Genomic DNA, 72089 nt, shown 5'->3' on the forward strand with positions numbered 1-72089 from the left:
GGGAAATGATTGCTCAGCTGTTCATAGATGGGAAGGAACGTCGCAGAGACACCTTTGGCAGTTTTAAGTAGCTTTATATATTGAAATAAATGTTAGCTTTAACACTGTGTAAAAAGCTACTATTTTTAAACAAACTAGCCAGGAAGCTTAAAAGAAGTGACACTAAATGTTTATTTCATCTAATTGTATAATTGATATCAGGTCTTGACATGTTTGTCAGTTGAGTTCAATATAAATTTTCTTTCAATAGTTTGTTTTGAATGACTTGTCGTCGTCCCCCGCCCCCCCTTAAATGATGGCTACGCCCCTGCTCGGAAGCGTCCGAAAGAAACAGTTCTCAGTTCAGTGTACTCAGAGCCGATCGGCCCTATACGCTCACTACGCAAGTTGCGTAGGGCCCCACAAATTACGCAAGGCCCGCCTCCCCCTGCCTCATTTTACAGCGGGTGTTAATGTTTACTGTGTAGATGACGATATGAAGCGGAGCTATCCATCTGGCCATGAAAACAGAAAAAAGAAACAAAATTAGAGTGAAATGCGAGAACAGCAATCAGGTAAACTTGTGTTCTCTTCAAGTTTGATGTCAACAAGAGCAAATAACAGTAAAGTTAAGTTGATGTGATTCTGTCTGTAAATTAGCTGTGCAGTGCTGCCACTGCATCTCTTGTCCTGTCTGTCACACAACAATTTATTGCGTGAACATTCGTGTGAATAAACGCCCAAGGGCAACGGTGTTTATAAACAGCAGCTCGATAACCGCGCCGCGCGTGAACATGCGTTCATATGCGCGTGCGATCGTGTGGGGACCAATACAAAAAGTAGCGTGATAGCACTCCTAAATGATAATGTTTATAGTCTCTCAATCAAGGTTACAACAACGTTAATGCAATATGGAAACCAATGGATTTACATTGGAATGGGCATAATGCCAGGTCAATTTAATCCCAGAATCCAAAGCTGTGTTCTATTTCTTTATACAGACATACATACTGTATATACATATACAGTAGGTGTGTGTGTATAGTGTATATATATATATATACGTATATATATACGTATATATATATATACGTATATATATATATATATATACGTATATATATACGTATATATATATACGTATATATATACGTGTATATATATATATATATATATATATATATATATATATATACATATATATTATTCTATATATTATTTTGTTATATTTTATTATTTTCTGCTTATTTAAGATAATGTTAATATTCACTTTAAATTCAATTCAATTGCTAATTTTCAACTCAAAATTCTATTTAAAATATTCCATTCAATAAAGATTTGTTTATACCTCATTCAATTCTGTATTGTTTTACTCTTTGACCAAGAGATGGAGGAAACTTTTTTAAAAGGAGGGAGGTTTGTAGTGGGAGCAGTGAAGTGTCAAGTGTGAATGTGTGGCAAATGGTTTACATGGCTCAAGGGTCAGGTAGGAGGGCCCCTATGCAGAATTTTGCTTAGGGCCCCAGGGAGGTCAGGATCAGCTCTGAGTGTACTGATGATTCGCTGTATCGGTTCAGTGATTCACATATGCGCAGTATCAACAGCTCGAGCTCACAGTTCTCTCAGCACAACATGTCTCAGTTCAGTGTACAGGAGTTACATATACTCCGGGATATTAGTTTATTTAGAGTCGGAGGGGCTGTCAGGCATGACCGAAAGTGAGTAACTTTAGTAACTTGTGGATCAGCACTGACTCAAGACGCGAACTGTTTGGAACGAATCAGTCCGATTTGGTGAACTGGTTCATCCAGTTCACTAAAAAGAACCAGTTCAAAAGAACGATTCGTTCACGAACTGCCCATCACTAGAAAGCATGAGAAACAGAGCTTTGCATGTGCTGCTATACATGTGTTTTGTGTTCCGTTTATCAGGTTTTTGCGCTGGATTGCGTGTCTGTTCCTATACGTGCCAGTTTCGGGGAGTGAAGATCATCTTACGGAGAGGTTTCATTAGAATACCGAGTTATTTGGCCGTGTGTATGCGTGTGCGGATGCCAATGTGGACCGGTGTAGCCATTAGCAAGAAGCTAACTCACCACGTGTACCCGGGGCCTGTTCTTCTGGAAAGATCCGCGTGTGCTTGTGTTTCAAAGTGAGTAATGCTTATTTTGTTTAAATTGGATATCTTATTTGAGGTTTAAGGTGGTGTTATTGTGAAACATGTTTTGTTTTCTTTTACAGTCCTGCCACTACCGTATTACTTTTGGGATTACTTTTGATACTAAATTGGATTACTTTTGTTACTAAGTTCTAGTTCTTTTACTAGTAAACGGCATTGCTTTTGTTATTTCTTTTATGACTTTGGTTATTGATTTTATTATTTGTTTATTGGGAAATTAGAACAAGTATAGTTAAGAAACATGTACATTAAGTTGATTTGTAAAGGTGATATGTATATCACGATTTAAACAGAGAAAAAAACTGTTAATTTGGATTGTTAATTTTATTTCTGTTTTTCATTTCGTGACCCTTTGGAGGGCTGATTCTCTGTCTCAAATACACTTAGTTTTCGGGAATAAAAGAACCCCATTTGTATTTGTTGGTCCTGTTCATCATTTCCAGCGGCCACACTACTTACTGCAGTAAAACTCCAGCAGGCTACTTCACCTACTCTCACCTTGATATCTCTGTGATGTAGCTCTCTGGCTAATAGTTTTCAAACAGACAGGAGCAAAGCAAATGATCCCAATTAGATGATCATATTTTGTAAGGCTAGACAGGACCTTAGATAGGTCATCTATGGCAGGTGTTACAAAAAGAAAACCCTACCTTCAGGGCTGGGATTCTGGGGAGCCTTGACTCTGGTGTTTGCCTGGCCTATGCTAACTTCCAAGTTTTTCTCAATGGGGTCTAGATACTATAGCAAAAGCGTACAGAATCCAATTTGTAGGTCCTTTGTACACAGGGACTGGAACAGGTTTGGTCTCTTAGTTCCTGTGCAATGCTACTGTAATGAGTCTGTCTGTGTTTTGCCCTGATTCTGTCTGCTGTCTTGCCCTGCTGTTAATTGTTTGCTCCGCCCACTCGTTTGTTGCCATGGACACTCATTGAACTCATTCATTCCCTCTCGTTTGTTGTCTTAGTTACTCATTGTCTCTGCTTTGTGATTGGTTCCTGTCTAATATTTATACACTGTTTGTTCACTTCCCTGTTGCTAGTCGTTGTATGTGTTTCTGTTTCCTGTTAGCTAGGTGTTCTGCCTAGTCTTGCCTACCTGTCTGTGTTCCTGTTTCTTGTTTTGTTTATTAAATGTTTAACTGCAATTGGATCCTCACTCGCCTTTGCCTCATCGCTACAGTGTATTTAGTGAGTAAATATAAAATGAACTTAAATAAAGGCTCCTCTAGTGAAAAAAGCTACCACAGTCACCATTGAGCATAAAAAAGTAATTCTGTTTATTGTATGTAAAAAATCCACATTCAGTTAGGAAGTGAATTTAAAACTGTAAAGATTGTAAATAAATGATTAAAGAAGTGTCCATAATGTTGTACAGTAAACTCCAGGGAAAGAGATCAGAATCACCAACACCCAGTTGTATCTCCATGAAGAGTCATGAGTCTATGGATCATCATCCGGAGTTTAAAGTTGTAGACTCCTCACTTCTACACAGGTACTTGACTTTTAATGTCAATGCTAAAGGCACACTTATAGGGTAATTTAACGAGATAAACAGGGTGCAAATTAAATACTACTACACTAGACATTTTGACTTTAATAAAGCCACTATTATGTGTTTAAAATTCGCTGTCTTTTTTTGGGGGAAATGTTTTGATTGGAATCTGTGCTTGTGGTATCTTTCTTCAAATGACATGTTGCTTTGTAATGCAGTGAAATTTATATGATAGAGCATTCAAATATGGCATAAGTGTCCAAATAATAGTCTATATACTACAGAGTATATTGGTTAGATTACTGAAAACAGATGATTAAGTCTAATAAATGAATAAATGAACTCTTCCTGCTTCTCCATATCACAGGCACGACCCAGAATCTGCTGCTTTAAATGAATTCCAGAAAAAAGTTGAAATTAAATCTGATGAAGAAGTTTCAGTGTTTGAATGGAGTGATAATAAACCCAAACACCCCTGAATGAGATCTACACAGAGCTCTACATCACAGAGGGAGACAGTGGAGAAATCAATAATGCACATGAGGTGAGACAGATCGATGCAGCATCCAGGAGAACAACAACAGAGGAAACACCAATCAAATGCAATGACATGTATCCCTTTATCTGAACAAGACAAACCTATCAGAACTGTGCTGACAAAGGGAGTCGCTGGCATCGGAAAAACAGTCTCTGTGCAGAAGTTCATTCTGGACTGGGCTGAAGGGAAGGCAAATCAGGATGTCCACCTCATATTTCCACTTCCTTTCAGAGAGCTGAATTTGATGAAGGACCAGAATCTGAGTCTGATGGAGCGCCTTCATGTCTTTTTTAAGGAAACAAAAGAAACAGAAATGTCCAGTGTGGAAAAGGTTTTGTTCATTTTTGACGGATTGGACGAGTGTCATTTTCCTCTAGATTTCCAGAACACAGTGAGAGTGTGTGATGTAACTGAATCAGCATCAGTGCCTGTGCTGCTGATAAACCTGATCAAAGGGAATCTGCTTCCATCTGCTGTCATCTGGATCACCTCCAGACCTGCAGCAGCTGATCAAATCCCCTCTGAGTGTGTGAATCAAGTCACAGAGGTACAAGGGTTCAATGACCCACAGAAGGAGGAGTACTTCAGGAAGAGAATCAGTGATCAGAGCCTGGCCAATAACATCATCACACACCTGAAGTCATTAAGAAGCCTCTACATCATGTGTCACATCCCAGTCTTCTTCTGGATTTCAGCCACTGTTCTAGAGAGAATGTTGGGTGAAGCAGAGAGTGAAGAGATCCCCAAGACTCTGACTCAAATGTACACACACTTCCTCATCATTCAGACAAACATCATAAGAGAAAAATACTCAAAGAAGCAGCAGGGTGAAGAAGAAATGCTTCTTAAACTGGGACAACTGGCTTTTCAGCAGCTGAAGAAAGGGAACCTGATCTTCTATAATGGAGACCTAAGAGAGTGTGGTATTGATGTGAGAGAAGCAGCAGTGTACTCAGGTGTGTGTACTCAGATCTTCAGAGAGGTGTTTGGGCTTCACCATTGTAAAGTGTACCGCTTTGTTCATCTGAGTGTTCAGGAGCATCTCGCAGCTCTGTATGTGCACCTGACCTTCATGATGGAGAAGAGAAATGTTCTGATACAAAAGCCGGACTTTACTTGGTGGACGATGCTGATGATGGTGATAAATATTTTTAAATTCATATGCATCTCACATGTACTGAAAGAGTGCTGTAGATCAGGTTTTAAAAAGTCAGACTGGACATCTGGATCTTTTCCTTCGCTTTCTTGTAGGTCTCTCACTGGAACTCAATCAGAAACTCTTACATGTTTTAGTAACACAGACAGGAAGTAGCTCCCAGAGCATAAAGGAAACCGTTCAGTACATTAAGAAGAAGATCAGTAAAGATCTTCCTACAGAGAAATCTATCAATCTGTTACACCTTCTGAATGGACTGGGTGATAATTCTCTAGTGGAGGAAAAACAACACTACCTGAAATCTGGAAAACAAAGAGAACTTTCTTCTCCACAGTGGTCTGCTCTGGTGTTTGTTACTGACATCAGCACAGGAGCTGGGTGAATTTGACTTGAGAAAATATTTCAGTACAGATAAGATAACAGAAGATGTTGTTCTGAAGATGATGCCTGTGATTACAGCATCCAGAAAAGCAATGTAAGTAAATACATATGTGCTTCAGATATCACTGTGTAACAGTAACTCCATCGAGTCATTCCTTATCTCTAGAGTCTAACATTCACTCCTTCAGAATATTATTTGCAAAGTAACTGATTCAGTAGTATTATGACCTTTTTGTACGTGGTCTAGGGTAAGGCGTAACATTTATGGCTGTGGTGTTCTTTTGTGGGTGTAGTAGGGCAAAGAAATGCAGGGACAAGAAATAACCATGAAATGTGGTTTATTGTCCAGGTGAAAAAAACGGGACAACTCTAACAAAACTATAAAAATGTTAACCAAGAGAAAATGAGACGGTAGTGACGCCAAAGTAAATAAAGAAAAATAACAAAACCAATACTAACTGTTTAACCCCCCAACCTAACTAATGAAAATAAGCGCCGTATACTTCCCTACTCTATCCTACTTAACAAAACATAAAGGGGTGGCGTACACCTCTTACCTAGTGTATCTAACACCGAGTTACCTACGTGTGGTATTATGGAAGTCACGCGACATCTTCTCTGTCCCACTTCCTCTGGTATGAACAAAAGGAGTAAAAGCTCCTTAGACAGAGAGAGGAAATGCGACCCCAAGGTTTTTAAGGTAACAGTGTAATTAATTATCATACAAACTGAGTAACATGCAACAACAGCAAAAAGGAGAAGCAGAAGGGTCTCCCCTTTGTCGAATTAGTATACACCCTGAGTAACGTGGCAACAACAGCAAAAGGCAAAGCGGAAGGGTCTCCCGTCGCTTCTTTTCCTGCCGCTTTTATATCCGCCGGATATATGAAGTTCATTGCCAGCGGATAGGTCAAGCCAAAAGATGATTGACATCTCCCCAAGCCAATCAGGCACTCACACAAAACACCTTTAGGGATGTAACAAGTAGGCATCTAGCTCACACTCACTCACTTTCTTTTATTTTTTACAAATTGTAGCATCCTCCTCCAAGACATAAAATCAGGACAGTTTTTCTGGTATTCAAAAAGGGAAATTAACACCAGGTTACGTATGTAACCCGGTTCCCTGAGATAGGAACGAGATGCTGCGTCAGTGCTGACGCTATGGGAACACTTGTGCCAGAGGCCATGAGAGAGTACGAGCAGACTGGGAACAGACCATCAAAGGCTCTGCAGGACCTGGGACCTATGAGTGGGGTCCAAGTCCAGGTTATAGAACCTGATGAAGGTGTGCGGAGAGGACCAACCTGCCGCAACACAAACATCTCCAAAAGGAACACCCCTGGCCAAGGCACTGGAAGAGGCAATACCCCTTGCGGAGTGAGCCCTGATGCCGAGAGGCAAGACCGCACACCTCATAGGCCTGAGCTAATGGCCTCCACTACCCAGTGCGCCAGGCACTGCTTGGAAACCGGATTACCCTTATTCCGGGCCCCCAAGACAGACAAAAAGGGGCGGAGGAGTTACTCCATTAGCTAGACCAGTGGACATAAGTCCTCAAGGCCCTCAGTGGGAAAATGCAGCCTCTCCTGTTCCGCCGACTCATGGGGCGGGGGACAGAAGGCCCACAGTATGATTGGACAGCCAGCCATCCTGGGCACCTTAGGGACATATCCTGCCCCAGGGTGCAGAAAATCCTTGGACATGCCAGGGGAAAATTCTAGGTAGGCGGGGGGTGATCAACAAGGCCTGCAAATCCCCCACTCTCTTGAGAGAGGCCAAGGCTAGGAGCAGAGCCAACTCCAGGGTCAGAAACTTCTCAGAGGCTGACTCCATGGGCCCAAAGGGGGGCTTCCAGCAGCACCTCCAGGACCACAGAGAGGTCCCAGGAAGAAAGGTGCAGTCTGCAGGAAGGCCTCAGCCGCCTGACACTATGCAGAAAGCGAGAGACCAGAGGGTGCCTACCCAAGGAGGCCCCGAGGACAGGTTCGTGGTTCGCAGTGATGGCGGCCACGTACACCTTTAGAGTAGATGGGGACAGGCCCCGAGAAAAGCAAGACCAAATCCGCTCCACCATGTGGGGGTGGAGATGTCACTCCCCGGGCCTCAGCACCTGCCTCGAGAGGAAGTCTGCCTCCCTATTTACATGCCCTGGGATGAAAATCACTCTCAGTGAAAGGAACCTGGTCTCTGCCCAGAGCAGAATCTGCTGTGCCAACCTGAAATGGGGCGCAAACACAGACCGCCCTGATGATTGATATGGGGAACCACCGCAGTGCTGTCTGTCTGTACTAAGACATGGCAGCCCCTGAGGTGTGGAAGAAAGTGTTAGAAACACAGCCCTCATCTCCAGGCAGTTTATGTGCCACGAGAGATATGGGCCCTCCCATAGACCCTGGGCAGACGGCCATTCTAGGCCCCTCCCCAACCCGAAAGCAAGGCATCCATCGGAAGAGACCTGCGACGGTGACACGCCCCTAGAGTGGGACCCAAAAATCAGACACAGCCCCCCGTCCTTCTTGGGAACAACGAAATATCGGCTTTAAAGGAGATATTTTGTTGTGTATGCCTATGGTTTTTTTTTGTGTGTTTCATTTTAATGTGAATGTTTTGATATTTATTCATTGAATGTGCATGGGGGGGGCACGGTGGCTTAGTGGTTAGCACGTTTGCCTCACACCTCCAGGGTCGGGGTTCGATTCCCGCCTCCGCCTTGTGTGTGTGGAGTTTGCATGTTCTCCCCGTGCTTCGGGGGTTTCCTCCGGGTACTCCGGTTTCCTCCCCCGGTCCAAAGACATGCATGGTAGGTTGATTGGCATCTCTGGAAAATTGTCCCTAGTGTGTGATTGCGTGAGTGAATGAGTGTGTGTGTGTGTGTGCCCTGCGATGGGTTGGCACTCCGTCCAGGGTGTATCCTGCCTTGATGCCCGATGACGCCTGAGATAGGCACAGGCTCCCCGTGACCCGAGGTAGTTCGGATAAGCGGTAGAAGATGAATGAATGAATGTGCATGTACATATTAATATATTTAGTGTTTTATCTTGAAGACTCACAAGTCATTTTTCACACTGTAATCTAATAGTATGGATTCCAAAGAGCACAAAGGCTGTAAATCATTTTTTTGTTGTTTTTGTTTATTTAATTTTAATATTAGTTGGTAAAACAAGTGATAGTTATGGTAGTAACAGGTAACGACTAATCATATAAAAATAAATATTGTTTAACTTCTTTTTCATTTACTTGAAATGTACCTTTTTGTTGAGAGCTGTCAGGGAGTAGGGGCATTTCATTTATCTTGATCCAGGAAGAGAGGAGCATTACATGCAATATTACTTTAGGGTGTCATCGTGTAATACTGTAATACTATACTTGAATCCTACCCCTGTCGATCGGTGGTGTCCAAGAACAATAAGATGAAAAAATAAAAATAAAAAGGGGACTAAAAACTTGGGGAGCAGGGACCAAGATCTTTTCATTGTCCAATCTAACAGGGCATTGAATGCAATTGATTCCCCTACACAACGGGTGAAATAATCCCCGTTACATGCAGAATGAAAAAAAATGAAGATCATTTCAGTAATCAGGAAGTGCATCACTTAAAGAAAATCCTCTCATGAATACAGAATTGATTGATAACTTTTTTTTAATTGGGGAAAAAGAATGGGCAGTAAGGATGCACAATAAGAGTAAAAATAATAAACTAAATTATTGTGCTCCAAATTTTAATCACAATTAATTCACGATTATTCTATAGACTCTAATGAGGAAAACCATATTATTCAATCACGAATGCACAAAACCCATACTATACAGTATGTGAAGGTTTTTGACTAGAAACACAAGCAAGTAATAATATTCCAAACTAAACAGTTAAACTAAATCTTACTCATTATGATAATTTTTAATGACATTGTTAATTAGAATAATAAAATAATTTTACAAATACATTATCTTTAAAGTAAGTCTTAGACCAAGATCAAAATCTGTTATTGAAGTGTGTCATTGTGTCTCTCCACAGGTTATGTTGGTTTGGTGTCTCAGATGAAGGCTGTGCTGCTCTGACTTCAGCTCTGAGATCAAACCCCTCACACCTGAGAGAACTGGATCTGTCCTTTAATAAACTAGAAGACTCAGGAGTGAAGATTCTCTCTGCTGTACTGGAGAATCCTCACTGTAAACTGGAGAAACTGAGGTAAGGTAATCTCTCTGTGTCTTATAGAGGAGCAGGTCATGTGACTCTCATCTCAAATAGTGAGACTAAAGCAGAATCTTTTGGTTCATCAAAATCCTGAGGAGTAAGGTTGTTTACAAATGATCTATGATGTCCTATCTGAAGCCATAGAATTAAATATTTGATTGATTTAATAAACACAGTTTATTCTGGGCACAAATTCTAGTGTCCCTTTATAAAAATATCTTTCTCACAGCTATAATTCTTGTTTTGGTAATGGATCAGGTAACCAAGATGCTTTCTCTCTCTGGTGGAAACAGTTTAAACAGTAGCCCAAATCTAAACTCGGAAAAAAAGCATTTCTTAGCATAGTTCGTAAACAGTACTCGGGTAAACTTGTAAAACAGTTTAGCGACATGGAGCCACATGATTGGTCAGTTTCTAACGTGTTACTAGGCCGTTAGCTAATATTCGGTTGATGGTAATATTGTACACAATAATGTCAGTAAGCATGAAATATTGTGGACAGTAGTGATGGCATGTTCACCTTTCAGATTTTTTTATTGCACTTAAGCCATATGTGGTTTGCAAAAATTGGGTGTGAACAGAGGCACTTTTCTACTCAGCAAGTTAGCATAATATCTAATTCCTCTTAATCCATTCTAACCACATCAGAACTGTCACACTACATAAGGTAAAAATGGTTATGAATGGTCTTTTGTTTATTTAAAAATAAATAAGCTGCATTTATTTATTTTTTTGGACACAGTGATAAGTATGTGATGCTTATATTTGTTTTTTGTTTTTCAGCCACCTTCCGTGAATGGCTAGAGCAAAAAAATATTGCAAAGGAGGAATTGGAAGGCAGGGCCTTAAAGTCTGGCCGTTATATCACAGAAAAGATTATGGACATTAACAAACAAAAAAAGAAAGTCATGTAAATGATAGGAATATCCAGAATGTTTTTCTTTATTAAAAAGTGAATTAGAATTCTGTAGAAAATTGTCTTGGTCTTTATTTAACTATGAATATGCACTAAGAAATGTGATATGTAACAAATGGGTTTTGATGTCTTGCTGGGATTATACTAGCATCCAAAAGACAACATATCTTGACCCACCAGCATCCCAGGCTGGTCGTCCAGCACACCAGCAACCAGCACCTAATGCTGGACCAGCACACCAGCATCCCAGGCTGGTTGGCCAGCATACCAGCAACCAGCACCTAATGCTGGACCTGCACACCAGCAACCCAGGCTGGTTGGCCAGCATACCAGCAACCAGCACCTAATGCTGGACCAGCACACCAGCATCCCAGGCTGGTCGGCCAGTACACCAGCATCCCAGGCTGGTTGGCCAGCACACCAGCAACCAGCAACTAATGCTGGACCAGCATACCACTATCCCAAGCTGGCCCCAGCATGCAAAGGTTTTTCAGGAATGATTGCCAGGCTTCTGCAAAATTAAGTACAACTAAAAAATGGCAACGGCAGAGTTTTCTCTAATTTTTTGTGAGAAACAATTGAACAGTTCTGCACATATCTGATTTGCAATACCGACTATAAGTAGAACCTGGGAAGCCTGGTCACTGTTTGTCAAAGATACTTATAGAAGATTGTGTCTTTTCATTAGTGGTGTACATCAGGACCCTGGCATATACATTGTCTTGAGCTCCAAAATAAAATCATATTTCTACTTTATTTATTTACAAATACCATGAATAGTACACAGAGTACGTCTTTGAAGGGATCTATAAAAAAACAACACTTAATTACTTTTGAAAATGTAACCCTCTTACTAGTTGTTTCTTTTACTACAAATATGCTCCAGTCATAGTTATTTAAAAGCTATTTTTAATATCTGCCATATTCAGATATTTGTGGCTGAAAAGGTTTGTTTGTAATAAGGTTTAAGTACACTATTCATTAAACTGTGTTGTGTTTAAAGAGATTAACATTTTTTTTTTTGTGATCTGAAAATGTGTGTGTATCCCTTTAGTTCGTCAATGGTGGCGAAAGAGTTGAGAAAAAACCCCGTGCATACACTAAAGTTTGGTGTAAATGCACCTGGAAGACATGTGCTGGTTACTATCTAGTTTTTATCTTTTCTGTGATTGGATGTTTATTATTTTATATCCACCTATGCATATGAGAGTGTAATGCGATTGGTGGTTAATGAGTCAATCAAAGGAGAGAGAGATTGGGACGAGTCGCGTTCGAGAGAGTTCGGAAGCAGAAACGCTCGTGCTAGAGAAAAAACAAAGACAAAATTTAAAATAACCGTTAAACGTGAGTTATATGGATTTGTTTCTTTGTGAAAGTGTTTTGTTTGTTTATGTAGTAATGTTAACCCAGGATATGTGTTAATGGACTGTGATTTCATCTTATCAACTGTTGGTGAGACCATTTTTTCCTTGGAGAAGAAACTGCCCGTTTGTGTTGATCCGGTGTGCCTCTACGTAACGTTACAGGACGGATATACAACATTCGGCGTATTACCGTGGTGTTGTGCTATTTAATACTTTGAGTTTGACACTTAGAGAGATCAGTTTGAGTTCAAGTTGTGATCGGGCGAGTGAAAAGCACTCGGTGGCGAAAACTTGCATTCATCAAGACTGTTCGGTTTGCCTTGGGTCACGAGAAACGTACCACTATTCACAGAGGATTGTGAGTGATCACCAGAGCAAAGAGACCTGTTATTGGTTTGGTTTTGGCTCATTTGAGTGAAGAGGCCAATTGTAAACATTTCCAAGGCCACAACGCACTCAAGCAACGACACAGGCCTGCATCGGGGGGTTGGGTGAGTGAGTGTTTGCTTGTGTGAGTGGGCCCACTAAGATTTTATTTTGAAATTTACACTTTGTGTAATTTATGTGTTGGTTTAAAGTTTACAGTTGCACCGTTACTAAAATAGTTAACAGTAAGAGTGGTTAAGTATTTTCCTTTGAGTGCATATTCCTTGCTGGGTGTTTAAGTATATTGCAAAGGGAAGTGTTTGGACTGTTTACATTGGATTGGACACTAATTTTGTTTGTTATAATACCTATTGGTTATTGTTATTCATTCTTATATGTTGTAACACATGTCAACTTACTTACTTAAACATATACATATACAAATTCTATAATTCACCTTGCAACATTTTATATCGGTAAAAATAAATACAAAACTGTTTTTTTTAAGAATGTTTCTTTATTGTGTATTTCAGAGTTTAGTTATCAGAGTATAGTAATTTCTTTAGTCGAGAGACCCCAAGTTATTGAACCTGTCGCCCCACCCTAAAGAGCTTAGACTTGACACAACTAAGTAGGGCAGGGGGCGTTACAAAAATATAAACTAATTGATTGAGGTATTTATGTATAATGAAATGATTCATGTTGATACTGAAAGCATGACTCAGCAAAATAATAGATACTTTATAGCATGTCCAGTACAATATTCTTATCAAAAACTATCTTGTACAAATGATTATATGTTGAAATATGAAAATAATGATGAATTATTCCAGCAACCCAGTGTTTTTCAGTGTTTCCAGGGCATAGTGGCAGGCTTATTTGCATATTTACAAATTCATATAGAGTAGCCCAGTCTATAGAAATGTACAATTGAGTCACATTCACTTCCCAGTGATTGAAACATCTCAGTTTAACTCAGCAATTATAGACTCCAAAAAAAATCATACTATATTGTTTCAAAATATACTTTATTGGATGTAAAATATGACTAATAAATACAATATGGGTAATGGCGTTCATTTTTAATTATTGATAATATTACTAAACTGTGTATGTGTTTAACTTTCTTTAATGTTGTGGTTATTGTTAGCTAACTGCTGTTAGCTTGATTTCTGTCCATATGTCTATTGTACCCCAAACAACAACCCATCATTTTAGGAGAAAAGAACACCAAACCAGAGTTCTAAACATATTTACAAGCATACTGAAACTGTACAATGTGCAAGTAAGCAGTAGTTATTATGAATTCAGTTGACAGGATATAGTCACATTCTCTCAGGACATACATCTCATCATTGTTTACTGGTGGTGTGTTTCTGAGCTTTGAATTCCTGCATCATTGTACACTGTGTATAATAATTTGCAGTCTGATTCATTATGCAGGATGAAACACACTTCTCTTATTTCTGTCTTTAATCTGTTATAACAAAAGAAGTGATGTGCTTATAACAATGTTCACTCTTTCCCATTGTGGTAATAAAGGAATACAGGAGACTTCATCAAGAAAAACATGTGAATTAAAAAGAAAAAAAAACTAAAAGAAAAATGTGAATTAATCAGCACAAAGTGGACTGTGGTACTTCATGTCTCTGCTCCAACAGAAACATTATCATCTCCTGTTTATAATGAATCATTCAACATTTCTTCATTCTTACTAACATCTGTTCTAACATTTAACTAGAACAAATGAGAACTTCCACAAGTTCTAACAGGATAATGAGCAGATCTTTTCCCATCACATCACTGCTCTTATCCTCTTATGCTCTACTGTGTCATTTAGATCTTGTTCTACATTTATATTAAGTGCAGACTTTAAGAACAAACTGAGGTGAAAATTACAGGAATGACAGAAGACACAATGTTTGTTAACAATCACTCGAACTCATTTGTGACATTTTGTAGACTGTCTGAATCCCTGTTTTCTGCCTTCACATGAATTTCACATCAACACAGTTTACTGAACACAAAACACCATTAAAGACAATTGTAAGAAAAGTTCAGATTAAATATAGGGAACTGGCAAACAGTGTTTTTTTTTTTGTTTTTTTTTTACCTAAGCTGTTAATTTGATATGTATTGAAACTTAAGAGAATTGTACAAAGTAATGATTAAGAGGTCATCACTCTGTCCATTAGAGCACCCTTTAGAGTCTCCTAGATTATTCTGGGACAGATTCAGGTGTCTTTGATCTGAGGGGTTTGATCTCAGAGCTAAATTAAGAGCAGCACAGCCTTCATCTGAGACACTACAATTATACAACCTGCACAGAGACACAATGACACAATCCTTACTTTTTATAGACAGGAGAATTACAAGATTTTGATCCCTACTGGACCATAAGTACCCCAAAATGTCACAAAAGTTAAGAAAATTGTTCACATTCACATATTACTCATTAACAGTGATAAGCGTTCTATTTGTATTTTTTATTGTAACCATTTTATTCTACTTTTATGTCACAGACAATTGAAAAGCATTTCTTCACACATCCTATCAAAATAAAGTATTAACATGAACATTAGACCATGATTTATCATTACACTTTAAAATATAATTTTACCTCAGTGTCTCCAGTTTACAGTGAGGATTCTCCAGTATAGCAGAGAGAATCTTCACTCCTGAGTCTCCTAGATTATTACCAGACAGATTCAGGTCTCTCAGGTGTGAGGGGTTTGATCTCAGAGCTGAAATTAGAGCAGCGCAGACTTCATCTGAGGCAACACAATCACGCAACCTGTAGAAAGACACAATAACCCTTTTCACAAACAAATTTTTATCTTAGCTAAAGATTTACTTTAAAGATTATGTGTTTGTGAGGATATAATATCAACAGTTTATTCTAATTAACAATGTCAGTGAAAAAGTGTTGTATTTATTTTCTGCTATCTGATGTGTGATATTAAATTATCAGCATCTGAAGCTGAACATACAGAGAGAGAGAGAGAGATTTAAAATTACATTAAATGAATTAATTAAATAAATTATAACAAATAAATAAATAAATACAACAAATAAATACAACAAAGAATATCAATGACAAAAATAAACACACATCATTTTAAGAGGTATACAAACTCTAAATTGTAATCCATGACTTCAGATAAAGCCCCTACATAGCACTAAATAAAAAAATTATAATAAAATAACAAGATAAATCAAAAATGCCTCGGGTTGAGAGGCATCCAGAAATTGAGAGAAGCAGTGGAGAGGGATTAACATAACCCATAAACAACCTTGATGACATACTGATCTTTTCCCGCTCCCTGGAGGACCACCTCCATTTTAAGCCAGCTAATATTATTCATTCATTCATTCATTCATTCATTCATTCATTTTCTGCCGCTTATCCGAACTTCTAGGGTCACGGGGAGCCTCAGGCATCATCGGCCATCACGGCAGGATACACCCTGGACGGAGTGCCAACCCATCGCAGGGCACACACACACACACTCTCATTCACTCACGCAATCAGATACTACGGACAATTTTCCAGAGATGCCAATCAACCTACCATGTATGTCTTTGGACCGGGGGAGGAAACCGGAGTACCCGGAGGAAACCCCCGAGGCACAGGGAGAACATGAAAACTCCACACACACAAGGCAGAGGTGGTAATCGAACCCCCAACCCTGGAGGTGTGAGGCGAACGTGCTCAGCTAATATTAAAGACTTTTAATTTGAAATCTGAGCTGTGTCTCGCATTTGTTTCCTTGCCTGCCATTCCTGACATAAACACATATCTCAACACTTGAAAATGTCAGTCAGTACTGTTTACACTCTGATAAAGAGGTGGAAAATAAGAGATTCTGTTGATACTAAGCCACAGTCAGGAAGGCCAAGAAAGATTTAACCCACTGCTGCCAGAAGAATTGTTCTGGATGCAAAGAAAAACCGACAAACAACATCTAGAGATATACAGGCTCTTCTAGAAAAAAAGCAGTGTTGGAGCACAAGAAGGGTTGAATTCCCAGGAGCCGCTACTGTGCCCATGCCACAAAAAGGCCCTCCTTCAGGACAGCAGCAGTGTTGACTCCTCATTATGTTTAGTGAGGAGTCAACAAGGCCTATAGTTAAAAGTACACCATCCAAACTGTAAAGCAAGGTGGGGGATCTTTTATGTCATTATCTACCTATGAACGCAATTTGTCCGCTGCAAATGATCCAAAATGCAGCTGCACAACTTGTTTTCAACATGCCTAAGTTCTTGCATACCACCCCGCTGAATTTAAAATACTAATGCTTGCTTACTAAGCCAAAAATGGACCAGCTCCCTCTTACCTCAAAGCCTGCATCGCTCCTCGCACTGCACTTCACACCCTTAGACCTACCAGCAATGCTTGACTGGTCCCAACCATCTCTCCAGGTAAGAGGTAAGAGGTAACTACAAGTCTCTTTTCTGTTCTTGCACCAAGGTTCCCCTAGAGGTCCGAACAGCTGAGTCACTGGCTATTTTCAAACGACGGTTAAAGATCTACTTTTCAAATAGCACTTTCTTCCCTGTTTGTTGTATGTGTGTATTTAAAAAATAAGTAAATAAATAAATCAATCAATAAATAATAAAAAAAAACTTTGAACAGTGATTTGGGCTCATGGTATCTTAAGGCTGTAGCCTAGTGAACCAGAGTTCATGCATTCAATGATAGAAACTGAAGCAATTTTGTACGTCGCTCTGGATAAGGGCATTTGCCAAATTATGTAAATGTAAATGATTTGGGGCTGTGTGAGCTCCAGTGGCACAGGGAAGTTAGGAAAAATTGATGCCAAGATGAATACAGCATGTTATCAGAAAATTAATTAAGGTAATTAATTAAATCAATAAGCCACTTTGGGGAGATTTCAAACATGCTGTTTGTGCAAGACCACCAAACAATTTACAGTAACTGGAGGCATTCAGGTATACCACCTGAATTTTGTTATGCATACCATATTAACTTAAGTCCTATAAGAAATAAAATGAATTTAGTTTGCTTTATCACTCATGCTTTCTTTAAAAAAAAATATACACCTTCTTGCAAAGATATGCACCTCTTGCAAATTCTCCCAAGGTATGAGGTGCACAACTGAGCACAACTGTATCTCACAAGCTTTACACAAACCTGGCCTGTATTGCAGCTTGGCATGAAGGAAGACTTTCCTGAAAAAGGAAGTGCTAGACTATTTTGATTCAAGGATATCTTGAACGACAATGACAAATAAATTAACTATTTCAAAGGAGTATGATGGCTTTCTACAGACACTGTATAATAGACTGTCCAATACATAGCACAGGTTACAAATTTCCAACTGGAGTCAACTGGTCCAAAAAGAACCACCTGTACAGTATAAGTAGTCCTCAAAATGTCCTCATTTTTCTTTGTGTAAATACAGAATAGATTTGGTACCAAGTGCAATTTGACCCAAAAGAAATCAATTAAAATTCAACTATTTTTTGGCTATAGGGGATCAGCACACATGAGCTGATACTGGACATCAGATAACAGTTAGTAAGTTATTAAATATTAACATTTGCCTTTTATATGATATTCTTGGATAAAAATATCAAATTATCAACTTGATAACTCCTTTAAAATATTTTTGTATAAACTTTTCATCTCCTTAAACCATTCCAAAATATTGGCTCCCATGATTAATTAAACATAACCATCTGCAAATTGATGTGTTAGCAGGCAGAAATCATCACCCTGGTGCATTGTTAATTCTTGGGATGTCTATGGATGATAAAAGAAATCACAATTGACAATTAACCCTGTAAAGCCCACTGTTGCAGAATTACAACATCACTTTTAACAATTTTTAAAAAAGGCCTGCAAATGTTTTTTTTTCTCAAGACCACATTTACATAGTTAATGGGTTCTTTTGTTTGTCCTCATAATGCTATTGGATAGAAGAAGTGTTTATAGGTCCAGTCATTTGGCCATGAACTCACTCTACCTGCAAACTTCGCGTTGAGCTCATCTCTATTTTTTTGCATCACTGGATTTGTCATTTATTAGACGTTTATTACAATGTCTAGAACACATATGTTTAGGTATTTTTGAAAACATTAATAAAATTTGATTCAGAGCTTGTTAAGTCCATGTTGTAATTGTACAACATTGGGCCAGAGTGGTAATCAAAATAGCCTGTGCACCTTACACATTACATAAAGACTCTGCACTTCTCACATGGTCACAAATTGAAATTTATACTGTTAGATGATTAATTGTAACTCATTTCTGTTAAATTTGCTTTTCTGTTAAATTTGTACTTAGTTTAGATTAGATCATAATTAAACACAAGAAAAAAATGTATGTGGTATTTGAAACTCCGGGGGCACGGTGGATTAGTGGTTAGCACGTTCACCTCACACCTCCAGGGTTGGGGGTTCGATTCCCGCCTCCGCCTTGTGTGTGTGGAGTTTGCATGTTCTTTCCGTGCCTCGGTTTCCTCCGGGTACTCCGGTTTCCTTCCCCTGGTCCAAAGACATGCATGGTAGGTTGATTGGCATCTCTGGAAAAATTGTCCCTAGTGAGTGAATGAGAGTGTGTGTGTGTGTGTGCCCTGCGATGGGTTGGCACTCCGTCCAGGGTGTATCCTGCCTCGATGCCCAATGACGCCTGAGATAGGCACAGGCTCCCCGTGACCCGAGGTAGTTCGGATAAGCGGTAGAAAATGAATGAATGAATGAATTTGAAACTCCATCATATAGAGCAGTATCCGAAACTCCCTGTAGCTTTGTAGTTTTTTGTTTGTTATTTAACAATCCTGAGATTTTTTTATGAGTGTTGCCCAAGTAGCAGTTTATAGCATTAGGAGATAGAAAAGCAGGCTCTGAATGTTCTGGATTTTTGGGGTGATGCCTGTTGCATTGTTCAGGGACAGGTGTAAATGGTCTTGAATATGAACCTGTGATATGGGGGGATGCATGTGTTCCTTTTAGTATGATAAGTAGAGAGCATAATAGGCCATCCAGACAGTATTGTTTGAATGTAGTAGTGGAATTTTGATTAGCATTTGCATTGAACTGATAATACTTTGATGGATAATACTTAGATCTATCTTTCAGTTAGTCTATTCTTTCAGTTTATCTACTACAATATAAGACCCATATGTATTATTCACTAATTTATTTATTTATTTTTACTTTTTCCATTTCAGAATGCCACCAGTGCTATCAGCTATTCACTGTGCAGGATGTTATCATGGGCGTAAATCCCAGGGGGAACGGAGGGGGGACATGGACTAATGGGTAACTAGCAGGGATTAGCTGCAGTCGTTAACCAAGGACTAAAACAAACCAACGTAACAAGAAATATAATTTCCTAACATTCAATATCATAAAACCAGAGGTGGGTAGAGTAGCCAAAAATTGTACTCAAGTAAAAATACTGTTACTTCAGAATAATATGACTCAAGTAAAAGTAAAAAGTAGACATCCAAATAATTACATGAACAAGAGTAAAAAAAGTACTTGGTGAAAAAACTACTCAAGTACTGAGTAACTGTTGAGTAAAGTCTGATTTATTTTTTAACACAAGACAACAATCAGACAAAAATACAAAACTAGATTTGTAATGTTCATCGAGACAAACTTTGATGTTGGCTTTGACGGTGCAAGTATTCGCAAAGGCCGGTGCTTTTTGGAGGCGAGTGGACATAAGGGTCAGTGTTACTTTTGGAGGCAAGTGGACAGAAAGATTGTGAAAGCTACTGGACCGCTAGGGTGCCAATACTTTTGGAGCGGACATGAGCATGTGACGTGATCCGAATACCCATGAGGCAGTTCCCCTCATTGTGCTGAGTGTTTTGATATGTCACATGTCCATGTTGTGCAAATTTTTTATTTTGCTTGTTTTGGGGGCGGGGCTACACGTGACGTCACGTGACGAGGCCAAAATATACGTGAGGCAGTTCCCCTCATTGTGCTGAGTGTTTTGATATGTCACATGTCCATGTTGTGCAAAATTTATGATTTCGCTTATTTTGGGGGCGGGGCTACACGTGACGTCACGTGACGTGAGCAAAATACACGTGAGGTAGCTCCCCACATTGTGCTGAGTGTTTTGATATGTCACATGTCCATGTTGTGCTAATTTTTTTAGTTTCACGTGACGACACGTGACGTGACATGACCATAACACACGTGAGGCACTTCCCCTCATTGGGCTGTGTTTTGATATATGACATGTCCATGTTGTGCAAATTTTTGATTTCGCTTATTTTGGGGCCGGGGCTATACACGTGATGTCACGCAACGTCACCAGAATACCCGGTGGGGTGCCAATACTTTTGGCAAAAAGTGGCTACTGAGGGTTTGGACATTTCATGTCAATACTGCAGTCATTATGGGATTCTACTTATTATTATACTGCATAGAACACAGGAGAGAAGCCGTGCCTGAGCTCTGCGCATGCTGCGTGTGTGAAAGCTTAGAGGAATTTTAGGAATTCCCCATTCAAGTCTATGGGACGTTCCATCGTCGACTACGGGAAAACCAAAAGTTCCGTCGGAACGCCGAGACAAAAACTTCGTCCGGAGTAACGTCCTAAAGAACCTGTCCGAGTTTGGTGTAAATCGCTCGAACACTTGCCGAGTTATAAACCTCCAAAGTTTATAATGGAAGTGGATACGAAAAAAGGCCACTTTGAGCTTCCGTACCGGGAATGCCGGAATTCTGATCGTTTAGAAAAGTAATAGCAACAAACTTCAGACCAGGGTCTACGACATATCCGAATTTGGTGCATGTGGCTCGAAAGCCCTAGGAGGAGTTACTCTTGATAAATTTTTGTCTAAGAAGAATAATAATAACTAGAACGTACATTTCCTGAAGAAAATGTGAATGTGCTTGCACGTGGCAAGTTCCCCTCATCGTGCTGAGTGTTTTGATATGTCACATGATATGTTGATATGACATGTCTATGTTGTGCTAACTTTCTGATTTCGCTTACGTTGGGGGCGGGGCTACACGTGACGTTACGTGACGTGACCAAAACACGCGTGAGGCAGTTCCCCTCATCGGGCTGAGTGTTTTGATATATGACATGTCCATGTTGTGCAAACTTTTTAATTTCGCTTATTTTGGGGGCGGGGCTACACGTGACGTCACGTTACGTGAACAAAACACGTGTGAGGCAGTTCCCCTCATCGGGCTGAGTGTTTTGATATATGACATGTCCATGTTGTGCAAACTTTTTGATTTCGCTTACGTTGGGGGCGGGGCTACACATGACGTCACGTGACGTCAACAAAACACGCGTGAGGCAGTTCCCCTCATCGGGCTGAGTGTTTTGATATATGACATGTCCATGTTGTGCTAACTTTTTTATTTCGCTTATTTTGGGGGCGGGGCTACACGTGACGTTACGTGACGTCAACAAAACACACGTGAGGCAATTCCCCTCATTGGGCTGAGTGTTTTGATATATGACACATCCATGTTGTGCAAAATTTATGATTTCGCTTATTTTGGGGGAGGGGCTACACATGACGTCACGTGAATACCCGGTGGGGTGCCAATACTTTTGGAAAAAAGTGGCTACTAAGTGTTTTGACATTTTAAAAGTGACTACTAAGTGTTTTTCATGTCAAAACTGCAGTCATTATGGAATTCTACTTAATATTATACTGCATAGAACAGTTTGTTGGGGGCGGAGCTACACGTGACGTCACGTGAATACCCGGTGGGGTGCCTGAAGAAAATGTGAATGGTGCTTGCACGTGGCAAATTCCCCTCATCGTGCTGAGTGTTTTGATATATGACATGTCCATGTTCCCCTCCTCGAACCGCCACCTTATTGTGGTGGAGGGGTTTGTGTGCCTGAATGATCCTAGGAGCTATGTTGTCTGGGGCTTTCTGCCCCTGGTAGGGTCTCCCAAGGCAAACTGGTCCTGGGTGACAGGCCAGACCAAGAGCGGTTCAAATACCCCTTTTGAGTGAGTTAATAACAAGGTCCGTGACGTCGCCCGGTATGGCGCAACCGGGGCCCCACTCTGGAGCCAGGCCCGGGGTTGGGGCTTGCATGCGAGCGCCTGGTGGCCGGGTCTTACCCCACGGGGCCCGGCCGGGCTCAGCCCAAAGGAGCGACGTGGGGCCGATCTCCTGTGGGCCCACCAGCTGCAGGAGGGACCGTAAGGGGCTGGTGCAATGTGGATTGGGTGGCAGTCGAAGGCGGGGGCCTCGGCGACCCAATCCCCAGACACGGAATCTGACTCTAGGGACATGGAATGTCACCTCGCTGGGGGGAAAGGAGCCTGAGCTGGTGCGGGAGGTTGAGAGATACCGACTAGAGATAGTTGGGCTTGCCTCCACGCATAGCTTGGGCTCTGGAACCCAACTCCTTGAGAGAGGCTGGACTCTCTACTACTCTGGAGTTGCCCGCAGTGAGAGGCGGCGGGCTGGTGTGGGCTTGCTCATAGCCCCCCAGCTCAGCAACCATGTGTTGGAGTTCACCCCGGTGAATGAGAGGGTCGTTTCCCTGCGCCTGCGGGTCGGGGATAGGTCTCTCACTGTTATTTGTGCTTACGGGCCAAATGGCAGTGTAGAGTACCCGACCTTTTTGGCGTCTCTGGAAGGGGTGCTGGAAAGTGCTCCAACCGGGGACTCCATCGTTCTACTGGGGGACTTCAACGCTCATGTGGGCAGCGACAGTGACACCTGGAGGGGCGTGATTGGGAGGAACGGCCCCCCAGACCTGAACCCGAGTGGTGTTCTGTTATTGGACTTCTGTGCTAGTCACAGTTTGTCCATAACGAACACCATGTTTGAGCATAAGGGTGTCCATCAGTACACATGGTACCAGGACACCCTAGGTCGGAGGTCAATGATCGACTTTGTGGTTGTTTCATCTGACCTCCGGCCGTATGTCTTGGACACTCGGGTGAAGAGAGGGGCGGAGCTGTCAACTGATCACCACCTGGTGGTGAGTTGGATCCGATGGCGGGGGAGGAAGTTGGACAGACTTGGCAGACCCAAACGTACTGTGAGGGTCTGCTGGGAACGTTTGACAGAGTCTCCAGTCAGAGAGAACTTCAACTCCCACCTCCGGCAGAGCTTCAACCAGATCCCGAGGGAGGTTGGAGACATTGAGTTCGAGTGGACCATGTTCTCCACCTCCATTGTCGACGCAGCCGCTCGGAGCTGTGGTCGTAGGGTCTCCGGTGCCTGTCGTGGCGGCAATCCCCGAACCCGGTGGTGGACCCCGGAAGTAAGGGATGCCGTCAAGCTGAAGAAGGAGTCCTATCAAGCCTGGTTGGCTCGGGGGACTCCGGAGGCAGCTGATAGGTACCGGAGGGCCAAGCGAGCTTCAGCCCGGGTGGTTGCGGAGGCAAAAACTCGGGTCTGGGAGGAGTTCGGTGAGGCCATGGAGAAGGACTATCGGTTGGCCTCGAAGAAATTCTGGCAAACCGTCCGGCGCCTCAGGAGGGGGAAGCAGTGCCCTGCTCACGCTGTTTACAGTGGGAGTGGGAATCTGCTGACTTCGAATGGGGACATCCTCGGACGGTGGAAGGAGTACTTCGAGGTTCTCCTCAACCCCACCGACTTGTCTTCCATTGAGGAAGCAGAGGCCGAGGGCTCAGTTGTGGACTCGTCGATCCCCCAAGCTGAGGTCACTGAGGTAGTTGAGAAGCTCCTCGGTGGCAAGGCACCGGGGGTGGATGAGATCCGCCCTGAGTACCTCAAGTCTCTGGATGTTGTGGGGCTGTCTTGGTTGACACGCCTCTGCAACGTCGCATGGAGGCTGGGGACAGTGCCTCTGGACTGGCAGACTGGGGTGGTGGTCCCTCTGTTTAAGAAGGGGGACCGGAGGGTGTGTTCCAACTACAGGGGGATCACACTCCTCAGCCTCCCCGGAAAAGTCTATGCCAGGGTACTGGAGAGGAGAATTCGGCCGATAGTCGAACCTCGGATTCAGGAGGAACAATGCGGGTTTCGTCCCGGTCGTGGAACACTGGACCATCTCTATACCCTCGCCAGGTTGCTGGAGGGTTCATGGGAGTTTGCCCAAACTGTCCACATGTGCTTTGTGGATCTGGAGAAGGCATTCAACTGTGTCCCTCGTGGTGACCTGTGGGGGGTGCTCTGGGAGTATGGGGTCCGGGGCCCTCTGCTAAGGGCTGTCCGGTCCCTATATGACCGGAGCAGGAGTTTGGTTCGCATTGCCGGCAGTAAGACAGACTTGTTCCCGGTGCATGTTGGACTCCGGCAGGGCTGCCCTTTGTCACCGGTCCTGTTCATTATCTATATGGACAGGATTTCTAGGCGCAGTCGGGGGCCGGAGGGAGTCCGGTTTGGGGACCACAGGATTTTGTCTATGCTTTTTGCAGATGATGTTGTCCTGTTGGCTTCCTCAAATCAGGACCTTCAGCGTGCACTGGGACGGTTTGCAGCCGAGTGTGAAGCGGCGGGGATGAGAATCAGCACCTCCAAGTCCGAGGCCATGGTTCTCAACCGGAAAAGGGTGGCTTGCCCTCTTCAGGTTGGTGGAGAGCTCCTGCCTCAAGTGGAGGAGTTTAAGTATCTTGGGGTCTTGTTCACAAGTGAGGGAAGGATGGAGCGGGAGATCGACAGGCGGATCGGTGCATCTTCTGCAGTGATGCGGTCGATATACCGGTCTGTTGTGGTGAAGAAAGAGCTGAGCCGCAAGGCGAAGCTCTCTATTTACCAGTCGATCTACGTTCCTACCCTCACCTATGGTCATGAGCTTTGGGTCATGACCGAAAGGACAAGATCCCGGATACAGGCGGCCGAAATGAGTTTCCTCCGCAGGGACAGGGACAGGGTGAGGAGCTCGGTCACCCGGGAGGAGCTCAGAGTAGAGCCGCTGCTCCTCCACATCGAGAGGAGTCAGCTAAGGTGGCTCAGGCATCTGTTCCGGATGCCTCCTGGGGAGGTGTTCCGGGCATGCCCAACCGGGAGGAGGCCCCAGGGAAGACCTAGGACACGCTGGAGGGACTATGTCTCTCGGCTGGCCTGGGAACGCCTCGGTATTCCCCCGGAAGAGCTGGAGGAAGTGTCTGGGGAGAGGGAAGTCTGGGCGTCCCTGCTTAGGCTGCTGCCCCCGCGACCCGGCCCCGGATAAGCGGTAGAAAATGGATGGATGGATGGATGGATGTCCATGTTGTGCTAACTTTTTGATTTCGCTTACTTTGGAGGTGGGGCTACACGTGACGTCACGTGGCGTGACCAAAACACGCGTGAGGCAGTTCCCCTCATCGGGCTGAGTGTTTTGATATATGACATGTCCATGTTGTGCAAAATTTTTGATTTCGCTTATTTGGGGGGCGGGGCTACACGTGACGTCACGTTACGTGACTAAAACACGCGTGAGGCAGTTCCCCTCACTGGGCTGAGTGTTTTGATATATGACACATCCATGTTGTGCAAAACTTATGATTTCGCTTATTTTGGGGCTACACGTGACGTCACGTGAATACACGGTGGGGTGCCAATACTTTTGGACAAAAGTGGCTACTAAGTGTTTTGACATTTCAAAAGTGACTACTAAGTGTTTTGAAATTTCATGTCAAAACTGCAGTCATTATGGAATTCTACTTAATATTATACTGCATAGAACAGTTTGTTGGGGGCGGGGCTATACATGACGTCACGTGAATACCCGGTGGGGTGCCAATACTTTTGGACAAAAGTGTATTGACTGGGGGCCAATACTTGTGGAATCATTGGATTGATAGTGTGGAGTTGATAGTTACATGTATTGAGAGTCTCCTTTACATCTACAGAGAGAACAAAAGAATTTTAAGAATTCCCCATTCAAGTCTATGGGAAAAAAAAACCCCTTTGAGCTTCCGTACCGGGAATTCCGGAATTCCGATCGCTTATAAAAGTCATAGCACACCTGTCCTCAATGAGCCGGTCGATTTGACACCTCATTCATGGGTCTAGGACAAAAGCTGCGGGACACGTTACGCGCCGAAAAAGTGTCCGGAAGAATAATAATAATAATAAGTATGCTGAATAACAATAATGATGCTTTTCAAGCACCATTAATAATAAGTATGCAGAATAACAATAATGATGCTTTTCAAGCACCATTAATAATAATAATAATAATAATAAGTATGCAGAATAACAATAATGATGCTTTTCAAGCACCATTAATAATAATAATAATAATAATAATAGTAAGTATGCAGAATAACAATAATGATGCTTTGCAAGCACCATTAATAATAATAAGTATGCAGAATAACAATAATGATGCTTTTCAAGCACCATTAATAATAAGTATGCAGAATAACAATAATGATGCTTTTCAAGCACCATTAATAATAATAATAATAAGTATGCAGAATAACAATAATGATGCTTTTCAAGCACCATTAATAATAATAATAAGTATGCAGAATAACAATAATGATGCTTTTCAAGCACCATTAATAAGTATGCAGAATAACAATAATGATGCTTTTCAAGCACCATTAATAATAAGTATGCAGAATAACAATAATGATGCTTTTCAAGCACCATTAATAAGTATGCAGAATAACAATAATGATGCTTTTCAAGCACCATTAATAAGTATGCAGAATAACAATAATGATGCTTTTCAAGCACCATTAATAAGTATGCAGAATAACAATAATGATGCTTTTCAAGCACCATTAATAAGTATGCAGAATAACAATAATGATGCTTTTCAAGCACCATTAATAAGTATGCAGAATAACAATAATGATGCTTTGCAAGCACCATTAATAATAATAAGCTTATAAAGGAAATCAGAATTTTGGATTCTACAAAGCCAACATAATAATAATAAGCTTATAACGGATTTCAGAATGTTGGCTTCTACAAAGCCAACATAATAATCTTTAGGCAAATTATGGCTCATCCAATCAATAAAATAAATTAAAATTAATTAATTACAAAATAGCTTAAATTAAAATAATTCAGGTAAATTCAAGTACTTAATAAATAAAATAATAACAAATAAAAAATAAATATGCACAAGTAACACAAATTTCCAAACCTTTATACTTTACCAGGCAGAACTAGAACGAGGCAGCCCATAAATTCTCATAAACTGTGTGTGTCTCCAGTGACAGAACAACAGAAGGAAACACACACACACACATTTCATTTCTTTTGTGTTGTGACTGTTGCACATTTGATGCCTTGATGAAATGGCAATAATAATGAAATACATCTCTGCTCCTTTTAATTTCAGGAAGCCTCTAGTACTTTCCTTAGTTTCAGGTAAGCTAAAGCTTCTGGTTGCAAAGCTGTTTTTGTTTCTCAAAATATCTTCCTTCATGTTCATCAGAACAAAGAAATTTATACAGGTTTGTAACAACATGAGAGTGAGTAAATGATGACAGAATTTTCATTTTGAGTGAACTATCCCTTTAAATATGTGTGTGTTCGGCGCTGTAAGAAACGACACGTCTGACGTCATCTGTTTGTCGGCTCATGCGGCGCTGAGTAAAGTTGAGCACATAAAAAAAACTCGAAACAGCTGAACTCGACAAAACTGCTCTGTGTACTGTATGCCTGCGCCTCGTCCATTAATTCAATAGTATATAGCAGGAAAAGTTCTCCCTTACTTCTGTCATATGTAACCTAAAAGACAAACATGCGCCTATCTTTCCTCCTCATTTGTGTCTGCATTGCCGAAGGTTGATTCTGACATGTTGCTAACTAACCCGTCCCGCCGCTGAGATTGAGTATGGTAACGTGACGAGACTGCACAACTACGTTTGATTGGTTAAACACAGTCACGTGGTAGAGCCTTAGCGGAAGTTTCTCTATCTGTCAAAACTAAACATTAAAATTGATGTGTAGAATACCAAAGAGGTAAAAAGAAAAGTAACGAGATCATTGTAGCCTAATGTAGCGGAGTAAGAGTACAGTTTCTTCTTCACAAATCTACTCAAGTAAAAGTAAAAAGTATAGTGATTTAAAACTACTCCTAGAAGTATAATTTTTTCAAAAACTTACTCAAGTAACTGTAACGGAGTAAATGTAACTCGTTACTAACCACCTCTGCATAAAACACATTCTCACTTGTGAAATGTAATCCATTGCTGTCTGGTTTTTAGATTTCTTTCATTTGAACAACCATTTGCAGCACAGAAGTCCGGCATTGTCCATGCATTTGAGGTAAAGGAGCATCGTACAAAGATGGCGGCGGTTTTGACGCATTTTTAGGACCCCAATGTGACATCTAGTGTATATATCTATGGGATAAGCGGTAGAAAATGAATGAATGAGTTCCCCCTCCCCTTCCTCACAGTGGTTTGACCCACTGCCTGCTTTCCCAGTTCATCTCACCTATTCTGCACACACGAGTCAGGTGTGGCTGCGGCTCAATTAATGTTGAACTCCATTAAGTAGGGTATTTTATTCACTTTAAATTAAGCGATTCTCTTTAATGTAGTTGATGCAGACTCATTTATAAATTAGTTGCGGTTACCGATGTAATTTTCCATGAATCTGCTATATTAGCGACTAAAATCTTACTTCTCTAGTTAACGTTAGCTTGTTTACAATAGCTTGTTGTATAGTGCACTGCAACTAACACGCCAAAGCCGTTTCCTGTGCATTGTTTTATTTGGGACGACTTGGCATAATGTTAACTTCACATAAACGGCCACAATTAGCATATTGTTTAGCTGTGCATTTACTAAATGAGCACTGTGCTACGTCCGAACTGACCCCACTGTATTTTTTTGTATAATCAATTTCTATTCTGTTCTTAAGTGTCTTAATTAATTTTAAATAAAATTTTAAACCTTTTTTAATTCCTTGTTTTTATTGTTGTGATTTTTTTATGATAGTTTTACTTTCTTTATCTAAAGTTGCTAATGAGAAATTGTATATTTGTTCACATCCCCACTGCTTAACAAAAACAAACTGCTAAAAGGCGGCAAATTCAAAATTAAAATAATTTACATTTCCCTCTTTATTAGGGTAACTTTTCTACAAAGAAAAACAAAAATATGCAACCAGCTGCAAACACACACACACTTAACTAAGGAATAATAAATTTACATCCACTGTCTTCAGGTGCAAAATTAAATAAAATTAATATGATTAAAGATGTACACGCTTATTTTAGATTCACCTGTGGTCTGGTATCTGCAAATGAGCTTCAATTTCACACTTTACAGAATTTTTTTTACAGTGTAGGGATAGGTTTATAGGTAGAAATGCAGTGATTCTGAGGAGATAAACACTCATTTGGAGCTAAACAACATCACAGGGAACAGAATGATACACAAGGGTATAGACTAACAGGACACTAGAACTCCATTGCATGACAGAACTCCAATGTAGTATAGACAGTCAAACAGAGCCCATCCAGAGCTAAAGCCTGTGGGGAATAGACACTGCAAATCTAGCTGAGGGTAAGGTGACTTGAGCCAAACCTCCACCCACCCTGTAGCATGAAGTGAGAGAGATGAAATATTAAGTGAAAGAAATGAAAATGGTCAAATTGTGTGCTCTGCTTAGTAAACAACAGAGAAGCATCTTAGTTTTTAATAGAAACAATAGTTCATGTCTTATGCTGACAGTATGCAATGGTGATATGGTATTAGCAAAAACTATAGGACATAGATATTTATATACAAATAATATAAAGTTGTTAGATTGAATAATATACTAGTAAAATAGTCATATAGGATTTATTTACATTTAGTGCCATTTATTTATATGTATTTCATAGAGATTTCATATGTTTTAATAAGGAAATTGTGTGTTGTACGAGCTTTATGTTTCCACCAAATTTCTCATATTACAACAATATCATTAGTATATCTCTACATATAACTATCATACGTTATTTACAACATAAATATTATAACATCTCTACATATATTAAATACATATGAAAAACATTCACTTTTTTTTTCAAATTTGCAATGGAAATACATTTATTTTAAACTCAGAGAGACAAACAATCAAATTTTACTCCACATTGTGCATGGTTAGAATTCCATATATATACAGGGAGTGCAGAATTATTAGGCAAATGAGTATTTTGACCACATCATCCTCTTTATGCATGTTGTCTTACTCCAAGCTGTATAGGCTCGAAAGCCTACAACCAATTAAGCATATTAGGTGATGTGCATCTCTGTAATGAGAAGGGGTGTGGTCTAATGACATCTACACCCTATATCAGGTGTGCATAATTATTAGGCTTCCTAATAATTTCTTAGGAAGAAACTTCCTTTCCTTTGGCAAAATGGGTCAAAAGAAGGACTTGACAGGCTCCGAAAAGTCAAAAATAGTGAGATATCTTGCAGAGGGATGCAGCACTCTTAAAATTGCCAAGCTTCTGAAGCGTGATCATCGAACAATCAAGCGTTTCATTCAAAATAGTCAACAGGGTCGCAAGAAGCGTGTGGAAAAACCAAGGCGCAAAATAACTGCCCATGAACTGAGAAAAGTCAAGCGTGCAGCTGCCAAGATGCCACTTGCCACCAGTTTTGCCATATTTCAGAGCTGCAACATCACTGGAGTGCCCAAAAGCACAAGGTGTGCAATACTCAGAGACATGGCCAAGGTAAGAAAGGCTGAAAAACGACCACCACTGAACAAGACACACAAGCTGAAACGTCAAGACTGGGCCAAGAAATATCTGAAGACTGATTTTTCTAAGGTTTTATGGACTGATGAAATGAGAGTGAGTCTTGATGGGCCAGATGGATGGGCTCGTGGCTGGATCGGTAAAGGGCAGAGAGCTCCAGTCCGACTGAGACGCCAGCAAGGTGGAGGTGGAGTACTGGTTTGGGCTGGTATCATCAAAGATGAGCTTGTGGGGCCTTTTCGGGTTGAGGATGGGGTCAAGCTCAACTCCCAGTCCTACTGCCAGTTTCTGGAAGACACCTTCTTCAAGCAGTGGTACAGGAAGAAGTCTGCATCCTTCAAGAAAAACATGATTTTCATGCAGGACAATGCTCCATCACATGCGTCCAAGTACTCCACAGCGTGGCTGGCAAGAAAGGGTCTAAAAGAAGAAAAACTAATGACATGGCCTCCTTGTTCACCTGATCTGAACCCCATAGAGAACCTGTGGTCCATCATCAAATGTGAGATTTACAAGGAGGGAAAACAGTACACCTCTCTGAAGAGTGTCTGGGAGGCTGTGGTTGCTGCTGCACGCAATGTTGACGGTGAACAGATCAAAACACTGACAGAATCCATGGATGGCAGGCTTTTGAGTGTCCTTGCAAAGAAAGGTGGCTATATTGGTCACTGATTTGTTTTTGTTTTGTTTTTGAATGTCAGAAATGTATATTAGTGAATGTTGAGATGTAATATTGGTTTCACTGGTGAAAATAAATAATTGAAATGGGTATATATTTGTTTTTTGTTAAGTTGCCTAATAATTATGCACAGTAATAGTCACCTGCACACACAGATATCCTCCTAAAATAGCTAAAACTACAAACAAACTAAAAACTACTTCCAAAAATATTCAGCTTTGCTATTAATGAGTTTTTTGGGTTCATTGAGAACATGGTTGTTGTTCAATAATAAAATTAATCCTCAAAAATACAACTTCCCTAATAATTCTGCACTCCCTATATATATATATATATATATATATATATATATATATATACATATGACTAAATATGACAAATGAAACAAATGGACATTGTCTCAAAGCAGATACAGAAACAGAAATATACAAATATAGAACAGAAATGACAAGGTTTAAAAATAATTTATATTTATTTCTAATTAGCAAGCCTTAGGCAATGGTGGCAAAGAAAAACTCCATGAGATTATGTGATGAAGAGACCATGAGAGAAACCAGACTAAAAAGGGATCCTGTTCTTATCTGGGTGACACCAGACAGTGTGATTATAAATCATTTTACCATTTGACAACAAAATCAATGTGTAGACTGTTTTACCCTTAGAAATTAACTAAAAATCAGAAATCAGTGCCCCTATAATTCAGGGACACGTAGAACCACCTTTAGCAACAATAACTTATTGTTGGTATTACATATTTGTTTATAGAAGCTCCCACTCTTCTTCACAACAATGCTTCAGTTCCTTTACATTTGAGGGCATTCATTTATGCACAGCAATCCAAGAATATCAATTCAATTTGTCCAAGACTGTAACCATCAGTCAGCATATAGCTGGAAATAGGTTTACTAACAGGCCACAAGGGGAACGATATGAGGGAAGAACATTTAATGATTATGCCTTTGGACAAGAAGAAGGCAACAATGGGCCTCATTTATCAAGTTTAAGTGTTCAAATGGGTTATTTAATTGTCATTTATCTATATAGCTTGCATAAATTAGAATGTTATATACTGTAAAGACGATATGTGTAGAACAATAAATACACAGTACAAAAATCACACAGGACAAGAGAACAGATCTTTCAACTTTTCTTCACAGTCCACTGCAGGGTCTTGTATTCTGAGACTGTAGTTCCCACACAACATAGTGAGATAGCTGGTCAGGACACTCTCTAATGTCTCTGTATAAGATGGTGAGGAAGGTGTCAGAGTGTTTGGCTCTCTTCAGCTTCTACAGTAAGTTGTTGAGGGTCCAGGAGATGTCAGTCTGTCTGGGCTCCATTGTTCTGTTGATGTCCACTGATAAGTGATTCATTTAAGTCATCATGAAGTAAACAATTATGTCTTACGTTATAACGTTAAAAGATGGATAGTTGTCTCTACACTGTTCTGTGAGATGCTCTGTTTCCTCTCTGTATGCTTCTTCATAATTGTTGATGTTATTTGTGAATGGAGCTGGGGTCTTAAAATGAAAAGTGTCCAGTTGCATAGGGAGCTAGATACCTATTACTCTAAAATATTATCCCTGTGAACAACCATGTGAACAAATTTGTTTCATATGAACATTAACTAAAGCTCATTTGCATCTGTATGATTTTATGCATTTTGCTGCTGCCACATTGATTGGCTGATTAAATAACTGCATGAAATCGCAGCTGCCTAATTGCAAGAATGGTATATGCATTTTTTGTGAGTCTGATATGTCTCATAAATGGTGTTTAACCTGACCATTGATGTGTTTGTAGTGCAAGTAAAAAAAAAAAAAAAACTATGACCATGTACACTAGTGTTTGTATGTTGCATTTCAGGTTCAGAAAAAAATCAGAACTCTAGAACTTGTCTCATGTTATTTATTGAAAGCCAAGCAATTTAAAATTAAAATAAAACAGTTTAGCACAAAACAATTTGATGCAAGTTTCAAACAATTAAATAAGCCTTGGTGGTGCCAAAATGTAGCGTTTTAGTAGGACAACACTGCAAGTAAATACAGGTTTGGAAACAAGGACCATGAGTGGAATTTGTCTGACATTATTATTAATGTTCTTGAGTTATTATTCCTTCCATCTATGATGGCCTATTTAGAAAAAAATTATCTGTCTCTCTCTGTCTGTCATCATCGTCATCATCATCATGTTACTTGGTGCATCATGAAATCTGCAAAGCAGTTTGGGTTGTAAACATTTCTGTATTATTCCCTGAACAGCAACCTACTACCACATAAACAAATCTAAGGGACAACATTCATTCTAAGAACAAGGACAAATGTTTAGCTAATTAAAGGAATCCCCCACAACAGTAATGTGTCATGTTCAAATGTTGCTGATCCACTCTTTTAAACAAATACAGGGCAGCTACATTCCTCCTCAGCAGGGATCACGTGATGACGTGCCTGAGTATCCATTGTTAGTGGATGTTTTGGTGCCATGAGGCCTGGGCCTGTTGATTTTGCAAGAGTCTGTGGAGCTCTTTGAACTGCTCAACAGTCTGGTCTTTAAGATCAGGATTGGAGATCTGGAGGCGGATGCTGTCTGTGGACCATGAGAGCTCGCCAGAGAACATCTCAGTCAGGATCCTTGCCACTACAGGCACGACCTGAGTGAAAGGAACAGGAATGGAATTGCTTTAAATATAGAAGAGGTAAACTTCTACTATTTACTCAGATTAATCTTGTTCAACCGAAACATTTCAACAGTTATCACTGAAGAAATATCCAATATCCAATTATAATATCCAAAATTAAATATCAGTTATGTTAACTTAATGACAAGACATTTTGAAAAGACCTATTGGTCTAAGACTAATAGAGACTCTAGAGACTATAGTCTAATAGAGTACTGTGTACAAGTTACGCTCATGACTAGACACAATTTTATTTAAAAATAAATGGGTTATGGGGTACCATCTGGTGCACAGAACCAAACCAGCAAACAGGAAACTTACTCACTAGTCAGGGTTGTGTTGGAATCTATCCCAAGTGCTATAAAGAGAAAGCCTCGTTTATGCATATGAAATATGGCTGCATATCTTGGGTTAATTTTGGGTCCAAAAAAGTACCGCAGGATTAGCATAAATAGTGGAGCAGTACAGTGTTATGCCCACATTAAATTCCACAAACTAAAGCGGTCAAGTCAACAATAACCAATTTTACTGAATACTCAATTTCTGAATAGAATTTTTTTATGTTCTACAAGGTGGCATGTACAAGGCATAGTTCACTTAATTATTTTTTGTTGAGGTAATTAGCCTAAGGTTTAACATTCTTTTTTCCAAACTGTGCTGTGTATATCTGAATGATATATTAAATATGTAAAAGAAGTAAAATAATGTGTTAAGTTCAAACAGTGTTTGTTGATTACTGTAGCTTAGATGAAGATCAAACCAGATTTTCAGACAAATTTATACATAACTGCAGTAAATTTATACATTTCTTGCCACGGTCAAATGATTCTATTGGCAGATAATTTTGCTATATTCTTAAACTAAAAGCTTCAAATTAGAAAACAGGATCAGGCACTATAAACAAGCTTAAATTGGTTTAATAATCATAGCTATAGGCTATACTGTATATTATGCTGTACTGGGTTAGGGTTAATTACTGTTCAGTTTAAGCAAATGGTGAATTCCTGGGTTACAAATGAATTTACACACCTGGACAATTATGAGCTTTTTCTCTTTGGGTTTTCTGTCAGGCCAATCCTCCCCAAAGCAGAAGTAAATTTCAAACGGTGGGGGAGTCGGCACCTCACCCTTCTGGTACATGATGAGTCCTGTCAGAGGAGGGAAAGACACATCGACATTTATAAGTACCAAGAATAATTATGCTAGTCAGCTGCTTTGAGTTATGAGCCACAGACCCAAAGATCTGCACTTTTATGTACATAGTGAGACTTATGGTTAACCATGATATTGTCCACCATGCCGCCTTCTCATGATCACAGATTTGTTGATAAGGAAGTGGAGGAATGCTGGTGTTACCTTCACTTCCATAGTACATTCATGTTTGATGGTAATCTCTCTTTACTCTTCACCCTGGAGAGGGGCACTAGAAAGGTGTGTCCTCTGTCCCCACTCCTTAATATAATATTTTAATCTAATATTAAAAAAAAAAACAACACCAGTATTGACCTTTAATTATAACCTCCAACAGAAATTAAAAATGATTATTCCTTAAATTGGGATTTTAAATATATTAATTACTTAATTAGAATAAATATCCCTAAAGACATGAACGATTTAGAATTCCTTAATTATGGCCCCATCAATAATGAAACTAAAAAGATGGAATAATGGAACTATATCAGAAGATGGAGTCTTTTACCATTTTTCAACAAGAGATCTAGGGTGGATTCTGTCAAGCAAAACATACTTCCAAGAATACTTTATCTTCTCCTGTCATTACCTTTTACCGTGTCCAAAAAGCAATTTTCAGAGTGGGATAAACTGGTCTCCTGATTCATATGGCAAGGCAAGGCAAGGAACCAAGGGTAAAATTTAAATCCCTGAGTTGAGTAAAATAAGCAGTGGCCCTTCCACGTTTACAAAAATATTTCCAGGCAGCACAGTTGATACTAATAGTCTGTTGGTGCAATCCACGAAATTAGCAAGATGGAAAGAGAGAATGCAGACAAAAATTTAATTAAGGCTAATTAGGAAAATCAGTGGAGGTTTAAAATTATTAAGGTATACAACCTAAAGGATTCTGTGAATGTACAGAAATGGGTTTCTCATGATACTCATTTTAAGCCGAATACACACGTGGACAAAATTGTTGGTACCCTTTGGTCAATGAAAGAAAAACTCACAATGGTCACAGAAAAAACTTTAATCTGACAAAAGTAATAATAAATAAAAATTCTATGAATGTTAACCAATGAAAGTCAGACATTGCTTTTCAACCATGCTTCAACTGAGTTATTTAAAATAGTAAATTCATGGAACAGGCCTAGACAAAAATGATGGTACACCTTGAATGATGTTCATTCAAGGTGTGTCCACTAATTAGTATCACTGGTGTCTACAATCTTGTAATCAGTCAGTGGGCCTATATATAGGGCTCCAGGTAGTCACTGTGGTGACATGGACCAGAGGAAGCGAAGGAAAGAGTTGTCTCAGGAGATTAGAAAGAAAATTATAGACAAGCATGATAAAAGTAACGGCTATAAGACCATCTCCAAGCAGCTAGATGTTCCTGTGACTACAGTTGCACATATTATTCAGAAATTTAAGATCCATGGGACTGTAGCCAACCTCCCTGGACTAGGCACAGTAGGAAGATTTATGACAAATCAAAGAGATGGATAATCCGAATGGTAACAAAAGAGCCCAAAACAAAATAGAAGAAAGACTTCTAAAGAGATCCAAGGTGAACTTCATGCTCAAGGAACATCAGTGTCAGATCGCACCATCCTTCGTTGTTTGAGCCAAAGTGGACTACATGGGAGACGACCAAGGAGGACGCCATTGTTGAAAACAAATCATAAAAAGCTAGACTGGAATATGCCACACTACATGTTGACAAGCCACAAAGCCTCTGGGAGATTGTCCTATAGACAGATGAGACAAAAATGGAACTTTTTGCCAAGGCACATCAGCTCTATGTTCACAGATGGAAAAATAAAGAAAAGAATATCAAGAAAAGAACACTGTCCCTACTGTGAAACATGGAGGAGGCTCTGTTATGTTCTGAGGCTGCTTTGCTGCATCTGGCACAGGGTGTCTTGAATCTGTTCATGGTACAATGAAACCTGAAGACTATCAAGGGATTCTAGAGAGAAATGTGCTGGCCAGTGTCAGAAAGCTTGGTCTCAGTCGCAGGTCATGGGTCTTGCAACAGGACAATGACCCAAAGCACACAGCTAAAAACACCCAAGAATGGCTAAGAGGAAAACATTGGACTATTCTAAAGTGGCCTTCTATGAGCCCTGACCTCAATCCTATTGAGCATCTTTGGAAGGATCTGAAACATGCCTTCTGGATAAGACACCCTTCAAACAGGAAACAACTGGAGCAGTTTGCTCATGAGGAGTGGGCCAAAATACCTGCTGAAAAAAAAAAAAAGCCTGTGAAAGGGATCACTGCATACTGTTCAATCATTAATCAAGGACAATTATTACACTTTAATCCTCTAGAAGAATGATTCAAATTAGAATCTAATAATTTTTTTATATAATTAACACCGACAGCATTTCTATCAGAAAATAAAAAAGGAACTGATGAAGTTTAAATAAATTAGGTTTAGTTCATTCCTCTGCTTATAGCCAATGTTGAAGATTACTAACTTATACAAGGTGATTCATCTCTGTACATTAAGGAGAGATGGGAAAAAGAAAGTGTTATCATCATTATCAACTGGGAAAATATATGTAAACTACAACGAGCAACCTTCTGTCCTCCATATAAAGTAATTTTGCTGGAGAAATTCAGTGCATTTTTTCCCTTACTCCAAAACAGAAAAATACATTTCTAGGTAACCCAAATTAATGGAGACAGTAAACTGAAGATAATTTTAAAGTAATACATTGGTCTGGTTTTGTCATTAACATCAAGTTACTTGAGAGATTTGTTATCCCTGATTAGGAAATATATTTGTAAGCTGGAAATGTTGTTAAAGTGACAAATGTCACTAACAGGTGTGGTGAACTGTATCTCTACAATAAAAACATAAAACCCCACAATTTTCAGTCCATTTTCTTCATCATATTATCATTATAGCTAAGTATCATAAGCATTATAAAATTTTAATATCTGACCCATGAACCAAAGATGAAGAAGAAGACAAAGAAGAGTGTGAAGAAAAACAACAACTTCAGATTGTATTAGCCACCAGCTAGATAAGATTAAAAAGATTTCGCTAACAATGTAATATTATTACAAGAAGTAATATGTAAAACATATGCATCCAATTTAAAACTATAAATAATGTAAATATTAGAGACATATTCAAAAAACTGTTCAATTTCAAACAAAAGACCCTTTTGATTTCACAGCTCACACAGTGCCGACCACCTCCAAATAAGTGATAGACTGTATCTCTCTAAGCCTATGAAGTATCACATGATAAAGATTTTTTATTAAATTTTTTTAAACCCACAAGCTTATCAAGACATTTTTAGCCATATATTGTGTCAATCCTGCTGTTATACACAAGTCTGATAGATGGCACTGTGTCACAAGGCCTTCTCTTTTCACTGCTATTGTTCCACTGACAGATATTAACAGTAACTGATGACACACTGTTGCCTTTTGGGATATAGGACACTGAATGTCGTGTCTTTTGTGAAGATTGGACTCCTCTACTAGTATTGGATAAAGTGCTGTATCTATTAATATTCTAGGAATATTTCATCTTTCAAAAAATATAATTAATTTACTTTACTTTAGTACATTATATTTTGTATGTAGCAGGTTTAATCCCTGTTGTCTTTCAACTGCACCACCTTAAATAAATGACAGTTGGTGAGACACGACTCTGAAGGAGACAATTTTCTCTCATTACGAATAAAAAATTGATCAGCTCCTGTCCTCTATGCTGCAGAAAAGGCAGAACTCAACAGACGTAACTGCTCTGCAAAAAGAGCTTTACCGTTCACATTATAATAAAAGAGTGACTAGGGTTCAACATGGCTTTACTTTTGTTTAATTGTGTCTTTCATGTATGGCTGATGAATCCAAACCCAAAACTATCGAATCCCAATACTAATCTCAATACTAATAAAATCTCACTATTTTGTGTTGCTGAACTGTTTTTATGTGTCTGGTTCCTCTTAAGGTTACTTCCTTTTTTTTGGTGACAGGAAGTTTTTTCTTTATTGCCACTACAGTCTCCAGCTATAAACAAGAAATCTGTAGTTTTGTGACAATGCTTGTGTTAACAGTTTCAGGCTACTGATTCAGTTTAAAGCAGTTTTAAAGATTTTACAGAGTGTATTGCTAAAATTTAATTTTGCACATTTCAAATTATTGTATTTCTTAAGTGCTTGTTATTAATTCTATAAAAGCTAAAAGTCTTTACAGACTTCCATATTCCAAATACCATCATAGCAGCATATTGTTACACTAATCAGTACAAATCAAATGCTCTGCTTACCCTGCAGGAAGTTATTGAGACTGAACACATTGATCTTGCGCTCTCTTTCCATTGGGTTAGGCTGACCCACATCAGGCACTCCCGGCCCGGACCAAAATACTTTGCACTGGCATAATCGCACAGCGTAGATGTCCTGGCCTTGTATCTCAAGGATAAGGCCACGGTCCATCACGTCTAGCAGATGCTCAGTGTAGAAGCGCTGCTTCTCATTTTGGATCCCTGCAGTTCCAGGGAACAGCACCTGGTGTAGTGTGATGGGCCCAAACAGCTCCACTTGCTCTGGTGTTGGTGCCAAATTACCAGAATAAAGCCGACAGCCTTGAGGATTACTCACGGTCATAGAGCCCACGGTCTGTCCCCGATACTGGAACTTAATGTCAAGGTCTGTTACTAAGAAAGAAAGGGAAATGGAATCGGTATTTAAATGAAAAGCATTTATCAGTAGTAAACCAGTCTCATCAAATATACATATATTAGCAAGAGTTCCGATTTCAATATCAGTAATGCTTTTTTTTTCTTTCAAAAACCTGTATCACTGCATTAATTGAAGCCACTTTATTTCTAGGTATTATTTGAATAGATCTGAAATGCATGAGAAATAATGCTGCCTGATAAAAATCTGCAGGTTGATCCGTTTTTAACACATTATGGATTTGTCAATTTATTATACATAAATAAATACATTTTAATGAAATAATAAGCTACTTGATAACCAGTACTGAAGGTCATTTTACAAATACCTACTTATAAATTCAACACAAGCCTACACAGGTGACAATAACCGTAATGTCTGCGCTGCATTAAAAATCAAATAGAGGTTGATTCACTGTCACGTCACTGTTTCCTTTTTTATAATAAGGTGAAGGGGCAACATCATCACAAGCAAACAGATAGACATAGTTCTAACATTTGAAATGCAGTGTTGTTTTATTAAATCTCTGAGGGACACATTTCAATAAAGTAAAAAGATTTTAATTAAGCCAAACTAAAAACAGATTATATCCTTTCACATTAATAGCACATGTAACACTTTCCTATGAAAATGAGTATTACCAGCATTAATAGGAACGATTAAATGTGAAATTGTTGTTGGGTTCTTGACTTGCTCAAAACATGAAAATGCATTTCTAGTATGTTTAATGATTTTGTTTTTATCATGATAAAATGCTTATTAGCATACTAAAACTAAATCACTACAAATCACCACATTTGTGTGTCATTAGCTTTCTCTAAAACAGCAATGGTGTTGCTAAGGGAGAACAAATGTTGTAGGTAATTCAGCTGTTTATTTAAAGACGTTCATTTCATTCACGTCGATAAAGGCTCTGGACTACAGATCTGGAAGTTATAGGTTCAAGCCTCAGCACCTGTCTTTACAGCCCAGTAACCCCCCTTTAATAACATGGCTAAGCTGTTCTTCTAAAGAAGCTGAATAAAAAAGTCACTGTATTGTAAAGTTTACATGACAAATAAAAGCTTATTTTCTTTTCTAACAGAGCTTTTCAACCAGACACCACACTGGCAAGTTTTATATCTGTCTATCTGGCAAGATCTTCTATCTAATGTGACTGAGCAAAACACTGATTTCTTTTTTCCTCAAACAGAAAAACTGCAGCTGACGATAAGCATCTAATTATATTACCAGATTTATTGAATAGAAAGATGGTTCTCTGATATTTACCAGGTTCTCTTGATTCAGATTTTATTCCTGTTTAAATTGACAACCTTGTGGCAGTACAATACCATTATAACAAAACATGATGCATTCTCATAATATCCCTCAAGACAGATACTGTATGTCATAACAGGATCAAAATTTCCACACAGCAGAAATGTCACATATTACATACTATATATTACAGCTCAGAAGAGGAACTACATCGTCAACTACTTATGAAGCGGTTATCCTTTCTTTCTTCATTTAAAATGCTCTGACTTAACTTGACCGTTTTAATAAAACAGTTTCTTTAAATATGAATTTGAGGTTGTAATACTTTAGTTCTGGAACAGGATGTTCCACAAGCACATGTCCACTTTTAAACATATAGTGCACATTCGTGCATGTACTCATGTATTTATAGCAGATAAGAATATTTTATAATAGATGTGTCAGATCTTAGTCTTTCGCTGTCATGTGAAGGTCTGCTATGAGCCATATTAAGCATAATGGCTAATTAAGACTAGAAGTAAAATAAACTGTTGATTGATTCTTTGGATGCAGATGTGGTAGGTACTAAATTCTGCCACCGCGTTAGTACATTGCTCTGTCCATACCGAATTTGGAGATTCAAAATCTAAGACTGGTTAAAACAAACCAGCTGAATTATACGTAGATGGTTAGATACATACATTATTAGAAGGACAGATATACAGAAAGAATATAAAGAAAGATGCCATGCTTACAGGGCAGCATATGAGGACTGCTCAGCAGGTCAGAGATGCATGGCTGCACTTGGCTCTCTACTTCAGGCCTCACCTCTGGCATAGGACTGTCCACCATGGTGTCTGGCATCTCAACAGTGTGGGCAAGAGCAGCTGGTGCTATGACCCTGGTGCCCAGACCATGTCCATTTAGAACAGCTTCCCTGAGTAGATGCTGCTCCTGTTTCACAGTAGGAGCGATTTGACTGTGATCAGAAAATCCAGGTCCCATGATGGAAAGAGGGAATGTTTCTTGGTTGGTAAGGAATGGTGGGTAGCTTGGCGGGTCAGTGATACAAGCATCTGTCATAGAACATATCAAAGAATTACTAAGTAGTAATTTACAATGGACAAATCTCTTAAAACAATTTTGATTACATGTATATGATTTTGTGTCTTTATATATTTCTCAATGTATATCTGTATTAGCTTTTTTTTCTGCATTTTATGTTTACATTCATCTTATACTTTTTATATTTTGGGGTCAGCTGAAACCAATATAAAATATATATTAAATATATAAATCTAAATGTTAAATGCAGCCAACTCATAACTTTTATTAGCATTTACAGTTATGAAGTAAAAAAAAGAAAGTACACCCTCCATCAATTTTACACACATTGTGCACAAATTCTGCCCCCAGCATGCTTTTCTGCTCATCACAATTGTAGACTGGTTAGCGGAGTTACTATAGCCTTTCTGTCAGCTCTAAAAACTCTACTCTGACTTTTCATCAACAAAGTCCATAAAACTGCAACTCACATTTATCTATTGCATCATTCTGTGTAAACTCTATAGACTGGGTGAAAATCCTAGGAGATCAAAAGCAGAAATACTCAAACCAACAACGATTCTATAGTCTAAAACACAGAGATCATTTCCCCCATTCTGATGTGAACATTCTCCAAAGCTGCCACACAACTGGCTGCTTTGATCATTGAATGAATGAGTAGCTGTACAGGTGTTACTAATAAAGTGCACTGTGTATGTAAGAAGAAAAATAATATCAGGTTGGATAAAGTCAAAAGACTTTTGTATTGCTGATCACACAACTCCTGTCCTGATGACAGGAAATTAAGGAAATTGATCAATCCAAAGGAATTGAAAAGCTTAGAATTAACAGAGAATGAACAGAGAACTTTATTTTGTCCATGATTGTATCTTTATATAATTAATTTAAATGCAAATTTAACCTTTAAAAGTACATTGTATATAAAAACTAATATATATATATATAATTATTATTTTTTAATTCCCTCAAATGTTATGCGCAAAAACAAAAAAGTGACTTACTAATGGAAAGGTGTGCAAAATTTGGTAGCTGAAACAAAGAATAAGAAACAATTTGAAAGAGCTATCCTGACTACATATGCATAAAGCAAAATTATTTAAATCTTATGTGCAGTATACATTCTCTGTCTGAAATGCTCACCTCTTCCTCATCATTGTCACACTCATCTAAAAAAGCACAAAACATAAAAATTTGGGTAACACAAAAGTAATTAAAAAAAAAATTGTACTTCTACCACTGCTGGTGATGTGCACTTGTTCTTACCTCCATTTGCTGGCAGTTCGCACACCTCATAAAGCTTGTAAGGCTGCATTGGTGTCTCCTTGGTACCATCATACTTCAGTATAAACTCACGGCTCTTGTTGAGTGCACATCGCAGGTTTGCCTTCCATTTGGCCGGATCAGGCTCGTCTACACCCTCCTGGTATTTCCCAGTCTCCAGCGCCCAGGCCTTTAAAAAAGAACCATTTTAAGGGCCTTGGGAGGAATATTAGCAAAAAATGAACCTGCATAGCTCATATTTTCTTAATGTCAGTTTAGTCAGGCCACATTCAGGGTCTTAGTGCAAAACAACAAAACCCTGGGAAAAATAAAAACCTTTCAGAAAAATCAGAAGAACCTGTATGTTCAGCTCTGAACTGTGAGAAATGTTAAACTGCAACCATTTTACCAAATTGAAAAGTGAATCTGGGAAATATACCATAAATTGTAGTATGCAAATGTTTTTAAATTATTTTGTTGTTTCGGGGTCGTCTTCTTGACCAGTTTCTTCATGCAGCAAATGGTACTGAGGGAAATGAAACTTGAAGCACTTTCACTTCTGCAAAGTGGTTCATGAGAATGTGGAAAACCCCCTGAAGGTAAACTAGAAAAACTAGGGTTTAACTGAATACAAAGAATATCATCATTAATATTAATATTATTTAGATGTGTCCTAAATCCATGAGATGTAAATGCTGTATGGATGAATACAAATACAGAAACAGACTAGATGTGTGCACTAGATGAAGCAAAAAGTTGAATGTGCTGTTTTAAACCAGAACTGTTGTGGAGCTTGGAGTGAGGGTTTGCAGCTCTTAGCAAAACTCTGGCTTTAACCACAGCTTGAAAATCTGACTATAAGTTGTGAAACTAGCCTGATGTTTAGAAATTTGTAAATGCATTTTCCCCTTAATCTTTTCAGAGGAAACAAGTTAACAGTGTTGTGCTTTACTGATCTGCAGAATCTATCTACAATACAAGAAGTTCAAATATCTGGCAACCCTGTTAATTATACAGAAATCAATTTGTTCAGTGGTGTTGTGCTTCAGCAGTCTGACCTGAAAAATAAAGACCTACAAAATATAGAACCATAAAAGAAATGCTGATCATGCTGCCTTGTAAGAAAGACATTTATCATTATAACAGACTATGACTGCATGCAACGCAACACTACAACAGACCTGAAACAGGACTCTCACACTTTGCAGCCATAGCAGAACTATGACCAGCTATGAATAACTATCAGCAAAGATGACAGTCTTCTATAATAAGGGATAAAAAACACTTCTGTACTGATGTGTTTAAAATTTAGTTGCTGACTGTTTCTCATAAAGTCTGCATTTATTGAATGTGCAGTGTATGGTTCCTGATTAGATATTTCAGTGCAATCTGCAATATCAGAGTAACATAATGGGTTATATGACATCAGAATCAATATATAGATGCAATTTAAATCGACATAAATATCTTTTTGTTAGTTAGTTATGAGCAGCTCCTAACTCTGAGGGAACAGAAAGCTAAATCTCTTTCAAAAGTCCCATACTTTTATTTACATATGAACTACAATTAATATTAATGATCCTGGAACATAATGTCTTAGGCTTGCCTTTAAAGACTTGCCTTGAATATTGTGTTTTCCTCCTCTGGGGTCGGTAGATGGCGTGTGGCATGTCTCCATGGTATCTGAAATAAGCGGCACTCCTTATTGAGCCATTTGAGGCCAGGATATTTCCCACTGTTCACCTAGAGATAGGAAACATGTCTGTGCATTTATACATTATAAATATGTCCGTATTTATAGACTCTCATTTATACGATCAGAATACCTATTACAGTGTGTTACACAAAAAGTAACAAACTTTGGAGAAAAAAAAAGGGTTGTTCACACAAGAATGTATTAAGAGTAAAGTGCAAGAAATAAGGATTTAAAACCAAAACTGCACACATCTGTATTTAGACCTCAAATGTAACTGCAGACACAGAAGTTTCACTAGAGTTAGACATGCAGTAACGGAGACAGTATTTTACACTGCTTTTGCTAAGGACCAAATTATGCATAATATTATGTAATAAACTTGCAAACGTGAGTAAGCACATCCCTTTACATGTAAAAACATTACATTTTGAAGATATGATTTCATGATACATTAACAAATTGGACAGCAAAGAAATGGCCGTTTATTAACACCAATTTCTTCCTGGGTTTAGAGACAGTTTGATGTGTTTCAAGGCAGTGTCTAGAAGTGTCAAGGCAGTTTCAAGAGGAAAAATAGTTTCACAATATTCAGAAAGAATCCTCTTCATTGAGGACGATTCTTTCTGAATATTGTGAAACTATTTTTCCTCTTGAAAACATCAACACTATATAAATTTTACTTAAGGCATTTACATCAATTTACACAAAAAATAACATTCAGAAGAGAATAATATTAATGCTTACCTGGGCCAGCAGCCATGGCTTCAGACGGATTCTCCTTGGCTGGGCACTCATGGCATTTAGGGCTTTAATAGTGCAAATTGTAAACTTCTCAACAGATTGGAGAAGTGGCAGTAAAATAGGCTCACAAATATTTATTCAAGTACACCGTGATTTGTGGCAGACTTCAGAAGGCTGTGAAACAAAGAGCATAATAAGAAAGTTTTAAAAATCCAGAAACATAAATCTGGATCTTTGTTATTTTTCATGCATCAATAAATACACCAATAACTAGAACAACAACATTTGTTCCCAATAGGAAGCTAAAGAATTAAGCCACTGTTTTTGCACAATTTGCAAATGAACTCAGAGTTTGTCCATGTTTCCTCCATTAGTTGTCCATCACTCCTCACGATCCCATATCAAGCACAGCTCATAGCTACATAAGGATAGCATTTATAAAATGTACCAGGCACGATTTACGCCTCATCACAGCACAGAGATGGTGGCAAAAGTGGTACATGACCTAATACTTGCAGTTTTTTTTATACAATTGATCATAGTAGTCATCCTGACAGCCTAGAAAATGTTGTTGGAATGAAAGGTTCAGCCCTCTCCTGATTCAAGTATTACGTCACTTATCATTATCAGTTTGTAGATGTAAATGGTGACTTTTACATCATAAACAGCTAAAGTTTTGTTTTCAAAAATGTTTAATTTTAGGCTCACAGCTTTTTTTTTGTCTATATATATGCTACGTTTGGGTTAAACATGGCATAAGCTTCCCATTACATTGCCAACACAGTTTGAGCACAGCGAAATGAGGGACACCAGCTTAAAAAAAGAATGTGTAAAAGACTATTGTACAGTAGATGCTTATTATCTTCCTCCTGCTGAACTCTGGCAAGACATAAGTGCTTGTTCTAGGACCACAGACAGCCAGAATAAGGTTTCTGATTCCAGAGTATCTCTGGATGGTCTGTTTCATTATATGCAGTAGTAAAAGACCTTGGTGTGATTATTGATACTGGTCTCTCATCTGAAGCTCATGTAGATAATGTCATAAAGGTAGCCAACTTTCATCTGAGAAATATTGCTAAGATAAGAAATATGAGGTCATTACACGATGCAAAAACACTAGTTCATGCTTTTGTTAACTCTAGGTTGGATTATTGTAATACTTTATTGTCTGAAGTCCTAACTAACTTCATATATATGAAGATATAATAGTTCAATAAACAATAAATAAACAGCTAGAAAATGACATTTTACATGCAATATTGACATAGTTTTTGCTCTGCCAATGACTAAATCAGTTGACCAGAACAAAATGCTTTATAATGTAATAAAAAGATGCTTCAGCAGAAGCTTCAATAACGGATCTTTGGTCAAGTGATGTTTAGACATCTACACATCTATACATGGAAGCAATATCACATATACTACAAAGTAGAAAAAACTTAAAAGGCAGAAACTTTCACAACATTGTTCGAAAGTTTGTTAGAAATTCCTATATTTCTGCATAAATATGCCATAAACATTGTGGTGATAATCTTGCCCTGTAAGTGCCCTGCAATCTTGCCCTGCTTGTGTTTTGTACATTAACCAGATTACTGGTACTACTCTGACACATCAACATTAGTAATGAGGTCAGTCAACTTCAAAGATGCATCACAACTGTTGGCTTCTTGTTTTGAAATGCTTGTCCAGGCTTGTCCAACCTCTTTCATTTGTTTGTTTTGGAGGTTCATTCCTTTATTCTACTACCTTATTATACTATTCTACTACTACCTTTATTCTCCTCTTCAGAAGGTTAAATGCTGCTCAACTGGGTTAAGATTTGTTGATTGACTTGCTCAACCCAAACCTTTCCACAATTTTCTCTTAATGAAATTCTTAGTTGTGATGGCGGTTTGTTTTGAATCAATCATTGATCACACTTTAGACTACTAAAGCACAATACTTGGGATGTGGATCCTGCAGGTTAAACAAAAAAGTACTTATTTGCTAGGAATAGTGATTGGAAATTAGACCACACCCACATCCAGTCTGAATCCAGTCGCGTAATTAGTTTAAATTATTTTGACCTGTGTGCAATTACAGTGTCAGCCGTGCGTGCTCCTTTGTCTTCAAGATAAATTAAATCAAGTATGAGACAATGTTTTGGAAATGTCAATCAGGGTCTGGTTATGAAAACTGATCCTAACCTTTGAAGCTATACAGTATATAATAAGCATGGTTAAACCACAGGTATTTCACACTCACTGTTTCTCACATTGCCACAGACAAATATTTACACATCAATAGATTTCTCAATTGTGTAACTTGTGAAAACACAAGTTATGTCATTGAACCAACAGCATAATGTAAAGCACAAATGTCCCACACTAGCAGCAGGTCTCCTGCAGCCATAGAACATAAGCAAAGCTGAAATATTCACCAACACACATAACTACATAATACAGTTAAAAACCAAATATGATTGCTATTAATCCATTTAATCCTTTCATATCAACATTTTTATTTCTTATTTCCCTTACAAATACAGGTCATTGCTAAAAGAAAACACGTTCCAGTCTGGTGAAGACTTGATTTTTCACCACCCAACAGCACCACCAACACTAAACACCCAATGCACTACATTAAATGGGCAAAGGTTTGAGGATACTGGTTCATCACACTCATATGAGCTTGTTGAACATCCTAGATTTATTCCTCTTTGCTGTTGTAATGGGCGTTGCTCCCACTTTCCACTTGTTCTCATCATTTCACCCTGCATTGTGTAATGCACCATTACCTGCCTAAAGAAATAATCTTACTCAGCAAGGCTGTCTGCACCATCCCCAAAACAAGTGATCAGATTTAAAAGACTATCCCAAGAGGAGTCTGGAGTCCTTAAATCACACTCCTTGAAGTGCAATGAATACCATTACAACATCCCCATGAAATAATTCTGAATATCAAAGATATTTTTTGGTTTCTCCTACAATAGGACATATTATGCAGTTCAGAGATGTTATTTTCTGGTTGCATCAACAGGAGGAGCATCAGAGGAGGCCACATAGTTCTATTTGGGCCAGGCTTTACTTTAACTGTCGTAGAAATGGCACGATGCCATGTGAGTCATCATCTGCCTTCAAAAATAACTTTTCAGGTCTGACAGGGAAAGAACAGAATTGCAGGATCAGCATCTTTGCAGAGAGTGAAATGACGTCTTATGCGAATTGGTCAAGGCATTGAGTTTAATTGGTTTCTGGAGGATTCGCCTCCATCATATATGAAATGTTTTTTTTTTTAAATCTATTTCTTAACAGAGATGGAAATATTTCTGAGTGTCTGAAGAAAAAACATCATTACAATCCAATCTAATCCAATTTTTTTTTAATATTGTGGCCAATCATTTCCCTATATTCTTACAGGTCCTTGCTATTGTATTCCACTCAGGAATGGGGGCCTTAGTGTTACACATTTCTTTTGTTTGTCAAGTAAATGACATATCAAATATAAAAATATACATTGATCTTTTTGGTGTAATTGTTTATGTCGAATAATCAAGTTCAAGTGGTTAAAGTGAAAATTATTAATTTTATCATATATTCTAATAGTGTAAAAAGAGTAAGAACAGCCATAATAGCGTAAACCCCTCAATCAATCTACCGCCAACAGGACATATGTTCGCAAGAACAACTCGGCATCTAAACTATTTAGAAATCCAATTCCACTTTACTCTGATTCTCTGGAGCTGTGAGCTGTAATGTATGCAGAAAAGCATGAAGAACACTTCTGCCCAAGTGCGTTAGTCTACCCTGTGACACAGCACTTTCAGAACATGACACTGCTTTTTGTGTCACTCTGATTTTCACCCTTTCACCAATAAAAAAAAAAAGTAAAAAAAAAAAATAATAATAATAATAATAATAATAATTAAGAATAACCAGTTTCACAGCCTACATGTGTCATCCTGTAATAATTTATACACAAGATTCCCCATGTGTGTGTGTCCTGTGTGTGTCGTGTGTGTCCTGTGTTGCGTGTGTGTCTCCTCTGTGTCGTGTGTGTGTGTGTCCCCTGTGTCGTGTGTGTGTGTCCCCTGTGTCGTGTGTGTGTGTCCCCTGTGTCGTGTGTGTGTGTCCCCTGTGTCGTGTGTGTGTGTCCCCTGTGTCGTGTGTGTGTGTCCCCTGTGTCGTGTGTGTGTGTCCCCTGTGTCGTGTGTGTGTGTCCCGTGTCGTGTGTGTGTGTCCCCTGTGTCGTGTGTGTGTGTCCCCTGTGTCGTGTGTGTGTGTCCCCTGTGTCGTGTGTGTGTGTGTCTCCCCTGTGTCGTGTGTGTGTGTGTCTCCCCTGTGTCGTGTGTGTGTGTCTCCCCTGTGTCGTGTGTGTGTGTGTCTCCCCTGTGTCGTGTGTGTGTGTGTCTCCCCTGTGTCGTGTGTGTGTCTCCCCTGTGTCGTGTGTGTGTGTCTCCCCTGTGTCGTGTGTGTGTGTCTCCCCTGTGTCGTGTGTGTGTGTCTCCCCTGTGTCGTGTGTGTGTGTGTCTCCCCTGTGTCGTGTGTGTGTGTCCCCTGTGTGTGTGTCCCCTGTGTCGTGTGTGTGTGTGTGTCCTGTGTGTGTGTCCCCTGTGTCGTGTGTGTGTGTGTCCCCTGTGTCGTGTGTGTGTGTCCCCTGTGTCGTGTGTGTGTGTCCCCTGTGTCGTGTGTGTGTGTGTCCCCTGTGTCGTGTGTGTGTGTCCCCTGTGTCGTGTGTGTGTGTCCCCTGTGTGTGTGTGTCCCCTGTGTCGTGTGTGTGTGTGTGTGTCCCCTGTGTCGCGTGTGTGTGTGTGTGTCCCCTGTGTCGTGTGTGTGTCCCCTGTGTCGTGTGTGTGTCCCCTGTGTCGTGTGTGTATGTGTCCCCTGTGTCGCGTGTGTGTGTGTCCCCTGTGTCGTGTGTGTGTCCCCTGTCGTGTGTGTGTGTCCCCTGTGTCGTGTGTGTGTGTGTCCCCTGTGTCGTGTGTGTGTGTGTCCCCTGTGTCGCGTGTGTGTGTGTCCCCTGTGTCGCGTGTGTGTGTGTCCCCTGTGTCGTGTGTGTGTGTGTCCCCTGTGTCGTGTGTGTCCCCTGTGTCGCGTGTGTGTGTGTCCCGTGTGTGTCTCCTGTCGTGTGTGTGTGTCCCCTGTGTCGTGTGTGTGTGTGTCCCCTGTGTCGTGTGTGTCCCCTGTGTCGTGTGTGTGTGTGTCCCCTGTGTCATGTGTGTGTGTGTCCCCTGTGTCGTGTGTGTCCCCTGTGTCGCGTGTGTGTGTGTCCCGTGTCATGTGTGTGTCCCCTGTCGTGTGTGTGTGTCCCCTGTGTCGTGTGTGTGTGTGTCCCCTGTGTCGTGTGTGTGTGTGTCCCCTGTGTCGTGTGTGTGTGTGTCCCCTGTGTCGTGTGTGTGTGTGTCCCCTGTGTCGTGTGTGTGTGTGTCCCCTGTGTCGTGTGTGTGTGTGTCCCCTGTGTCGTGTGTGTGTGTGTCCCCTGTGTCGTGTGTGTGTGTGTCCCCTGTGTCGTGTGTGTGTGTGTCCCCTGTGTCGTGTGTGTGTGTGTCCCCTGTGTCGTGTGTGTGTGTGTCCCCTGTGTCGTGTGTGTGTTGTAGCTCCTGTCCTAGCTGATGCACTTGGCGTTGAATTTGTGCTGTCTTGTAAATGATCTAAATGCCTATAGCCTAATAAACAGGTTCTGTATTATGCTGCAGTGTCAGCGTTAGAGAGCCATAAACACGGATCAGTGAATAATATTTAATGTTACAGTAAAACATGTCGCATTTCAATAACAAAGCACAGACGAGCTGTAAACACAAACTGTCCACATTTGTTCTACACACAGACTGGTGAACTCAGCTACTTCTTGTTTCGGGGATATTTACAGAAACTACCGCCTTGTCAAAGTGGGAGTTAAAGTTATAATAAACAAAGAAATTCTTAATCATAAAAAGGTAAAATAACAGATAACGAAAGTGTTTTGCGTTTCGGTCGAACACTAAACATTCCAACTGTAAGCCATAAACAAGCGAAACACTTTACACACCTTAAAGCGCCTTAAAACACCTTAAAGTACCTTTTTAACTCCGCAGGTCAGGATTCACTGAAAATAACATTAAATCGTCAAACTGATGAAAATTACCTTCAGTGAGAGACGACTGGTGTGTCAGCGGTATGAGGCACAATAACAGCCGTAATCCAGGCAGGAGAAGTGCAGGCGTGTGAAGTCCTACAGGTGATCTGTGGCACACAACAACATCAAACCAACACACGCCATCTTACTACACTTAACACCGGTTATTACTCACAAGCCGGGGGACTTTTTAACGCTTTAAGAAAGAAAATCACTCAAAATCGCCTCAAGCTGACGCGAACTGTTGTGATTTGCAGAACTTTAAGACAGGTTCCCACCCTTCCGGATGTGGGATACGGCAAACGGAAGCGGTTTGTTTCTTAAAAAAATACAAATAAAATCATTCGGAAAATATTAGTGCTGCAAAACTTTTTATTTTTATAATAACCGTGACATGACCACAAAGCACACTGGTGTAACTGGGGGCGTTACACCACAGCACACAGGTCCACACTGACCCACTGTGTGTTCAGACTTTTCACAGTGTATAAACCAGCACACATGTCCACACTGACCCACTACGTGTCAGAAGATGGACATGGTTGCAGGCAATTACCATAGTAATTAAATAGAGAATTTAACTAGTTATCATGCTAGTCCGCAAACATACCTAATTTATAGTGCTTTAGCAAACCTATGCAGCTCACCAAAGATCTACATCAGGTAACTAGCTCCCTGGTGGTGGATAAATAGGTCATAATCTCACTGAGGTGTTGCCTATAATGATGCCTATATCACTTCACTTTGAGTGCTACTACATTACCACCAGTGTTGTAATGTAACGAAGTATAAATACTTAAGTAGAAATTTCACGTATCTGTACTTTACTTAGCTATTTAAATTTGTCAACTTTCACTTTTACTCCACTACATTTTCTAGATAAAATGTATACTTTTACTCCGCTATAATTCCACTAAGCATCTTCGTTACTCGTTACTACAAATAAATAAATAAATAAATAAATTGCGACTGCAATAAGGGAGGTTTGGCGAATCACTGCTCCTAGATTGCATTACGCTCCGCACGCTCTATTTCAGCGTAATGTTGCCAAAAGGAGGCGGAAGCACAACTGAACCTGAGCCACAACAGAGCCACATTTTTTACTGTGTTACCACAAAGAGCCACATCATACACATGGGCACAAATGATCATCACCTTTTTTCCCCTTCCATTTTGAGAGCGAACTTGACACAAATTGTTTACTCAAATGATCTTGCTCCTACTGGGAAACTTTGAGGTATTTTCATCCCACTCACATGCGCGTTTGACGAAAATACCGTATTTAACTCAGGCGAAGCGAACACGCACAATAAAAAGACACAAACTTCGATATGAACGTAAGAACCGCATGAAACCTGGCAAAGAGCCGCATGCGGCTCGGGAGCCGCGGTTTAGCCACCTCTGTCGTAGACGACCACCCCGACGATAGTGATGAACTCGGTGAACAGGGTGAAGAAGATAACGTTATACACCCGTGGCCGTATTTGCAAGAAATGTTTCTGTACATTGGAATGAAAGATTCTTCCTACCGGATGAAGTGTCTCTTATGCCTACCGAAAATCACTGAAATTTTACTTTTTTACTTTTACTTCAAATACGTAAGTACATTAAATATCAGAAAATTACTTTTGATACTTAAGTACAGTAAATATCAGATACTTTAAGACTTTTACTTGAGTAATATACTTTTACTCAAGTATTGCTTTCTAGTACTTTATACAACACTGATTACCACCGATGTAACCCAAAAACATAAAGATAAATGTGCCCACAAATGTCAACAGACTTCTATGCCTTCATTTTAAATTCTGTTCTATTTAATTTATATAGTGCTTTTAAACTATATACAAAGAATTTACAATGCTTCATGTTTTCTCTACAAAATAAATACTGTGTGAGATCTACACTGTATGGTTCTTCCCCAAGCCGTTGACCCAAAGTTGGAAGCACACAACTATATGATGTAACATTACAGTTTCCCTTCACTTTAACAGAGACTGAAACACTGCTCCAGCATGACAATACCCGTGTGCACAAAGCCTCTGAGCTCCATGGAGACATAGTGTTAAGGTTGGAGTGGTAGAACTCAAGTGTCCTTGGCAGAGCTCTGACTCTCAAATTCTCATAAATCCAAATAGGTTATTTTTAACTTTTAAAATATTATTAATTATAACAACAATATGCTTGTTTAATTATCTTTTTCTTAAATATACAAATATCATTATTCAATTATATATAAATAGCTAATTTTTATTAACACTTATATTTCTCAACTTTTCAAAAACCAATGAAAATACATGAAGGAGGTAGGGGAAAAAAATTGTATTATTTATATGGCCACCCAATGTTCAAATACCAAGGAAACAGCAAAAAAAACAATTAACTCTTAATTTTCAACAAATACAATCAGCTGCTGGTAGATGCTATTTTTATGGTTCCCCTTTCATCATGGGCCATGTTTACCACTTTGACACTTACCATATTTGCAACTGCAGTGTGGCTGGCACAAGCCTCAGTGGTTAATTGACCCAGTGACCCCAACATAGTGCCCAATATGGCTCAGTTCACATGGAAATTGGGGCAGAATCCCTTTTTTTTTACTGTAGGTTGCAGAGCCATTTACAGATGCGCAGCACCAGCGGCTTTCCCTCGCACTGCAAGTCTTAAGCAATATGGCCTCAATGCAAGGTTGCAGACTGAACATGAGGTCTATGGTCACCATGGCCAACATAAACCCAGTGGACTCTTGCCTGGGATGTCGCAGTCCACAGGTACTCAGTACCCTTCACTGTCAAATACATATACTAAAAACAAATACTAAAAACAACAAAGTACCAGTAATAGGGCACTAAGCATAAGGAGCTTATAATCCTTTTGATGCTTTGTGGTGTACTAACAGCTCCAGGTTTGAGGCAACCCCCTCACTACTGACCACATGAGTAAAGAACAGGACCGTGGCAGATGTGTGCATTAACATTATAACTCAATCTTCACTTTTGTGCACTTGGAGTGAGTGGCACTTGGCAATAACCACTGCCCATGCCAGGTGAGCTATATTGCATAATTGTGACAGCATTAAGGCAGAGACCGTCAACACAGAAAGATGACTGGTGTGGACAGATGGGGTTACAGAGACTGTTACCAACATAATTACAAGATAGACACAATTACATTCATTTAAAACTTGACAAAGTAACTAAATTAAAATATTTCTTTCTGTTTCAAGGGTAAAATTTAAAATACTGTTTAGATTTGCATTGAATTTCATAACCAAGAAGCAATTATTATGTAGCTGTATAATTTTAGATGAAGTGTTAAGTGAGAGTAGCGATATTCTCATTTAACTATATATCCATATGATGTCGCTAATTCCCACTGTTTATAAAATGATGCTTATAAATCTGTTACAAAGCTTGTATGTAGTATCCTACTGTCTCTGTCATGAGAAAGTGAGAGTGAGTACATAAGGCTCTGACATGTTCGGAAACTTATTTTCCATTAGTTATATTAATTTAATTCTTTCAAGCTGCCCCACACGTTTGTGTACACATACACACAGGAGCATGATATATGCATGATGTGATTGGTTCCCTTGTTCTCTTGATTAGTTTGTTAACTGCAAACTTTTTTTATTGCTTATCTTTTCTAATTTGTCATTCTGCCACAAACTATGTGCGATTTAGTCAGCATCGGTGAAATGAGCACATGCACCATTTAATTTGATGAAAATACTAGTTGTGGAAATACATACAAAAATATATACTTACATACATAGCAATGTAAAGGTGGCAGAGTGCTATGGTGCTTTTTTGCAAGGAATTTCTTCCTCAGGTGCATGTCCTCAAATCCAACTACAAATTTTAATGTACTTTTGTAAAACTCCTTGTAGGACCAACTATAGACACACCCCTTCTCTCAGGGGGGTGTGTATAGGTGCTGTATTTATATTTAAATACACAATTCATCATTTCATTTTCTACCGCTTTATCCAAACTTCTCAGGAGCCTGTGCCTATCTCAGGCGTCATCGGGCATCAAGGCAGGATACACCCTGGACGGAGTGTCAACCCATCGCAGGGTACACACACTCTCATTCACTCACGCAATCACACACTATGGACAATTTTCCAGAGATGCCTAAATGCACAATTCATACACAAATTTGATTCTGAGTGCCACATTAACATGCAAATCACCTCTAATTTTATTTTATACTCTACAAGTGAGTTCTGTTTGTATAGGTGTCCACTAATATTTGAAATAAAAGTATGATAAATAAGATGGCTCATAGGATAATGGGAAATGTTCCCTCACACAGTGTCTTTGCATAGGGCCCATCTATGCTACATTACTTCTATTCTGACACAGCAAAAATTCATGCATGGATTCTAAGTCAAACTAAAAGAAAAGAAAATTAAAGTGTGGACTTGAGCAGGGATGGTTTATGAACTATCCCATAATAAAGTCAGAGGTATGCAGAGATGGGTTTTTCATTGTAAGGAGGACATGTGGGGATCAGTGCACAAGCCACACATCGCTCAGCGAGACGGAACAGAGGCAGAACTGATCATGGACAGAATGATGTCCTACTATTGGACATTTTTGTAATAGTTGTGTGTTGATCCTATATTATAATGCTTCAACTTAGTGAAGGAATTATTATACTATGTCTGCTATCCAGATGCATTACTGTGATTGATTATCTTTATGTGTTGGATATGTGATGTGTCACTCTAACCATGTGAGTGTAATTATATTACTGAGTATAATTAGAAGCATTACTGAAAGTTATTTACTTACATGTTTATAATGTCCTGATTTTGCATGTTTACATATGCAGTTGTCAGAATAGATTTTACTATGAGACCTTTATCATTTCTGAAGATATATTCCATCAGTACATGAGCTGTAATATTAACATGTGATACTGTATATATCCTTAGCTGTGAGGAGAAATTGAATCACACATCCTGAGATTTTCTGAGCTAGTGTTACATTGGTAAAACATTGATATAGAGGAAAAGGAGGGAGTTAGAATGTGTAAGGATTTTCTGTGTTGTTAAGAAACTTATACTAACTGGTTATTAATTGAACACAAACATATACTATACTCAATTATATACTATATTATACTGGTGTAATTCTATATTGCTACTATAGAAAGCATATGTGAAGCATTATGACTGCCTTATCTCATTTGGTGCAGGCTCCTGCAGAGAGAAGAAGATGCTGCAATGTACCATCAAGACCTCTAAAAAAATCTTGCAATGTTTGTATATTAGGTGCAATATTTGTACAGTTCCCTTAATAACAAGGTATTTTGCTTACACTGAAGACATTAGGGATTGAGATCATGAAATGAAATCTAAAATTCTAATCTATCATCTCATTCATTTTATGTTATTTACATCTAATCATGTTTAAAAACTTTGATGGAAGACTAACCAAGTTTATAGGAACAGATTCTCTTAAAGTAAACTCTTTTTGCCAGTGACCTACAGACATAACCAAACTGTTGCATTCTTCTTTTGTGCTTTTCCAGGCTTGTAGCACAGCTTTTTTCAGTTGTTTTTTTTTTTTTTTTGGAGGTAAAATTATTCATGATCATTGTATGAGCTATAATTGTTATGCTGATGCAGTTATATGTTTCAGTATAACCAGATGTGAGGCACCAGCTTCATAAAGTTGAAGAATGAGTAAAGGACATTATACATCGGATGCTTATTAACTTCCAATTCTGACAAGACAGAAGTGCTTGTACAAGGACCACATGTAGCCAGAAGTAAGCGTTCTAATTACAGAGTAACTCTCAATGGTCTTTCTCTTTCATCTGATGGCTGAGGTCTTTCAATATCATCTTGGCAACACTTGCTGTACAGTAAATACACTGCAGGTCAGGGAGCTAAGAGCAGATGGTATGGTCAGCTGATAACACCACCCTCTGGAGAACCCACCAATCCTGATTGGTGCTGTTCCCAAACCATGCTTCCCATCAGGATGCTCTCGGTGGTGCAGGTATGAAAGGTCCTTAGAACCTTAGAGCAGTCCCTTAATTGAGGTAAATATGCTGAGGCCTTCCTTACCAGGGCATTGATGTGACCGGTCCATGGGAGGTCTTGCGTGATATGAATACCCAGGTATCTGAAACTGTCCACTGTCTCCACTGAGGTTGTTAATAGGGTGGTTGCTTTTCTCCTACTTAGTGCTGAAGTCCATTGTTAACTCCTTTGATGCTTTCAGTAGGCTGTCTAATTGTTGTAGAGCCCCTGGGGGGCTCTAGTCCTGAGAGTGAGTGAGGGAGGGTGAGACAAGTCTGCCTGTCAAGAGATGTAAGAGTGTTCCCATCACAAGGTAACCCCTCCTTTGAGGTTCCTCAAAGATTTTGCCTAGCAGCCAAACATACCGACGATGCACAGAATCTACATCCCAGGCCCCAGGACATTCTATTTGGTGGTGAGTTGGCTGTATAACAGGGGAAGCAGCACTGTCATTAGTAAAGTGATTGGGACAGCGTGTGAATTGTAATGGGTCCACGGTGTCAGGCGTCGAAGAGGTGATGACATCTCTGACTAGTCTTTTAAAGCACTTCATCAATACTGAGGTTAGGGCTACTGAGCAAAATCTTTGAGGCAGGCAGTCTGGGGTTACTTACTTGTGACAGGAACAATAGCAGACTGTTTGTAGCACATGGGGATTACTAACTGATCCAGGGTGAACCTTCATGAATATCTCCATGAATGACAGTGCTAGCTGGTCAGTGCAGGCTCTAAGGACCTGACCTGACATGCCATCTGGTCCTGCTGCCTTCCTGATTTTCACACTCTTGAAAGCCTTCCTCACATCGTGCTCCGAGATGATGAATGTGTTTCCCACTCTTGCACTCTCCACATGCATGCTACTTATAGCACTGTTCATGCTGTTAGCACCACTAGTTCTGTTAGCTGCAGCCTCAAAGTGAGCGTAAAGGGTATTTAGCTTGTCTGCCAGAAGAGGATCGAGTTTTATAGTTTATAATTATTCTTAGTCTCTTCACAGGCTTCTAGATACACCATGTTGGTCTATAGTTTTCTTCTGTAGCACTGACATTTCCTCCTTTAATGTAGTATGCAGCTTTGTACTTGTCCATGTTCTCAGTGTTGAGCCCTATGTTGTAGGCAGCAGTGTAAGATCTCAGAGCATCACAGATGGTTTTTCCACCCACAGCTTGTTAGGGAAATGTTGTGATGATGGTTACGTTGAAGTTTTATACTCTCTAAAACTAACCTGAGGGAAATCTGGGAATTTTTAATACCTTAAAGTTTATTAATTAAAACAAACATTGCAGATTATTACTGGTTGAATCTGCATTATAGCAACTGCATTAAAATAATGTATGCCTCATATAATCTGTGAGCTCTTTTTCTTTCTTTTTTTAACATCCAAATGAACTGCATGCAACATTAGCTTTCTGTGCTAGTGTGGTCAAGTTGCACCATTTTCGATTACATTAATTTGTGGAAAATCCTAATCAACATATAATATATTTGTATGAAGACATGCAGTATCCTGCATTTTTGTGTGGAAATGGAAATATAGCATTCAAAATAAATCCATTAAATTCTCAGTGAGACAGACAAAATGTTGTTGCTCATTTTTATTTAGCAGACTTAAATACAATGACCAAGTCTATCTTGGAAGGAAATCATTTCAAACACTATTTTGTATATGTTAGAAGTGAGTAAGATACATGGAGGACACAAAGAAATCTACTGTTATATGTAAACGAGCCAGAAAAATTGAACAAATGCTTGTCAAGGCATTGGCAGCTTTTCTTTTTTTGCCACACAGAGAAAAAACTTTCCTTACACAAAACACTCATACATAAAAAATACACTCAAGTTTCATTTTGAGTGTGCTTACCTAACTTCAAAATAATATCCATATAAATTCATAAATTGAAAATTATTTAATAATTAAGGAAGCATTTTCTCAGGAAGATGTGCAAAACCCTCTACTGAAGCTGTACAATACAGTGTGTTTTGTAAGTGCTCCAGGAATCATGGAAATTGAAATTGAAATGAAAATTGGCTAAAATATCATATCATACAGTATGGTAAATTGGTCCTTTTATACGCATCTTCATGTAAATCCTGTACTCACTTAAAAAAAGAGAGCAGAAAAGACTAAATGCGCCAAGCATGGAAAAAAAGAGGTGAATGTTTCAATGATACCAATAATAAGATTGTTGAAATATTTTCTTGTTTCTCTGTTAATGCATCCTCCATAACATCTTTGGACTAGCAGGACTTAGCGTCTGTATCCAAACTCATCTGCGTCATCGGCACGGAAGTCTCCATAGCGCCAAATGTTCAGCTAAAAGGAAAGAGGTGCAAGCAATTAAAAGAAGGAACAAGACATTTTGATGAACATGTACAGTGGGCAGTCGAAAATGTTCAATCATTACAGGTAGAAATCACACTATATTGTCTTGTTCTAATATTTAGTTACAGGGAGTTCGGAAGTTACAGGGAGAGAACAAAGACGTTGTGGCTGTGAGACCTTACACCTCCATCCACAGAAAGAAAATAAAGTGTTTTTAATATGCATTGTACTTTTTATAAAACATTTTAAACCAGGGTTAATGTTAAGGCTTATAAAATGTTTGTCAGATTTCAGCCCTAGCTTATTGTATGTGTAGTGCTCTCATAAATTGGTGGCCCTCCAGCACACGGCATGAACAATAATGAAAGAAGGTGTAACGAGAGATGGACGAGGGCAGGAGGAGCAGGAAGGAGCGAGGATAGAAGGAAACAGAGGAAGGAAAGGAGAAGAGGGAGGAGGGAAAGAAAGAGGAAGAGAGAAGAGGGTGAGTGGGAAAAGTGAGAGAGAGGAAAAAGAGAATAAAGATCTTCTAAAGATCACCTAAATATTTTCAATCCTTGATAAATGTTTGCCGTTAGCTTTATTTATTTCTGTTTCCACACACCTGGTCTTAGAATCAAGGTGTGTGCTTTGTTTGTGATTTGTGTGTATAGAGGGGAAAAGGGAGTACGGAGGATGAGAGGCAGGAATAAAAGAAGCAAGGATGCTTGAGGACTTACCCTGGCACTCTTTGCAGACTCCTGACCATTTAGATACTCAGTCACCTGAAAAAGAAACAGTGTTTCATCTGACTGATATTTTCCATCAGCCTGAGACACATCACAGTACAGACCCGCAGTACCAACATATGCCAATTAGGACCCAGTTCTGATGATTCCATGTTCCTGTTCTCCAGTCATGCAGCACCACAAGCATTAACCATACTGATGGAATGGCCAGAGCGAGAGCAAGAGAGAGGCCGCTTTTAATTTCAAGCTTTTAACAAATGATGGAAGATGTCAGGCCTTATTACCAAAAATCCCCACTTCTTACATCAACCATGTGATCTTATGGCATTTTTTTATACAATCAGACCATAATAAAGTGTGATACCTCCCTTGGGCGTCTTCATCTGGACTGTACACAAGTGAGGAAATGGGGTAGTGCTGACAGTAAGTGAATAAGTAAGTGCACCAACAGCACTTAAGCACTTCTGGGAAAGAGTGCAGACAAACTGAATTTGATTTTATGTAATCAGTGTAATACTCTTTCCCTTGAGGAATCATGTTGCATCATCAAGTTAGTGCTTTAAAATCAACCACATAAATGTATATAAGCATAAAACTGTGCTTGCTTTGTGTGAGTGGTCTGAAGATCAAGGCTTGTGAGATCAAGATTCATGGCTGGTGAAGGAAGGTGGAGACCATATGTGCTTGATATTCTCACACTGCATCTTTATTTTAGTCACCGTGTTGATTCACCGTTGATTCATCACATCCATTAGAATGCAGATATAGAGTCAAAAGCGTCAGTTAATGTTCATGTCAAATATAAATGAGGAAAACTATTTTCTCACTGGCTTTGACCATGGTGGTCTGATGAATCCTGATTTCTGCTGTGACATGCAGATGGTAGGGTCAGAGCATGCTGACAGTGATATCCATGGACCATGGGCTAGCAAATTTGTTTCTTATTAAAACCGTGGTAAGGTATTTGGTGGGATGTCCAAATAAAATAAAAATGCAAATTAATTCCACTTGCTGTCTGACCAAGTCAGCTATTGTCAGGAATATTACAGTAGCTGGGAAGTTTAGGTATTTATTAACTGCACAGTATTATGGGCTTCAATGCATTTTATTTGATCTTTAACTGAACCGTGAGGATTCAGAATTTACTTTTTTCCTCCCTAAGTTAACAGTTTACGTGTTTTCAATAACCCTTCAATCTTCATTTCTCAAGTTTTTGTGCCTACTTCCAACCAATTCAATAACATTTAATAAAAGGGATAATAAAAGGGAAGAAAAACTAATAATTTGGCATCTTACAACCAGGAGGTGTTTGTTTAACCTTGACTGTAATGGCAGTAATAATGGCAGAAATATTTTGTATGTTTTATAGTAGAGTTACACTGTATGTATTTTAATGCAAACTATTTTAGTGTGCCTAAAATATTAATATATTGTTTATATGCATGGCTGTATAAGTAACATATCTGGCCAGTGACTACTGATGAAAATTAGGCTGTTTTAGGTCAAGTGTGGTTCATGCAAAATACAGGTGATACGTTTTATTAATGAGCACTGCCCATGATGAACACACAAATAAACGAATGAATGAATAAATAAAATTAGGAAGACAAAGAGCCTTTTTCTGATTTTCTGTGCTATTATGGGGCCTTCTCTCTGCACCTGAGAGAAATGATATTGTAAACAGTGAACTCGTGTGTGAACTATTCTCTCACCATTTTCTGCAAGTGTTTCTCTTTGCGCACATCCACCATGACCAGACCTTCTTTGACCAAGCCGAGACCCACGTCATCTTTAGAGTCAGCAAACTGCAGAGTGACGTGTGGACAAGTGGAGCCACCATACTCCACATTTAGCATACACTGTGTGTTCTGGATGTCCCTCACCAAACAGTCCACTGTATCAGCCCGTGCATCCTCCTGGAGGAGTGAAATTAGAGTTTCAGCATTCATCAGCCAGACCACAATCTCTGACTTCAAACTATAAATAAGGCTGTTCACTTTTACTAAAATAAAAACAACAAAAACAAACACACAAACAGGATCATGCACTACTGAATGGATTACATTTAAGACCAATCAATAACTCGTTATTAAAATACAGCTTATCAACTGAAAGAATTAAAGAGAATAATGGTACACACCATAAAATAATAATAATAATAATAATAATAAGTCTTGAATAATGGTAACAAACCTTCCTGTCACCAATTGTCCAACAAAAAATGTGTGTCATAGGCTGTGGTGGTAAAATATGTGGAACAATTTTCAAAGTGATGTAAAGGATGTGTATACTGGTGTGGAGGTTGGAGATAACTCTCAGACCACATTAGAATAGAAATTGTTCCTGGGGAACAAAGTGGTGTTCAGTCTGTTTTTTGTGCAGCTACTTACATCTTGGGGGACCTGGATGAAGGCAAAGGTGTACTCTGTGGCCTGTGCAGGCAAAGCTCGAGTACTGAACGCAGAAGGAAGTGCAGCTAGACGTACAGAAGACAATATCTCTCTCTGCAGATTAAAACACACACGAAGAGGCTGTATTTATCAACCATCATCTGAAAGAACGTGAAAATCATTCAACAGGCTGACAGAGGCATTAATGTGAAGGGAGGAACTCAAGCATTACTGCCTTCACCCGTTCGGAAAAATACTTATTCAAACCTTTTAAGATCCATGACACTAATATACAGGATATATTAATTAATTCCTGCATTTCAAGGTAATTCCAATTACAGTAATTGTGAATTCATCAGCCACCGACACACACAAACACACACACACAGCATTATTACTCACATTGCCATAGTCTATGTAGAACACGTGAACCTTTGCTGCAGTTTCAACCTTCTCCACACGAGCTCTGTACCTACAGAGATACACACATTGGGAAAAGAGTGGTAATGAGAGGAACCAGGACAAGTGTGGGGATAAATATTCAAACATAGTAAAGGATAAATGTATTTGTGCAGCCATCTCTGACTGGAGGGCAATAACTGCATCAAACCACCCTGTCATGTAGCCTTAGATATGGAGAATTAAATCACTTCAATGCAAAGTACAGAGGAACAGTATCAGCCCTGTAGTGTGATGTCTCCAGAACATTTATCTTGCTCTGCTCCTCTTGCAGACCTCTGCCCTCTACAGCACCACTGAAATAAATATATTTACTCCCAACATGGCCAGAGTGGCTCTGTCCTTCAGGGATATTCCATATATTTAGTTGTACATTTTTTTCATATTGCACTTTAAGAATTTTCATATAACTGCTTATGGCAGCTGTATGTACATACCTTTATTTAGCTTCATATTTGTCTGAAATAAAATACTTGAGTTTTGTCCAACAAAATAAATAAAACAGGTGTACAGTGTACTATCCAGTGTATTTTAAAAGCTAAAGGTGAGGTTTTTTCTTTTAAGTTTGTACAAATTATTTAAGCTCATTTAAATGCATTTGTTTCATGCTGGGGCTGTTTGTCATTCATTGTTTTAGGGCTTATCATGATGGCACTACAGCATACTGCTGTTCATTTTAATACCAATTTACCACTAGGTGGACCGAGGTGTGGCAGCTGCCTGGGTGGCATAAAAACCTGCTCACACCGGCCTTTTGTCACCTCTGATTTATAGACAAGCAGAGTCCATTTTGAGCACAGTTGACTTGTAAAGCTAACCCACTATATGGCCGAGCTGAACAGAAAAAAGCTTGACACACTACTAAAAATAAGCCCTGAAATGCAGGCTTTTAAGTGTTTACCATTCTCCATCAGTGAACTTGGCAATGCAGTAGTCCCCTCTTTGTGGGGTGAAGGCGCCCTCCACAGGTGGCTGATTTGCAATCTCCGCCCGCATGGTCTCCATCAGGCCTTCTAGCTGTGCACCTGCAGAGATTACAACAAAAAACAAAAACATTGTGACTGGTAGCATGCCATCAGCTGTAGAGGCTGTTTCATCTATTTTGGCTATGCTCACTCTGAGTCTCTCAGTTTTCCTTTGTCTTAAAGATGATCTGCTATTCTGTCACTTCCTGCAACAACACTGCCATCTGCAGAAACGCTGATCTGGGAGATTTTTAGGGGATTGTGTGGCAACATATGGAACACAACTATTAACACTTATTAACCTCTTCTGCTGTTATACACTAAGTCATAGGGTGAGAAAGAAACATACACACGATAAACAGACAGGACTGCAGTCACACAGTAATGTAAAAGGTTAATTTTGTGGGAAATAAAGTTAGCATCATTTTCTATTTATCCCACAGTTTACACCGACTTTGTGAAATAGCATGACTCTGTCTATAATATTTGACAAACGTCAAGCTATAGTTTTATTTATTTATTTTGATTATCAAATTTCCAGCATTTATTAAAAATTTCTGGTAAAGTTCTGCTTTCAGAGGAGAAGCAGGCACTAGACAGGTAATGAAAACAATTATCCCACTGTAGAAATCCCACTGTATCCCACTGTAACAACATTCATCTACATGGTGAAACTGTATTCTGTAGCCGCACACCTGGATTCTACAGATTTACAGTGTGGAACAGCAACTCTACTGTGGCTAGCCTCGAAGGTCTACAGCAGGTACTCATAATGGCAAAAACAGCTTTTATTCACATAAAGGACATACATGACCCGATGTCTGAAGAGCCCTCAGCATCACCCAAACAACACCTGCCAAGATTCATACAAATCTACCAAGATCAATATAAATCTAATTAAATCTACACTCTCCACACACTGTGTCTATACCTACACAATGTGCAGCTCCACTGTCTCATAATCTGACACAAAATAACCTGAGGAAAGGCGACTCCTGGAGCTCTGCATGCATGCATCCTCCAATACAATAGTGAACAGAAGCTGGTGGAATAGTAAAAGTAAACCCAAAAAGGATGGGAGCAGTGACACTTTTCTGATTATTAAAACTATATGTACAACACAAATATCCTTATCATGAATACAAAGTAGTACATCCATATATAATAAAAATCTATCAACAGCCAGTTTTCATTAGCAGTTGGGTTGTGTGTCTAAGCAGAGAAACGCTTCATGCTAACACAGCGCTCAGACAGTTATCTTCTGGGGTTTGCTACACTGATGCTGATTATTCACTGGCAAAGAGGCATGTGTGATAGCCGTGAGCATGTGCCTGATCAACTTCATGACCTTTTTTAATGTTTAGGAAAAAATACCCATCACAAAAATAGGTAAATATGACATTTTCTCTCATTTCTGTTATTGGAATTAATCAGTTCTCAAAGACTAAGACAGATAAACACTCTGTGCCCCACCTAATATGGAAAAACTCATTATATTTGCAGATCTTGTTAAATTATTATTTATATTTGGGTGTAGCATAGACCTGTGAGTTTTAAACAGTGTTATTGTTTTGTTGCAGAACTACTCAATCATTTTCCAAAATTACTCCAGAATAAAAAATATTTACAAGATTTACATTGTTCTTAATATTAAATTAGTTAACATCTCCTCACACAGTTCACTGTTAAAGACCTTTAACAACTCTCAGGCATAAGACATTTTGTACGATAATAAAAGACTGGAATTGAGAATGAAATTAATCTAAAGGAAACTGATTTCCCCTCAGTGCTTTATATCATCTGCCCATATGACTCATGTACCAACATCTACACTGCCTCATCTGTTTAAGGCTATAGTAAGGCCTGTGTATGTTTGTGAATACAACTACTAGTTATACAAGTATGACTAGTACCTGCATGTCAAGACACGCAAACACAGAAACCAGACACGCCAGGAACAAAGCAGAAAGTTATCGCACAAAAGCTTACAGACAAAATTAGAAAAGAGAGAAGGAAAGGGAGTAATGCTTCAGCAATTGAAATGGTACTTTGGTGTAAGTGGTCTGTTATTGAGGTGATGTTTCCTTATTGAGTCGCCGTGTTTCCATTAGTGGGGAAATTAGTTTGGTGGCTCTTTTCAGTAACTTGCAGTAATAGTCAGGATAAGATTATGGATCATGAAAAATGGACCTGCATAAAAGAATAGTGATGTATATTTTTGCCACTTCACCCACCCTAAGGGGTAGATAATATACACACACCCAACTCCCAGTATGCAGGATAAAAACTGGTCATGTGTTGATTGATCAGCATTGTGTGTGTAGCCCAGAAGGTTATAAATCTGCCCAAGTCTTTCCAGAAAATAAGGTTTTCCTGTTCAGAAACTACTGGCGTAATTTCTGGCTTGGCAGAAAGAACACACTACAGAAAAGAAATCTGAGAACTCTTATGGGACTTATTTAGCTTTCATTCACCGTCACCAGTAGGACCAAGAATAGGGAGGGAAGCACAGAACGAAACAATCACAGCCTGTGTGCTAAATTACTGCTTTGTAAGACGGAAGCAATTAATGACATTGTGCTGCTGAGAGCATTTCTAGCGTTGTTGTTTACATCGGATTTTTAAAATTAGCCATGAACTCCTGCAGCTTGAGGAAATCTGCCTCATAACATGCTTTCAGTTTCCGCTGCTTTAAAATGACACACTTCCTCATTCAGCTTAAGTGAATGGTCTCGTGCAAAAGGATTCTGAAAGTTTAAAGTCTGACACTGAGGATATATATTGTGGGGATCATATAAAATGATTTTACTACAATAACCATGCAGGTTAGTTTTGGAGCTAAACTCAGCTCCCTAGCAGATGGTGAAAACATGCTGGAGATAAAAAGTAGAACATGTTAGTAATGCACATGCTATATTTTAATAAGTTTTGGGAATATTACAAGTTTTTGTGAGCAATTTGGAAGTAGTCATATTTTCGGAAAAGAACTGATCCCTGACTCATTACTCACCCGTTTCCACATCCTGTGTGTAAAAGTGCATGCTGTCTGTGATTTCAGTGACATAGACAGGTCTGTACTTAGCCACACGTTCCTTCTCTTCCGATAGCTGGGCTACCTCTTCTGTTGGCTTTTCCTCATAATTGGCCCAAATCTATCGAATAACCAGAAAACTGTTATGAAGCTACAATATAAAATACTGTATATAGTGTAACACAAACCATTCAAACCATCTGATTATAAATAATCAGCCAGCACTTTCAAAATTCTGTGTCTCTAAACAGTGTCATAGAGGATGCACACAGTTTTCTTTAGTCCATACTTCCAAACTACATGTTTGATGCCAGGCAATACAGGACAGAGGAGTCTGACCATACTGCATAACCTTTATTACCCTTTACCCAAACCTTATCACTGTCAAACACACTGAACAAAAAGAATACTAGGTTGGCATATATGACATGGGCTCATGCTGTGATACTGTGTTATATGTAAATATTTCTGTTAGAATTGGATAACAATACATTTTTTACATTACCACAGTATTTAGTGTGGGATTACTCAAAAGCCTTCTGGTGATCAAAAACTACAACAACAGAGATAAAAGTTAAGTAAAAGGATAATATTAAAATGAAAGGTTATTTTTTAACGTGCGTTATTGCAGAATCACCTAAAGATCCACCTGAGTTACTGTGGTTGCCCCAGTTCCCAACTGCACACCTGATACTATTACATTCTATTACAAACCTGAGATGGTGGAAATTCTCATTTTCCTGAGGTTATTGCCATAAAAATGCTCTTAAACTTTATGATCGCACTGTATGTGTGTGAAAAAGACTGGATACAGTGTGTGTTCTTCAGTGCATGTTCATCCAGTTCCTCTGATCATCTCAAAACTATCGCAATTTACCAGATTGGGTAATAAATCATTTAGACCAGCACTTGCTCCAAGTGTTACACAGTGTGCGAGTTTAAAACAGTTGCAATCTCTGCAGTGAGATCTTGTGTGTTATGGGAGTGAGAACTAGTGACTGGATGGTAACTGGCAAAATGGGATCAAAGATAGTGGTAATAAAGTTGAAGAGAATGTAAGCAGAAAATCTTTGACAGCTACATCTGCCAGAATAGATGCACTATAAGGCCAAAATCATGTGGGCCCCCGATCATCGCACTCCTGTGAGCTTGCTGAAAATCCTGATTTATTCCTCTTCTGCTGTTATAATGTGCTCCACTCTTCTGTGAAGCCTTTCCACTAGATGTTGGAGCGTGGCTGTGGGGATTGGTCATCATTCAGCTACAAGAGCATTGGTGAGATCAGACACTGATGGTGTAAGAGTGAGGAGGTCCGGGGTTCAGTCGGTGTTCCAGTTCATCCCAAAGGTGTTCAGTGGGGTTGAGTCAGGGCTCTGTGCAGGACACTCCAGTTCTTCCACTCCAACCTTGTTGAACACCATGTCTTCATGGATCTCAGGGGCTTTGAGCATAGGGACACTGTTATACTGGGACAGTGTTTGAGCTTATTAGTTCCAGTGAAGGGAAACTGTAACATTGCACTTTGTGGCAACTTTTTTATTCAAAGAACCATATATAGGTGTGATGGTCAGGTGTCCACAGATCTTTTTGCTGTCAGTTTCCTCCTCTTCCATGATGAGACACACAAAACTAATTATATTACTAAAGTAAAAAATCCACTTGAAGGACATGGCCATGTGAGGCAGCTTATGTGCAGCACTATACAATATCCAAGTAAATATACAAATATGATATACACCATGGTGACAAAGTGTTAGCATCTATTTTACTAACAAACAAAGCACAGAAATCTGTTATATAAGGGAACACAGAGAAAGAACCTTAGTAAAATGCTTCAGGGAAAGAGATGGAAAGATAAAATGCATTGAGAAGTACAACTGGTTAAGGATCTAAGAATAGCCTTCCTCTGCACTGAAGACTTTTTTTAAGCAGGTAATGAAGAAAATTAATGAGCTGTTAACTGAATCATCAGCCCTGGATCTGCCAGCTTGAACCTGTCTTTGGCACGCAACTTATCTTATGAGTATGTGTGAATATATGTGTGTGCGCGCCAACAGGATCTTAACACTGTAGGAAACTTGCTGGGTGACAGAATAACCCTGAATATCAACTTTTAATGAAATAATTGTCATGTGTACTGATTTACAGCAAAGCCACAGGGGTTTTTTACACCTGGTAACTTCATGCGTTGTCTGTGATCAGATAGCTATCCGATGGTAAAAAGACCAGGTCTAAATGCCCTCCGAAACGTTTTCGAGACGGATATAAATCCGATGGTTCAAACCACTTCAGGGGGAGGTCTGGGACGCATTTCAGATGTAACTGGACAGGTGTAAATGAATGTGGTTGTTCAAGCCACATACGTCAGCGCTATACTCCTCCCAAACGGAAGTACGTCACTCACAGGTGACTCGCAAGTCGTGCATCACGCCAGAAACAAATAACATGGACTCTGGAGCAATGAAAGTGTCCAAAAAAAGCTTTGTAAAACATATAGAAACAAAAGTATATTTAAGTATATACACCAAAGCGTGTTCCATTTCAATTACCCCGTAAATAAGGTCAAATATATTTGCATTTTGGGCAGGAGTAGAAAGATTGGATTGATATCCGATTCGCCAAGACGCATTTATGTGGCCTAATGTAAATGGAACAGTTTTAACAATCGGATCAGAGAAAACACATGAAGTGACCAGGTGTAAAAAGGCCCACAAACCTTCATGGCCACAAGTGATCTACAGCATCATTCAGCTCATTTTCAACCTTTCAACATGGTAGGTAAAGAAACTATAATTTGTCTTTTCAAGGTAGGTGTGTGTGTGTGTGTGTGTGTGTGTGTGTCCGTTCATTCATGGAGTAAACTGTAAATAAAGGAAGCCGTTTGTGAAATGAACTAAATTAAAATATAGAGGAGGCTTTACTGGGATCACTGCAGAAAAATATACAATCAACTGTTACATTACAAACACAGGATTCATTTGAAACATTCATCTGTATGATACAGCCAACACATCCACAAAAAAGGCATCTGAAAATACAGAAAGGCTGATCAACCCTGGTCCCACTGCTCTGCAAAGACTGCTAGTGCTTACATTTCTCAGAGGAAATTGTTATCCAGTCAAGCTGAAAGCCTCCTACAAGAATTAACTGTGGTGGCCAGCATTGGATGTTAAATCCAGACCGGGATTTTTATTTTTGGTTGATGTCATTAAACAAAATCAATATATTATATTGGACAAACCGAAATTAAGGGACGTATGCTTCATTTACTCTTTTAATTTTAAAATGCTTTGATGGCTTTTGTTTGAGACTATAAAAAGATTTTTGTTTTCTGCAACTTTCAATCTTGAGAAGGTTACAACATTATGTGGATTCAGTGAAACATTTTTCTAATTGATTAAAATAAGTAATTAATAGGTCATTAGACACACGGTCTGGATTGTGTGACTAGGCTGTGGTGATCCTTTCTTGGCTGGGCTGATTTTTTTTTAATGAGCCAGAAAGTCTTTTACTTCTTGACTATTTCTATGATTTCTCAAAATGTAAGCATTAAAACTGTGTTGAAATAAAAGAGGGATTGTGTGATGGTGAGAACTTGTGCAGTTATGCAAAAGAAAACCATAGGACTGACATGTGATGGTCCTGGTGAATTGAAAGCCAGTACTGAACTG

General features: G+C 39.3%; 2 protein-coding genes and 1 pseudogene across 4 annotated transcripts in view; 1 reads left to right on the top strand and 2 right to left on the bottom strand.

The window, feature by feature from the left end:
- The first annotated feature begins 2108 nt into the window (after positions 1-2108).
- Positions 2109-7980, top strand: LOC132859452 (NLR family CARD domain-containing protein 3-like; annotated as a pseudogene).
- Positions 7981-33732: 25752 nt separating this feature from the next.
- Positions 33733-52787, bottom strand: irf5 (interferon regulatory factor 5). 3 transcript variants are annotated; one of them, XM_060889410.1, is made up of 11 exons: positions 52495-52787; positions 46396-46566; positions 45576-45698; positions 43959-44145; positions 43836-43861; positions 43697-43724; positions 42386-42706; positions 39983-40372; positions 35545-35663; positions 34841-34873; positions 34356-34488 (listed from the first exon to the last, which is right to left on the bottom strand). In XM_060889410.1, the coding sequence occupies exons 2-10, from the start codon at positions 46444-46446 to the stop codon at positions 34862-34864; spliced, it is 1257 nt and encodes a 418-aa protein (XP_060745393.1). In that variant the 5' UTR covers positions 46447-46566; positions 52495-52787; the 3' UTR covers positions 34356-34488; positions 34841-34861. The 3 variants fall into 3 exon arrangements, with proteins under 3 accessions (XP_060745390.1, XP_060745393.1, XP_060745391.1); XM_060889408.1 differs by having other exon boundaries at positions 34362-34488; positions 34837-34873; XM_060889407.1 differs by lacking the exon at positions 34841-34873 and having other exon boundaries at positions 33733-34488.
- A 7315-nt stretch (positions 52788-60102) lies between these two features.
- snd1 (staphylococcal nuclease and tudor domain containing 1) overlaps positions 60103-72089 on the bottom strand; it is a 68294-nt gene continuing 56307 nt past the window's right edge. The window contains exons 18-24 of the mRNA XM_060889359.1: positions 68398-68539; positions 65324-65447; positions 64366-64435; positions 63964-64077; positions 63286-63489; positions 61565-61609; positions 60103-60836 (exon numbers count right to left, since the gene is read on the bottom strand). Of these exons, the coding sequence (XP_060745342.1) occupies positions 60771-60836; positions 61565-61609; positions 63286-63489; positions 63964-64077; positions 64366-64435; positions 65324-65447; positions 68398-68539 (765 nt within the window). The 3' untranslated portion in view covers positions 60103-60770. The remainder of the gene's footprint in view (positions 60837-61564; positions 61610-63285; positions 63490-63963; positions 64078-64365; positions 64436-65323; positions 65448-68397; positions 68540-72089) is intronic.

The sequence above is a fragment of the Tachysurus vachellii genome, chromosome 16 (genome assembly GCF_030014155.1).
Source record: "Tachysurus vachellii isolate PV-2020 chromosome 16, HZAU_Pvac_v1, whole genome shotgun sequence".
NCBI lineage: Eukaryota > Metazoa > Chordata > Actinopteri > Siluriformes > Bagridae > Tachysurus > Tachysurus vachellii.

Coding starts and splice junctions, on each gene's coding strand:
- irf5 (XM_060889407.1), bottom strand. CDS start 46,446: ATGAGTGCCCAGCCAAGGAGAATCCGTCTGAAGCCATGGCTGCTGGCC. Junction 43,862..43,958: donor CGAACTGCCAGCAAATGGAG/GTAAGAACAAGT, acceptor GTGCTTTTTTAG/ATGAGTGTGACAATGATGAG. Junction 42,707..43,696: donor TTTTGCACACCTTTCCATTA/GTAAGTCACTTT, acceptor GTTCTATGACAG/ATGCTTGTATCACTGACCCG.